The sequence below is a fragment of the Staurois parvus genome, unplaced genomic scaffold (assembly GCF_062004578.1).
Source record: "Staurois parvus isolate SC_StPar_1 unplaced genomic scaffold, SC_StPar_1.0 ptg000352l, whole genome shotgun sequence".
Classification (NCBI taxonomy): domain Eukaryota; kingdom Metazoa; phylum Chordata; class Amphibia; order Anura; family Ranidae; genus Staurois; species Staurois parvus.
The window spans coordinates 2756804-2828892 of NW_028318148.1; positions in this window are offsets into that span (position 1 = coordinate 2756804).

The window sequence follows — 72089 nt, forward strand, 5'->3', positions numbered from 1 at the left end:
GGACGGCTGTCCACAAGGTTTAGAAGTGTGTCTATGGAAATGTTTGACCATTCTTCCAGAAGCGCATTTGTGAGGTAAGGCACTGATGTCGGACGAGAATGCCTGGCTCACAGCCTCCACTCTAATTCATCCCAAAGGTATTCTATCGGGTTGAGGTCAGGAATCTGTGCAGGCCAGTCATGTTCCTCCACCCCAAACTCGCTCATCCATGGATTTATGGTCCTTGCTTTTTGCACTGGTGCACAGTCATAATGGAACAGGAAGGGGCCATCCAGAAAACTGTTCCCACAAAGTTGGGAGCATGAAATAGTCCAAAATGTCTTGGTATGCTTATGCCTTAAAAGTTCCCTTCACTGGACCTAAAGGGCCAAGTCCAACTCTTGAAAAACAACCCCACACCATAAACCCCCTGTCAAGGATTCGTTAACGATCACTCTGTCACGTGTCCACCACACGCCACGCCCACAGCGACTAGCTAACCGTGACGCACGCGTGCGGCCACAACAGGGTGGTAAAGAGGGGGAATAAAGGGGATTTACACTTGAATATCTCAAACCGTATATAAGATCAGCCGTGATACCTTTTCACAGCCCGCACTACCTCTGGCCACCACCGGATGGAGACTCCACTCCAATCCAGCTGGTCGACCACACACTGGCAGATACGATCTTACATACAACCTGGTGCCCTGATTAGAGTTGAGGACCAGCTTAGTAATCACACACCCTTCTAAAGGTCCCTTCAGCTATCCTAGCTTGAACCCCGGTGTTGATAACCCTTCCACTGTCCACACACCCCCACACCAGACGCACCACAAAGGTAGCCTGCCACCACCCAACAGTTTATCCGCAGAACGGTCTGTTGAGACACCACACACACACAGATCTCCGTCTGGCCGATCTGTTACCTTTGCAATCTGCGTGCAATCTGCCCACTCACAGTGCAGTTGCATACAGATTGGCAATGAGCTTAACCGAGCATTTTAAAGGCACTAAAATACAATACAATATAACCCAATCTAATCTCTCCGATCTAGTCTCTCCGAAGATATGAGCACGTGCTTAAATACACAGAAGTTCACTAATTAATTTTAAGATTTAATTTCCCAAAGTGGGCAGTGCATAAAATATGTACAAAATATAACAAGTTACAGAAAATACAAAAGATATAAGAAGACACACAAATGACTAATTACTATAAAATAAAAAGGGAATAAAAAGACAGAATAACACTTTACCCTGCGGCTGGAGCAAGCCAGAAACTTAGCAATCCATTGGTCAATCGAACCAGCTCCATACGGAAAACCCTGTCCAAATGTCCGTGCGTTCAATTTATTGCGATTTGGACATGGGCGGGACATTAGTCTTCGCCCAATTAACTCTGGGGGAGGTGGTCCTGACCTGCCCACAAGAGGTACTGTGTATGGACCTTCCCAAGTTCAATTGGGCCGAGACTGGCCTGAACTCCAAGTCGGGGATTGGATTTCTGACACCAGCACGTCAGCCCGATCGCAACAGTACCAAACACCATCCGTCTGTCGCCCCCTCGCGTCATCTAATCATTCCATGCATTTTCCTGGCTTTCTCCCCAAGCCACAAATATGATTTTCATATGCAAATGCAGCGTACAGAATGGCCTACAAGAAGGAAGCTTGTTCATATCTCTGCAACTAATAGTTTGGCTTTTATAAGAGATTAAAAATACTCCTTTTATGTGACTATTACCTATAGAGCTTTCCACATAAGGCAAACAGTCTGTCTGCTGTCACTGGTTTTCCCAGAAGGTGATAACCTGATTGACACACAAAAGGTGTCACCTCCAGGAACCTGGCTTTAGACTAATTAATGCTAAATGATGATTGGGTCTGTAAGGCCTATTGAGTAATTGTGTATACATACACATCTGATCCCAGACCATTTGTTTGTACCTTCTATTCATTTCCCTACTGCCCAGGGGCTCAATGTACATCCTTAATGACCAGACTGTTCCTGCACACACCTTTGCAATGAAAGGGCCTGACATAATCTAATCTACTCAACCTGTCATGGCTATGATTCCATATTTCCACTCAAATCTTACATGTCCGTTACAATAAATTTTACATGTCCGTTACACCCCCCCCCCCCCTGCCCTGAAGGCAGCCAGCAACCCACAAGCTTACAAGAGAGGACTGAGTAAGTAATCCCACACATTCTGGGCTGGATAAGGGGAGAGGGCATTCTGGTGGGAAACCTGACAAACCCCCATTTAGGATTGTTGACATAATGTGGCAGTTTCTGGGCCCCCTTGCTCAGGGATTCCCCCAGGCAACTGGGTGAAGAAGAGATTTCATGATTTCAACTGGGTTCTGAGGTGGTACACCAGGAGGGCTGGAGAGCTCTCCAAGAAGAAAATCTTTGTCTGTGGAATTGTACATAGCTGCTAAGGAGTTGATTTTCAAGTTTGCAGTTTCCTTGAACATCCCATACACCCCTCAACCCCATCCAATTTCAATACCCCTTAATAAAATAAAAAAAAGTTCAAGAACTGTTTACAGTCTCCAGTGTGCAAGATCTGAAGACAATGTGTGCTACCTGGCTGTGCAGGACTATAGGGGGACCCAAACTCAACAACCTCTAAGTGCTACACAGTTAAAATCAAGGATTAAGAATAAAAGGCCCATTGCACAAGTTGTTGACATTGAATATTAGTGTTGGGCAATATGTTCGAGCCAAACGTGAGTTCAACTCGAACATCGGCCGTTCGTGTGTTTGGCAAACACACGAACGGTAAGGGCATTCAGTGGGCTCTTAGCCCGCCAAGCCCCCCAGTGCACTGTACCCTGACAGGGCATTGTGATTGGCTAAAGCAATACATCTGACCACAGGTCAGATGCAATGCTTTTGCCAGTCAAAGTACATGATGATGTCAGAAGGGGCGTGGTGACCGACCATGTGACCTTGTGATATCATCACAGTATTTAGGAACTGTCGTCCTGGCGCAGCTGTCAGGCAGTGGGAGCCAGCATCAAGAGTGGAGGGTTTTTTTTCTTTTTCCGTGGTGGTGGTGGCAGTGAGTATTTTGACTGATGATGGATCTACTTTGGGGGACATTTTTTGGGGTTTTTAATAAAGGACTTGCCAAAGACTGTCTACTGTCTTTTTTTACACTACACTTTTTTTTTGTGAATGAGTAGTGGTACCCACTCATTCACATGGGGATGGGGGCCAGATCCAGATTCCGATAAGCCCCCACCCGCAATCCCCTACAACCACTGGCCACAGTTGTGGGAAAGAGGCCCTTGTCCCCATCAACATGGGGACAAGGTGCTTTTGAGGGGGAGCCTCCTGCCCAAAGCACCCCCAAATGCTGAGGGCATGTGACCTGGTATGGTTCAGGAGGGGGGCTGCTCGCTCCCCCCCCATTTTTGACTTGCCAGCTGCATGCTCAGATAAGGGTCTGATATGGATTTTGGGGGGACCCCCCATGCCAATTTTAAAAAAATTTTGACGGAGTTCCCCTCAAAATCAATACCTGACCTGAAAGCTCAGGTAAATAAAAAAAATTTGGGGAATTATTTTTACATTCAGCTGTCAGCGGCGAACCACGCTGACAGCTGAATCATTAAAGATTGTTTTTAGTAGCTGTGTGGTATCTTACCACATACTCAGATGTGGTTAGATACCGCTTAGTGAATTGTCCCCTCTGTTCAAAGTTTGAGGTTGAACTTTCATTATGTTCGAATGTTTGACAGCAAACCGAACAGGGGGTGTTCAGCCCATCACTATTGCATATCTCTTATACATGCATATCATCCATGTTAGATTGTAAGCTGTAACTAACATGGCCCTCTGATTCCTCCTGTATTGAATTGTATTGTAATAGTACTTTCTGCCCTCACGTAAAGCGCTGCGCAGACTGTTGGCGCTATATAAATCCTGTATGATATTAATAATGATGATGTACATAAACAGCTCCTTGGTTACAGTCAATGGATAGAAGATGAGGTCTCTACATTCATTGCGTTTCACAGGTCAGCACTGGCTTCATTAAGAAAGACAAAAGTTGTATAATTAACTAGAATAGCAGCAACATGTGCAAACATTAAAACCAAAACAGAAAAGACACTTTCATGGATGGGCGGAGCCTTAGGGCTCTTTCACATGGACGTTGCGATCGGGTCCATCTGCCCGTCTATCAGGTTGGAACCTCCATTCTCCTCTATGGAGCGGAGGGGTATAAACAGACACGTGTCTGTTTACTCTCACCGACATCTGATCTGCTGAAAAGGGACGGATGGGTATCCAATTCCCCTTCCATCTGTCGGATCAGGTTGGATGAAAACTTACAGGTGGTCTGTTTTCATCTAACCGCCCATTGAGGAAAGCGAGCAGCTCTGTGTCTGCTCTGCAGCAGTGGAGTGGACATAGAGCTGTTATTCACTTGCTCAGCAGGGCTCAGCAGAGAGATCCCCCGCTGAGCAAACGGATCCGCTAAACAGGTCCACCCCATGTGAAAGGACCCTAAACCATAAGTAAGAGAAGGAATCTCAAAGCAAACGTTCTCCATCAAGCCCATGGCCAGAAACCTCACCGATCACCTTCACCTCCAAAAAATGCAGCTTTTCATATAAGCTTCAGAATTTAAGGGCTCATTTAAATAAAATCCATGTTTTTAAGCTTTACTTTTTAATATTTATTAGAACATATTTCAGTCTGACCCTGGCATTCAGCTGGCTTGCTTAGGCACTTAAAGCTGCTGCCCAGTGCCTGCCTTAATAAACATAGCCCACCTGGAGGGGCCACACTATCTCAGTTAGGACTCATTCACATGGGTGGCCAGGAAAGCAGTATAAGGAGGTGGTTGATCCACAGTTTTACCGCCCCAAACCGCCCACCTAAACACAGAAAGGTAGCCTCTCAGGGCTGTACACATGCCGCAGTTGTGATTTTCTTTTCACTTCGCAGCTGTGGTAAAAGTTAAATGGTATGTTAATGCTTGGGCATTTGAAGCTGCTGCCCCCTTTTGCCTTAATAAGCAGTAAGTACTTAATAAGTGGGTAATTCGGGTGCATTAGAGGGAATAATGTGGGTTGGGGGTTTTAGGTCTTGGGGAAATGTATAGGGCGTGTAACTTGCAAGAGAAAAAAGTTGTGTATCTTAAATCTAGACATATGCATTTCGTTTCATTACAATTCATTTTTTATACAAAAATGTAATTTTTGGGGATCAGTCAATATTGTCTGTCATGTTTCACATAACTGTCATATGCCTTTAAGTGTTCTTTGTATTTTATCTCTTCTCCTCCCTTTCCTTTGGTCTAGTTCATGCTGTATAGATAGCCCACCTTTTTTCCCAGTAATGCATTTCAGCTTCAAGCCTCATGTCTTATGGAAGCAGATCACATTATGATCTTTTGACCTATCCAATGTTCATTGTTGTAAGATTCTCTCAGTTTATGGAATAAACTTCACAAGATCTACAAGATGTCTTCTGGATCGAGTCACTGCCTGTGATATTCAACTAAGATAAAAACTGAGAGTTATCACTATCTCATAACAACTGTAAGTTACAGAGATCATCACACTTTAAATGCTTAGATTGGAGAGACAGAACATTGTCCAATCAGCTCATGCCATTTCTCTTGGTGGGTTGGACTAGTGTCAGAAAATATTGAATCCTTCCAATTCGATAATATATTGAATATATAGCAATCTTCCGCAAAAACTGCAAAATTTTTCAAATCCACCCAGACAAACGAATATACAAAACTAATGCAGAAGACACAAAACTAATTCTGAAAACGAATCGGTTCAACATAACAAATATGACAAAATGAAATTCTTCCATGAAGGATTGCTCCTTAAAACAAAACTAAATGAAAATTTGTGGTGTGCACAAGTTTAGTTAAATCTGGAACAGTGGGTCTGGAATGAAGGTCAAAAAGCTCAAATTTTGGACTGGGGCCCTATGTAACAATCTGTACATTTTTTCATGGTTGTGCCTGGTAGACATGTAAAGAACAAAAAAATGTGTTTTGTTTCAATTCAATTCGTTGTTTTAATAATTTAGTTTAGTTACATTTGTTTAATTCATTTTCAAAATTTGTTTAGTTTCGTTTATTTGTTTTCACATTCAATTAAAATTTTCAGAATTCAGTCGAATTAAATTCAGTTTGACTGAATCGAAAAGTATTGAATTGGCATTCAAATTTTTATTTATTCTTTTGGAATTTCGGAAGAAGGTTACAGTATTTCTATTTTATTCTATTCTATTGTTTTTTCTATTCTGTTCTTTTAGTTTCTACTCTATTCTATTATTTTATTTTCTATTCTAGTTTTATTTTATTCTTTCATTTTCTATTCTATTCTGTTTTACTTTATTCTTTTCCATTCTATTGTTTTAGTCTTATATTCTGTATATATTTTTATATTCTTTTCGAAATTCAAATTTCATAAGGTGGCTAAATTCCATTTTATTCTATTCAATTATATTAATTTTTTTTCTATTCTGTTCTCTATTACTCTATTCTTTTCTATTCTATTCTTTTATTTTATATTATATTCTGTTCTGTTTTTCTCTATTCTTTTATTTTCTATTCCATTCTATTCTATTCTTCCAATTCTATGGTATTCTCTATTCTATTCTTTTCTATTTCTTTATTTTCTTTTCTATTTTATTATATTCATTTTCGATTTGCTTCGAATTTGGGACATTTTTGTTTAGTTAGAGTTGTTACCATTGTAATACAGAAATTCGGATACATCCGAATCTCTGAATGACGGAAAATGTGTCCAAATTTCAGTTCGGAACTAAACAAACTGCACATGTCTAGTGCCTGGAGTGTTATATTTTGGGCCATTTTTGAGCTTGGAAAAACTTATTCTACTAAGGGGGGATTTACTAAAACTGGTGCACACAGAATCTGGTACAGCTGTGCATAGTAACCTATCAGCTTCTAGGTTTTATTTTCAAAGCTTAATTGAACAATCTAGAGATAGAAGCTGATTGGTTGCTAAGCACAGCTGTGCCAGATTCTGTGTGCACTAGTCATAGTCTTAAGTGAATGCTCCCTCATTGTGCTCATACAAGCACAGGGTGACTCTGGGCATTAACTAGAGGAGTACACGCAGAAGTAGTTCAGGAAAGTTTCCAGCAATATCGCCTTATCTCAGTTAGGGTTTTACACAAACAGCCAGGGGGCAGTAAAAGCAGGAGGTTGAGAATAGACACAGAAATGCAGACACTCAGGGCTCTACACATGCAGCAGCCATGATGTTTTTGTTCACAGCCATGGCAAAAAATTGGGCTGTATGTTGCATTCGACAGGCAGTACAGAAGTGATCAGGCAACAATTACACCTCCTCATCATCAGTCAAACATCTCCTAAAAAGCAATCTACCACGGATCACTTTTCAGAGGGACATCAATATTATACACACATGTGAACTAGCTCCTAGATCCTAATTTATAAAGTACTGCAACATATTAAAGTGTGAGAACTGCAAGTGATGATATTAAGCAGCCATGTGCATCTCTCCATTGCTGGAGTCTATTTGGTTAGCAAGGCTCATTGTGCAGTAACTACTATCAACAGCAGCCATTATAATTGCAATCTCATTTAGCACATGTGTAGGAGGCATATTCAGGATTTAATAATGACTCACAGAATTTTTACTGAAGCTGCATTCTCACAAAACAGACTTGGAGGATGGTAACATATTGTTATTATAACAGGCTCGTTCAAAACAGAAACCTTAAAGGACAGGTTCACCTTTGGAACATGTTACGTGTTCCATGCATTTTTATGGTGGAACATGTAACAAGTTCCCATAGCCGCACATGACTTAAAACTGCACCAAAAACGCTTCTCATTGATTTCAATGGAAAGAGGTGTTTTTGGGGTGTTTTATTTAACTCCCCAAACATGTCCCAAAGATGCTGCAAGCAGGAGTTTTTACACTGCACCGCAACTCCTGAAAACATACATAGATATACTTTGACATGCATAGGGAAGCAGTTTTCTTGAGCTTTTCAGGTGCTTTTTTTTTAATGCAAAAACGCTCAAAAAAGTGTGAAAGTTCTAATTCTTAGATTTTGGCACTCTGGTTCCTTCCAAGGCTTCCAGCTGTCCTTATATTGGAAGGACTGTCCTTCTCTTTGAATTAAATCCCTCTTTCCTTCTCAAATTTCTCTTTTTAGCTCTGTAAGGGAAGACCAGTATAAATAGATACAGTATTGTCAATGTTGATTATAATTCACTAAACATTTCAGCCACCCTACAGAGTATTGCGTTGGTTAGTTTTAAATGCTAGTATAAAGGAAGCATAGCAAAGAAAACCCACAGTGTTCATACTTGTGTTTAATTCTTCATGAACCTTTCAGCATAGAATATTTATGTAATGGGCAAACCCTTGAGTGTGTTCATTGCATAAATATTTTATACTGAAAGGTTTCCCTTGTTCTAAAGTTTGTGAAGCTCACCTGGGCACCAGGTTATGATGGCGGTAGAAGTGAGGAAGCCGCTCAACCTGATGGCCAGACTAGGTGCTTTGACATGCAATGTTTGTGGCACATGCCTGGCATGGCATATTGACCTCCTTGCTTTTCCAAACTGGGAACATTTTGCTTATCACAAGGATGTTGCATAGGTTGTTTCAGGGTCATATAAGTATTATTTAATTTTGTCTATGTTATAGATTGTTTAAAAAAAAATGGAATCACTGATCACAAGCTCTCATTCCTTTGGTTCAATGTGCATATTTACCTGTATATGCCAAGTATAATGTATATATACAGATATTTATATGCAGTTAGGTCCACATATATTTGGGCAGTATTTACCAAAACATATTCAAGCTATAGTTATATAATGAATATGGGCTGAAAGTGCACACTCTCAGGTTTGATTTGAGGGTATGTACACCCAAATTGGACGAAGGGTTTTTACAGCTCTTAAGAGTAGCCATCCCCCCTTTTTCAAGGGAACAAAAGTAATTGGATAATTGAATCAAAAGCAGTTTCATGGCCAGGTGTGGGCTACGCCTTCATTATTTCTTCATCTATTAAGCAGGTAAAAGGTCTGGAGTGTGGTATTTTCATTTGATGTAGATTCACAGCAATAGATTCCAAAAGACAATCCAAAGGAAAAAAAAAAAAAATTATGAAAAAATAATAAAATAATATATATACTTATATCTAGTGTATAAAATACAATTATCTTCTGCTTATAACATCATAAATAAATACCGCATACTGTGCTGGTGACAATAGTAAATAGTGATAAAAACAATATATATGAAAAAGTGCTCATAGACAGTCCTCTTTCAATTTAAATTATGATGGTGCAATCCCATAATCCACGTGCAACTGTCAGTGGAAAGCTAATTAACCCTCTAAAGGGTTAATTAGCTTTCCACTGACAGTTTCATTTGTCGGAATCTGGGTGTAGCACCATACACATTTGACCCCATTAAGATGGCCACGCACATGCGGACTCCAATAAAATGGCGGCCGGCATATATATATATATATATATATATAGCAGCAATAGTTGTGATGTCCAATCATATCCCCCTGATGAAGTCACGTGACCCGGTGACGTAACGCGTAGGGGAGGGGCTCTGACATCACAACGTTGTCTTGGACACAGCACAGCACGGCAAACATAGCAGAAACTGCAGGACAGGCTGAAACTGCCTTACTCTGAAGCCTATGCTAAAAACTCTGTATGGAATTGCAGCAGCAAATAAAGCCTTAATTTTAAAAGGATAAAGCACTATGATGGTTTTGTTTCTTCATACAATCATCCTGTGATATATTGGAGAGAAATCAGTATAGGAGGAAGGAGACCTTTGGAAGAAAAAGCGAAATATCCATCCAGCCATCAAATCCTGATCAGCAGCAGGCATAATCACTTCAGAGATCCCAGGTGGATTAAGATCGAGCATAATCATCCCATTTGCCATCAGGAATATCCTAAGCAGGAGGATCATCCCAGCAGTCCTATAAGGACAAAAAGCTAGTTTTGCCTTTTTATAAGGCAAAACCTGAGGTGAGCGCATAATAAAATCCCACTGCACGTGGATTATGGGATTGCACCATCATAATTTAAATTGAAAGAGGACTGTCTATGAGCACTTTTTCATATATATTGTTTTTATCACTATCACTATTTACTATTGTCACCAGCACAGTATGTGGTATTTATTTATGATGTTATAAGCAGAAGATAATTGTATTTTATACACTAGATATAAGTATATATATTATTTTATTATTTTTTCATAATTTTTTTTTTTTCTTTGGATTGTCATTTGAAATAGTGAATATTATAATTATTTATACACAGGAGAGCGGCACAATTTATATATTTAATTTTCTCACAGAACACTGTCTAATGAGTAGGTGTGAGTGCCAGCGAACCACAGGTGTATCATATATTGTGTTTTGTTTTGTTTGTCAAATTAATTAATGGTAATAGTTTAGACAAACACCATAGTAGCTCACAAGTACACTCATTTATTTTAATAGATTCCAAACATTCAAAGGAGCTGTCCATGCAAGTGAAACAGGCTATTGTAACGCTTCAAAAAATGAAACAAATCCATCAGAGAGATAGCAGCAACATTAGGAGTGGCCAAATCAACAGTTTGGTACATTCTGAGGAAAGAAGAACACACTGGTGAGCTCAGCAACATAAAAAGGCATGGACGTCCATGGAAGACAACAGTGAAGGATGATCGCAGGATCCTCTCTATGGTAAAGAAAAACCCATTCACAACATCCAGACAAGTGAAGGACACTCTCCAGGAGGTAGGCGTATCATTGTCAATGTCTACAAGCAAGAGAAGACTTCACGAGAGCAAATACAGAGGGTTCACCACAAGGTGCAAACCATTCATAAGCTTGAAGAATAGAAAAGCCAGATTCGACTTTACCAAAAAACATCTAAAAAAGCCAGACCAGTTCTGGAAAAGCATTCTTTGGATGGATGAAACTAAGATTAATCTGTACCAGAATGATGGGAAGAAAAAAGTGTGGAGAAGTCTTGGAACAGCTCATGATCCAAAGCAAACAACGTCATCTGTAAAACATGGTGGAGGCAGTGTAATGGCATGGGCATGCATGGCTTCCAGTGGCACTGGGTCATTGGTGTTTATTGATGATGTGACAGAAGACAGAAGCAGGTGGATGAATTCTGCAGTGTCTAGAGATATACTGTCAGCCCAGATTTAGCCAAATGCAGCAAAGTTAATTGAATGGCAGTCCACAGTACAGATAGACAATGATCCAAAACACACTGCAAAAGCAACCAAGGAGCTTTGAAGGAAAAGAAATGAAATAATAATAATGGCGGAGTCAATCACCTGATTTCAACCCAATTGAGCACGCATTTCACTTGCTGAAGGCAAAACTACAGACAGAGAGAGACCCACAAACAAAAAAAAACTGAAGACAGCTGCAGTTAGAGCCTGGCAAAGCATCAGTGTGCACTTTCAGCCCATATCCATTATATAACTATATCTTGAATATGTTTCAGTAAATACTTAAAAAAACTGAAAAATTGTGCCTGTGTCCAAATATATATGGACCTAACTGTAAGTCCATATAGATATATATATTCCTGAGTGTACAGTATATTTTGTCTCTCTTTTGTTTCCTTTGTTTTCAGTACATAGGCACATCATGCTGTGTCTCCCGGCCTTTGCATGTGTGTTTGTTGCACAACTCCTAAACACCTGTGACCCCAAGAGACAGCATACGCGCTTCCAGGCCACATCACAGACGCCTCACTCCAATCATCCATCCAATGGCATGCAAAGAAAACAAACAAACACAGAAGGTCTATTTTTATCAGCATCATCTGTTAATGGAGGGAAAAACTGAGCTGTACATTTATTTTGGATCCGTACTACACGGGGGATTAAGTCATTAAAATAATGAACATTTTGTTTCCATGGATGCTGCGGCCTGCTGGCTTCAGACATCAGAGGCTCGTGGCAGAGTGTGGACTGATTTTCTGATCTGATATATTTTTCCTCTCTCTCTTCACTTTTATGATCTGCGTCCATTTGAATTGCAGAAGCCGACTGATGGCGTCTTGCACTTTCCGTGCTTTCTGTGACCACAGCGGGATCCGTCAGAGCATTTCATTGAAGTGAGCGCACTGCTTTGACATTACATCCAATTGCTGTCCTGGTCTTTATCTTTATAGAGATAATACAACATCTTTGACTATCCCTCAATGACAAAAACATGTAGTGGAAATGTGTACTAACTCCACCTAAAACTAATATTTCCAGTTTGGGTGGCCAGTGATGGCTTAACTCACACTCTGACTTTTTACATTTTTAAGTTTCTCTGGATAAAAGATTTAATCAAGAAGGCCTCCCTTATTCATGGTTTATTCTACATTAAAATTAATCCATTAGGGGAGGGTGACACCATCATTCAGCTTTGTAAAGGCTACAGCAGCTGAAAAGAACTATTTAAATTTTTAAATAGGACAAACATGTTACGTGTTCTCAAGGTACTACTTTGCTCAAAAGAATCACAAAAGCCAAAAAATTTCACGAGTACATAATCTCCATCATTAGCACTAATTAACCTAAATATACAAGTAAGGCTAGAGAAATAGTGAATACAAAATGAAAATGATAGATTTAATATAACTGCTATAGCCACAATGTAGACTCAGTTTAACAAGTTAAACTGTAAATTAACTCGTGTGTGTGTGTGATAGCCCTGGACTAATTGACAATTTTATTTATTTATTTCAGGTACTTATATAGCGCCATCCATTTACGCAGCACTTTTACACACATATATTGTACAGTCATATCAGTCCCTAACCCTCAAGGGGCATACAATCTAAGGTCCCTAACTCACATTCATACATACACATATTAGGGCCAATTTAGACAGGAGCCAATTAACCTACCAGCATGTCTTTGGAGGGTGGGAGGAAACCAGAGTACCCAGAGGAAACCCATGCAGGCACAGGGAGAACATGCAAACTCCAGGCAGGTGGTGCCATGGCTGGGATTTGAACCAACGACGCTAGTACTGCCAGGCGGAAGTGCTAACCATTTAGCCACTGTGCATTTTCACAGTGCTTTACATATAGTGTACATTCACATATGTGAATGGATATACAGTGGAGTGTATGTTCCTCCAAGGATGCAGATCTGTGATGAAAGTATTTGAAGATGTAGACCTTGTTCTTATCTTAGGCTGCTAGTTCTAAGCACTGAGTGATATTCTTTTTCTGTTATTTTTATAGTGGCTAGTCACTGATTAAGCTCTGATAGCACTTTATGTGAGAGAAGTTCAGGACACATTTAGAAAATAAATCCAATTCAGGATCACTGTGGGCCAGTGATTGTGATGTTGATTTGCCTGTTTGATTATTTGTGGAAAAGTCAAAAGGGGTGGAGTTACGCAACTCAAATAGACTATGCACTTTGTAAGTCCAGCTGCACTCTGCAAATGTGGTATAGCTCTGCTGATTTCCATCATCCAATCATATGCAAGCAAAAATGCTATTTGTTTTTATTATGCACCTGATGTGGTATTCTTTACAAAGTAAAACATTACCACATTTACTAAGCTTTAGGGAAAATTAGTGCCACTGTACTTCCAACGTGCAGTCTATTTGCCTTTAGTAAATCCATCCAAAAGTATCACTGATGTCCACTGTTGCATTGTGGCTTCTTTTATTCCCAGTCTTTTCCCTTTTGGCTGGTGGATTCTCTGGATTACAGAGGTGGGAAAGGGCTCACAAGCAGTGATGAGAAAATCAATAAGTATGTAAGGAAATGGAAACACAAAAACACTGTTCTGTTCATGATAGGATATCTGTTAGAGGATGCCAAACATCATTACTGCTACTCTGGGAATCCTACCTGGGGGAACATGCAAAGAAAAGGAGGGTTGCTCCTGCTAACCCATGACTATAAAAAATACTGTGCATGCACTAGTACTAGCTCTAACCAAATGCTCACTATCTCCAATAGCAACAGTAAGAAGATGAGGTACTATAAATAGTAATTGTGCTGGAGATACAGGGGTTGGAGAAAAATACGGAAACAACACATGATTTTCAGGTGTGAAAGTGACGATATGTTTCATGTTGAAAGTGGAAGTGATGTAACATGCTTTTGCTTCTGCTGTGTGATGAGACACCTAGCTAACAGGTGGGAAACCTCAATTTTGTCATTCACTGCGTGCGTTGCTAGTAATGCTGTGTCATGTCAGAGCTTACTGAGTTTCATAGAGGGTAAATTGTGGGTGCCCACTTAGCGGGCGCCTCTGTGACTGACTAAATGTATTTGACATGTTGTGAGTTACAGTAGCAAAGGTTATGTTGTCATATACAGTTTCCAGGAAAACATTGTCTGATAAGCATAGGCACGATCGACATGGTCAACTGACCAAAAGAGAAAAAAAGGACATTATGCAGGATTGTGACCCTGAATCCACAAAAACTGTGCAAAGGGAACTCCATAAGCAAAGCATTCATGGGGTGAGCTGCAACTGGCAAACCACTAGTGACCGATATTCATGCTCAGAAGAGGAGAGAGTGGTGAAAAATGGTCCATAAATCATAGACTATTGATCAATGTAAGACTGTATTTTGGTCCAATGAATTGAGCTTCACACTGTTCCCAACCACCAGACGTGTATATATGTGTGGCAAAAACCATCTAAAGCTGATGACCAGGACAGTTTTGTGCTAACAGTAAAGCATGGTGGTGGCGCAACCATGGTTTGGGAAGCCACATCTTGACCCTACCATCACCTTGAAAGTTAGAATCACTGCCAGCTACTATGTACAAATTTTGTCCAACCGTGTGTACCCCATGAAGCAGACATTGTTTCCCGAAGACAGCACCATTTTGCAAGATGATAATGCTCCATTTCATACAGCTGCTGTTGTCAAATCATTATTTGACAAGCATGCAGATGAAGTCTCGCACCTTCCCTGGGCAGCACAATTGCCGGACCTCAATATCATAGAGCCACTATGGTCAATTTTGGAGAACAAGGTTTGGGCTCATTTCCACTTCCGGCATCGTATTTTGCATGAAGAGTGGTGTTAGATTCTATTATACACCATCCAAGACTTATATTTGTCAAATCCCAGGAGAATTAAGGCAGTCTTGGATGCCAAAAGTGGTCCAACACCATATTCAGCAACAAGCTCATCCTTTTACCTGGTGTTCCCATCATTTTGTCCAACCCCTGGTTATGCGTCCTAAATACTGAAGATGGTTCCATCTATACATTTGCCTCAGCAAAACAAAACCTTCTACGCATGAGTGTGGCTGTCAAACAACAATTCTTCACACGTGTCAACTTCTTAGCGGAAGATGATACACTATGCTTTGCTGCCCTCTCAGGACTGGGGATGCCCCAATAGTATATACATAATTATACTCACAAACACTGTGATATCAAAGCCCATCAGAGTAAGCATCAACAACAAAGTTGATCAATCCACTGCATGTGCTCCTCCACTTGGAGGCACACCAATGGGATCCTAACTGGCTTACATGTTTTAACAGTAGTACCCCCTTCCTCAGAGCCAAACACATTTGGCTCTGAGGAAGGGGGTACTACCCTCAAAACACATAAGGTGATCCAGGTGGTGTCCTTCCAAGCTGAGGAACACGTGCAGTGGATCGAGAGACTTTGTTGCTGATGCATACTCTGATGGGCTTTGATATCACAGTGTTTATGAGTACATATATGCTAGAGTACTTAACCACTTTATGCCCACCCACAGTAATTTTACTGTGGACAGGTGTCACAGCCAGACTCAGCAACATAAATATACGTTGCTGAGTACATGCGCATTGGTGACAGGCAGTTCACAGGACAACAGCTTCAAGCACAGCGTAATGCTTTTCGAGGTAAACAAGTCTCAGTTTTTAACTGTGAAGAGAAGACTTTGAGTTGCAGGTTTGACAGGTCAATTGGCTGTAAAAAAGCCATTGCTAAGATGGCAAAATAAGAAAAAGACGCTTGCCTGAGCCATGAAGAATGACCAGTGGACTACTGATGACTGGAAGATGATCTTATGGATTGTTGAATCAAAATTTGAGATTGCTGGTTCATAATGCACAGTTTTTGTATGCCTTTGAGTAGGTGAAAGGATGGCTCCTGGGTGTGTGGCACCAACTGTCAAACATGGAGGTGGAAGCATGATGGTCTGGTGCTCTTTTGCTGGATTCAGAGTGGCACTCTGAACCAAAACTACTACCACAGCATTTTGCAGCACCATGCAATACCCTCTGGAATACATGTAGTCAGGGGTTCATCCTACAGCAAGATAATGACCCAAAACATACCTCCAGGCTATGTCCTTAGAAGAAAGGAACAAATCATGGAATGGCCAGCACAATCTCCAAACTTAAAATGATTGTAAAGGCAGACATTATTTTTTTTAAATAATAACCATGTCATACTTACCTGTTCTGTGCAATGGTTTTGCACAGAGAGCCCCAATCCTCCTCTTCTCAGGTCCCCCGCTGGTGCTTTTGGCCCCTCCCCCATGCCAAGTGCCCCCATAGCAAGCAGCTTGCTATGGAGGCACTTGTGTGTGCTCCACTCCTTCCAGAGCCGGCTTTGCATGTCCATTGACACACAGAGATGGCTTGGCCCTGCCCCTTCTCTCTCCTGACTGGCTGTGAGTGACAGCAACAGAAGGCAATGGTTACTGCTGCCACCTCTCTGTCCAGTGAGCAGAGAGAAAGCCGAGAGAGCTGCTGCTCTTGTGCACATTGCTGGATCGAGATCGGGCTCAGATAAGTACAGTATAAGGAAGGCTGTATGCAGAAGGTTTATTAGAAAATGCATTATGGTAAAAAAACCTTCTGCCTTTGCAACAACTTTAAACCACATCACGCTGGTTTGGAATGAACAGGACAGAAGGGAGAAATATAAGTAGCATAAAAGTGTAAAACATTTGTGTCAACTTCTGCAACAGTGTTTGTATGACATTTCCAAACAGTATTTAATTTCTGTTGTAGAAAGAATGCAACGTGTTCAGCTATTACATCTGCAAAAAATGGCTTCTTTGAGTCAAATTTTCCATTACATTTTTTTAAAGAAAAGAATTCCATAACTTCTTTTTTATGTCCAATTGCTTATTTGCTCTATGCTTTATTTTCAGAATACAATGAGACATTAAACTGCATACATTTCCATAAAAACTGGAAAACTGTTGACTGCTTGTGTAGATCGACTAGTACTCAAATGGTTAAGTGCTGTCACTAGGGGGAAAAAAACTCATGGTCATATAAGTCCTCTTTAATGACGCATCATGGGTCTATTCAGTTTTTACTAGGCAGGAGATCGGTAAACATTGTTGTAATTAGAGATGAGCGAAGTATTCAAAAATTCGATTCGGCTGATTCGGCGAATTCGAGGAATAAATTCGATTCGATGCGAATATATTCGCTGCGAATTTAACTTATAAAGAGGGTGTTTCTAGGCTTCAGAGAGCCTTTATATTAGTGCAGAACACTGTACCTTTAATTTAAATGCCCTTGGAGTCTGCTGGGGAAGAGAAATAATACTGTCAGTCAGTATGACATGCAGATGAGTGCCGTCGATCTTAGAATCACCACACACGTCACTCATTTGGGCAGTCACGGGGCCAAAACCAGAGTGTGGAGCCACAGTGTGGCGGTGGAGGCAGCAGCAATGGGAGGCCATACAGCACCCTATGACAAAATGGAACCCACCAGCAGTGTGAGGAGACCTGAAAGTGGCACATGGCAGAGTGTGGCGATGGAGACAGCAGCAATGGGAGGCCGTACAGGGACCCATGAGACACTCTGGACCTGGCAGCAGCATGAGGAGGCGGTACGGGGGCCCATGGCAGATTACGGGCCTGGCAGCAGCAATGGGAGGCCCGTAATCTGCCAGCACCCTATGACAAAATGGAACCCACCAGCAGTGTGAGGAGACCTGAAAGTGGCACATGGCAGAGTGTGGCGATGGAGACAGAAGCAATGGGAGGCCGTACAGGGACCCATGAGACACTCTGGACCTGGCAGCAGCATGAGGAGGCGGTACGGGGGCCCATGGCAGATTACGGGCCTGGCAGCAGCAATGGGAGGCCCGTAATCTGCCAGCACCCTATGACAAAATGGAACCCACCAGCAGTGTGAGGAGACCTGAAAGTGGCACATGGCAGAGTGTGGCGATGGAGACAGCAGCAATGGGAGGCTGTACATGGACCCATGAGACACTCTGGACCTGGCAGCAGCATGAGGAGGCGGTACGGGGGCCCATGGCAGATTACGGGCCTGGCAGCAGAAATGGGAGGCCCGTAATCTGCCAGCACCCTATGACAAAATGGAACCCACCAGCAGTGTGAGGAGACCTGAAAGTGGCACATGGCAGAGTCTGGCGATGAAGTCAGCAGCAATGGGAGGCCGTACAGGGACCCATGACACACTCTGGACCTGGCAGCAGCAAGAGGAGGCGGTACAGGGGCCCATGGCAGAGTGGCGAAGCGTAAGCAGCTTAAATTGAAGGCCATACAGAGGCCTATGTTAAAAATAATAACATGTTTGGGGCATGATTCATGGCGGATTTAGTCAGTTGTGTCAGGAACTGGTGGTTTGAAATCCAGACTAATCTACGCCTGATTCATTTTAACAAACGTGAGTCTCTCCACACTTTGGGTGGACAGTCGTGTCCTCCGCGGAGTTACAATACCTCCTGCCGCACTAAACACGCGCTCCGATGCCACGCTACTGGCCGGGCATGACAGCCTTTCAAGGGCAAATTCAGCTAGTTGGGGCCAAAGGTCAAGTTTCGTTGCCCAGTAGTCAAGGGGATTGTCTACCTCGGTTGGCAGGGTGCTGTCCAAGTAGGCCCGAGCCTGTTGTTTGAGGTCCTGCTCCAGGTCCACCTGATGCTGCTGCTGCTGCGGCTGGTTAGTAGTTTCCTCACTGCGCTGGTGAAAAAAGCTACTCACCATCGACTGCAGACTGAGGCAGCTGCTGCTGGTGGAGCTGCCACTGCTCCTACCACCCCACCCCTCCCCTGCTGCCATGGCAGCGGAACGCGAGCGCACAGGGCCCACAGTGTTTGAGGATGGACGTTGGCGCAGAAAGGCAGAGACCAACTGACTACATAGGTGGTTTTTATAGTACGTTATTTTGGCCTCCCTCTCAGCAGGTGTGAAAAAGGCCACCATTTTTGAACGGTAGCGAGGGTCCAACAAGGTGGACAGCCAAAAGTCATCCCTCTGTCTGATGGTTATTATTCGGCTGTCGCTACGCAAGCAAGCGAGCATGCTATGGGCCATTTGTGCCAAGGAATGCGAGGGACTCCCTGCCTCCATCTCCACAGCATACTGCCACGGTGCGTCTGGGTCCTCTGTCTCCTCCTCCTCCTCTACCAGATGCTCCTGCTCCTCCACTCCTGTCCGCTGAGTGGAAAAACCACCCATTTCACTCAATAATTCCTGAGCACCAATGTCCTCCTCTACCTCCTCCTCTTCTTCCTGTCCTGCCCCCACAGGGGTCATGTGGCGTTGAGATCTGTGCGCCACGTCTACCGCACCCTGACCAGCCATTGTTAACAGCATTTGTTCCAGGACGTGCAACAGAGGAATGACGTCGTTCATCCCATAGTCCTGCCGACTCACGAATAGCGTGGCCTCCTCAAAGGGTCTGAGCAAGCGACAGGTGTCACGCATGAGCTGCCAATGGCTGACATCTAAGTTACACAGGGGAGTACCTTTATCCGCTTGTAACATCAGGAAATCGGTGATGGCCTTTCGCTGTTCGTAAAGGCGGTCTAACATATGTAGGGTTGAATTCCACCTTGTTGCAACGTCACAGCATGAGGAGTCGGTACGGGGGCCCATGGCAGATTACGGGCCTGGCAGCAGCAATGGGAGGCCCGTAATCTGCCAGCACCCTATGACAAAATGGAACACACCAGCAGTGTGAGGAGACCTGAAAGTGGCACATGGCAGAGTGTGGCGATGGAGACAGCAGCAATGGGAGGCCGTACAGGGACCCATGACAGATTACGGGCCTGGCAGCAGCATGAGGAGGCGGTACAGGGGCCCATGACAGATTACGGGCCTGGCAGCAGCAATGGGAGGCCCGTAATCTGCCAGCACCCTATGACAAAATGGAACCCACCAGCAGTGTGAGGAGACCTGAAAGTGGCACATGGCAGAGTGTGGCGATGGAGACAGCAGCAATGGGAGGCCGTACAGGGACCCATGACACACTCTGGACCTGGCAGCAGCATGAGGAGGCGGTACAGGGGCCCATGGCAGATTACAGGCCTGGCAGCAGCAATGGGAGGCCCGTAATCTGCCAGCACCCTATGACAAAATGGAACCCACCAGCAGTGTGAGGAGACCTGAAAGTGGCACATGGCAGAGTGTGGCGATGGAGACAGCAGCAATGGGAGGCCGTACAGGGACCCATGAGAGACTCTGGACCTGGCAGCAGCATGAGGAGGTGGTACGGGGGCCCATGGCAGATTACGGGCCTGGTAGCAGCAATGGGAGGCCCGTAATCTGCCAGCACCCTATGACAAAATGGAACCCACCAGCAGTGTGAGGAGACCTGAAAGTGGCACATGGCAGAGTGTGGCGATGGAGACAGCAGCAATGGGAGGCCGTACAGGGACCCATGACAGATTACGGGCCTGGCAGCAGCATGAGGAGGCGGTACAGGGGCCCATGACAGATTACGGGCCTGGCAGCAGCAATGGGAGGCCCGTAATCTGCCAGCACCCTATGACAAAATGGAACCCACCAGCAGTGTGAGGAGACCTGAAAGTGGCACATGGCAGAGTGTGGCGATGGAGACAGCAGCAATGGGAGGCCGTACAGGGACCCATGAGAGACTCTGGACCTGGCAGCAGCATGAGGAGGCGGTACAGGGGCCCATGGCAGATTACGGGCCTGGCAGCAGCAATGGGAGGCCCGTAATCTGCCAGCACCCTATGACAAAATGGAACACACCAGCAGTGTGAGGAGACCTGAAAGTGGCACATGGCAGAGTGTGGCGATGGAGACAGCAGCAATGGGAGGCCGTACAGGGACCCATGAGAGACTCTGGACCTGGCAGCAGCATGAGGAGGCGGTACGGGGGCCCATGGCAGATTACGGGCCTGGCAGCAGCAATGGGAGGCCCGTAATCTGCCAGCACCCTATGACAAAATGGAACACACCAGCAGTGTGAGGAGACCTGAAAGTGGCACATGGCAGAGTGTGGGGATGGAGACAGCAGCAATGGGAGGCCGTACAGGGACCCATGAGAGACTCTGGACCTGGCAGCAGCATGAGGAGGCGGTACAGGGGCCCATGACAGATTACGGGCCTGGCAGCAGCAATGGGAGGCCCGTAATCTGCCAGCACCCTATGACAAAATGGAACACACCAGCAGTGTGAGGAGACCTGAAAGTGGCACATGGCAGAGTGTGGCGATGGAGACAGCAGCAATGGGAGGCCGTACAGGGACCCATGAGAGACTCTGGACCTGGCAGCAGCATGAGGAGGCGGTACGGAGGCCCATGGCAGATTACGGGCCTGGCAGCAGCAATGGGAGGCCCGTAATCTGCCAGCACCCTATGACAAAATGGAACCCACCAGCAGTGTGAGGAGACCTGAAAGTGGCACATGGCAGAGTGTGGCGATGGAGACAGCAGCAATGGGAGGCCATACAGGGACCCATGAGAGACTCTGGACCTGGCAGCAGCATGAGGAGGCGGTACGGGGGCCCATGGCAGATTACGGGCCTGGCAGCAGCAATGGGAGGCCCGTAATCTGCCAGCATCCTATGACAAAATGGAACCCACCAGCAGTGTGAGGAGACTTGAAAGTGGCACATGGCAGAGTTAACATGTTTGGGGCATGATTCATGGCGGATTTAGTCAGTTGTGTCAGGAACTGGTGGTTTGAAATCCAGACTAATCCACGCCTGATAAATTTTCACAAACGTTAGTCTCTCCACACTTTGGGTGGACAGTCGTGTCCTCCGCGGAGTTACAATACCTCCTGCCGCACTAAACACGCGCTCCGATGCCACGCTACTGGCCGGGCATGACAGCCTTTCAAGGGCAAATTCAGCTAGTTGGGCCAAAGGTCAAGTTTCGTTGCCCAGTAGTCAAGGGGATTGTCTACCTCGGTTGGCAGGGTGCTGTCCAAGTAGGCCCAAGCCTGTTGTTTGAGGTCCTGCTCCAGGTCCACCTGATGCTGCTGCTGCTGCAGCTGGTTAGTAGTTTCCTCACTGCGCTGGTGAAGAAAGCTACTCATCATCGACTGCAGACTGAGGCAGCCGCTGCTGGTGGAGCTGCCACTGCTCCTACCACCCCACCCCTCCCCTGCTGCCATGGCAGCGGAACGCGAGCGCACAGGGCCCACAGTGTCTGAGGATGGACGTTGGCGCAGAAAGGCAGAGACCAACTGACTACATAGGTGGTTTTTATAGTACGTTATTTTGGCCTCCCTCTCAGCAGGTGTGAAAAAGGCCACCATTTTTGAACGGTAGCGAGGGTCCAACAAGGTGGACAGCCAAAAGTCATCCCTCTGTCTGATGGTTATTATTCGGCTGTCGCTACGCAAGCAACCGAGCATGCTATGGGCCATTTGTGCCAAGGAATGCGAGGGACTCCCTGCCTCCATCTCCACAGCATACTGCCACGGTGCGTCTGGGTCCTCTGTCTCCTCCTCCTCCTCCTCTACCAGATGCTCCTGCTCCTCCACTCCTGTCCGCTGAGTGGAAAAACCACCCATTTCACTCAATAATTCCTGAGCACCAATGTCCTCCTCTACCTCCTCCTCTTCTTCCTGTCCTGCCCCCACAGGGGTCATGTGGCGTTGAGATCTGTGCGCCACGTCTACCGCACCCTGACCAGCCATTGTTAACAGCATTTGTTCCAGGACGTGCAACAGAGGAATGACGTCGTTCATCCCATAGTCCTGCCGACTCACTAATAGCGTGGCCTCCTCAAAGGGCCTGAGCAAGCGGCAGGTGTCACGCATGAGCTGCCAATGGCTGACATCGAAGTTACACAGGGGAGTACCGTTATCCGCTTGTAACATCAGGAAATCGGTGATGGCCTTTCGCTGTTCGTAAAGGCGGTCTAACATGTGTAGGGTTGAATTCCACCTTGTTGCAACGTCGCAGATCAGGCGATGCTGTGGAATTCCGTTCTGCCGCTGCAGCTCAAGGAGGGTGTGCTTTGCGGTGTAGGAATGGCTGAAATGCATGCAAAGTTTACGTGACATTTTAAGGATGTCTTGCAGTGGGATGGTGGATTTTAGGAACCGCTTGACAACCAGATTGAACACGTGAGCCATGCATGGCGCATGGCACAACCTTCCTTGACGCAGAGCAGACACCATGTTCTTTCCGTTGTCGGTCAACATGGTTCCGATTTTCAGTTTGCGCGGAGACAGCCATCTGTCGATTTCTCTGTTCATTACACTCAGAAGTTCCTCCCCTGTGTGACTACGTTCGCCAAGGCATACCAGGTGCAGCACAGCGTGACACCGTTGCGCCCTGCACATGTGATATGCCGGTCGGGTAATGGGACTTGGCACGGGGATGGCGGCTGAGGACACGGCGGAAGAAGAGGTGGTAGAGGCGGACATCTTTGCTGGACCAAGGACGTGCAAACGTGGAGGCAAAAGCGGCGTGACCTGTCCAAGTTGCTGGTACGGCTGTGCCGGCACCACGTTCACCCAGTGGGTCGTAAATGACATGTACTGTCCCTGACCGTAGTTGCAGCTCCACACATCGGCGCTGCCGTGTACTTTGGCAGAGACCGACATGCTCAAAGACTGGCCCACCATCTCTTCTACATGTGAATGCAGGGCTGGCACTGCCTTTTTGGCGAAGAAATGCCGGCTTGGCACTCTCCACCGCGGCGCGGCACAAGCCATCATTTCTCGGAAAGGTGCTCAGTCCACCACTTGGAAAGGGAGGGACTGCAGCACCAGCAACTTGGACAGGAGGACGTTCAGCTTCTGCACCGTCGGGTGCGTGCTCGCAAACTGTTGTCTCTTGGAAACGGATTCCAAGAAAGACTGCTGACGGAATCCGTGAAGAGGAGTAGCAGGAGAAGGAGCATCTGAACGAGCGGAAGATGCCAACGAGCGACAACTCCCCTCAGCAGAGGTGTTGGAGCCTTGACTGGCTGATAGAGGGCGATTGACGTCGGGTGACGGAGCAAGTAACGGAGCGGGTGATGGAGCGGGGGCTGGGGCAGGCAGAACCGCCGTATCTTTATCACGGTTTTCCCAGGCCACCAAATGGCGACGCTGCATATGCTGACGCAACGCTGTAGTCCCAACATGGGCCCCCTGGCCACGCTTGACTTTCTGGTCACATAGTCGACATACGGCTACGTTTACTTCCTCGGGCGGCTTGACGAAAAATTACCACACCGACGAGTAGGAAACTTTGCCCCCGCTACTCCTCACTGGCTGACTGCTACTTCCTCCGTGCACACCGGCACCACTACTGGCCGTGGTGGTAGGCTGCAGTGGAGCTGGTGCTGTACTCCGTGGCCGTTTGCCTCCACTGACACTGCTGCGACCCTGCTGCCTCCTGGGCAACCCACCGACTGTTTTGCTCGCTGCCAAGCTGCCACCCTCTTCTCCTGATGATGCGGAAGCAACAGCCTGATGACGACGAGGCTGCCAAGTGCGATCAGCCTCATCATCATCAATTAGGGTCTGCGCCTCACTACTAGCCCCCTCGGCTGCGTGTGGGTCAGGAGATAGACCTGTCTCTAGACCGGCTACCGAGCCACTCTCCTCGCCAGTACTTCTTCGCCTGGCTGCTGAAGAGGCGGATGTCTCCCCCTGTTCCTGACCGCCCTCTGTTAGCTCTTCCTCACTGTACAGTGGGGCTGAGCCCACAGCATGCGATACTTCGCTTGGTGAGGGAACACCAAAGGACAGGGGCAGGTAGAGGACACGTGATTTCAGTGGGCTTGCTCCCGGGCCATGCCAACTAACGGTTGTGTCTGACGTACCCACCGACCGTTGGCTGTAGGTGTCAGAGGTGACCTGGGAAGAGGAAGAAGACCGAGCCAACCAATCGATGATGGCAGGGTTGTCGGTGGAGACACGACCGCTGGATGACACCGGGAGCACTGGCCTCTGGCTGCGACTAGTGCTGCCTCGACCCCTTCCTCTGCTGCCACGTCTGCTCGCTCCTAAAACATTGCCTCCTCTGCCACTCCTCTGCGTGTTGTCTGACATACTCTTTAATTCAACGATTCTGTGTCCCTGAGTAACAATTCTGTGTCCCTCAGTAACAATTCTGTGTCTGTCCCTGAGTAACAATTCTGTGTCCCTGAGTAACAATTCTGTGTCCCTCAGTAACAATTCTGTGTCCCTCAGTAACAATTCTGTGTCCCTCAGTAACAATTCTGTGTCTGTCCCTGAGTAACAATTCTGTGTCCCTCAGTAACAATTCTGTGTCCCTGAGTAACAATTCTGTGTCCCTGAGTAACAATTCTGTGTCCCTCAGTAACAATTCTGTGTCCCTGAGTAACAATTCTGTGTCCCTCAGTAACAATTCTGTGTCCCTCAGTAACAATTCTGTGTCCCTCAGTAACAATTCTGTGTCTGTCCCTGAGTAACAATTCTGTGTCCCTGAGTAACAATTCTGTGTACCTGAGTAACAATTCTGTGTCCCTCAGTAACAATTCTGTGTCCCTGAGTAACAATTCTGTGTCCCTGAGTAACAATTCTGTGTCCCTCAGTAACAATTCTGTGTCCCTCAGTAACAATTCTGTGTCTGTCCCTGAGTAACAATTCTGTGTCCCTGAGTAACAATTCTGTGTCCCTGAGTAACAATTCTGTGTCCCTGAGTAACAATTCTGTGTCCCTCAGTAACAATTCTGTGTCCCTCAGTAACAATTCTGTGTCCCTCAGTAACAATTCTGTGTCTGTCCCTGAGTAACAATTCTGTGTCCCTCAGTAACAATTCTGTGTCCCTCAGTAACAATTCTGTGTCTGTCCCTGAGTAACAATTCTGTGTCCCTGAGTAACAATTCTGTGTCCCTCAGTAACAATTCTGTGTCCCTCAGTAACAATTCTGTGTCTGTCCCTGAGTAACAATTCTGTGTCCCTGAGTAACAATTCTGTGTCCCTCAGTAACAATTCTGTGTCCCTGAGTAACAATTCTGTGTCCCTGAGTAACAATTCTGTGTCCCTCAGTAACAATTCTGTGTCCCTCAGTAACAATTCTGTGTCCCTGAGTAACAATTCTGTGTCCCTGAGTAACAATTCTGTGTCCCTCAGTAACAATTCTGTGTCCCTCAGTAACAATTCTGTGTCCCTCAGTGACAATTCTGTGTCTGTCCCTGAGTAACAATTCTGTGTCCCTGAGTAACAATTCTGTGTCCTTCAGTAACAATTCTGTGTCCCTCAGTAACAATTCTGTGTCTGTCCCTGAGTAACAATTCTGTGTCCCTGAGTAACAATTCTGTGTCCCTCAGTAACAATTCTGTGTCCCTCAGTAACAATTCTGTGTCTGTCCCTGAGTAACAATTCTGTGTCCCTCAGTAACAATTCTGTGTCCCTCAGTAACAATTCTGTGTCTGTCCCTGAGTAACAATTCTGTGTCCCTGAGTAACAATTCTGTGTCCCTGAGTAACAATTCTGTGTCCCTCAGTAACAATTCTGTGTCTGTCCCTGAGTAACAATTCTGTGTCCCTGAGTAACAATTCTGTGTCCCTCAGTAACAATTCTGTGTCCCTCAGTAACAATTCTGTGTCCCTCAGTAACAATTCTGTGTCTGTCCCTGAGTAACAATTCTGTGTCCCTGAGTAACAATTCTGTGTCCCTCAGTAACAATTCTGTGTCCCTCAGTAACAATTCTGTGTCCCTCAGTAACAATTCTGTGTCTGTCCCTGAGTAACAATTCTGTGTCCCTGAGTAACAATTCTGTGTCCCTGAGTAACAATTCTGTGTCCCTCAGTAACAATTCTGTGTCTGTCCCTGAGTAACAATTCTGTGTCCCTCAGTAAAAATTCTGTGTCCCTCAGTAACAATTCTGTGTCTGTCCCTGAGTAACAATTTTGTGTCCCTGAGTAACAATTCTGTGTCCCTGAGTAACAATTCTGTGTCCCTCAGTAACAATTCTGTGTCCCTCAGTAACATTTCTGTGTCTGTCCCTGAGTAACAATTCTGTGTCCCTGAGTAACAATTCTGTGTCCCTCAGTAACAATTCTGTGTCCCTCAGTAACAATTCTGTGTCCCTCAGTAACAATTCTGTGTCTGTCCCTGAGTAGCAATTCTGTGTCTCTCCCTGAGTAACAATTCTGTGTCTCTCCCTGAGTAACAATTCTGTGTCTGTCCCTGAGTAACAATTCTGTGTCCCTCAGTAACAATTCTGTGTCCCTCAGTAAAAATTCTGTGTCTGTCCCTGAGTAACAATTCTGTGTCTGTCGTCCCTGAGTAACAATTCTGTGTCTGTCCCTGAGTAACAATTCTGTGTCTGTCCCTGAGTAACAATTCTGTGTCCCTGAGTAACAATTCTGTGTCCCTGAGTAACAATTCTGTGTCCCTCAGTAACAATTCTGTGTCCCTCAGTGACAATTCTGTGTCTGTCCCTGAGTAACAATTCTGTGTCCCTGAGTAACAATTCTGTGTCCCTCAGTAACAATTCTGTGTCCCTCAGTAACAATTCTGTGTCTGTCCCTGAGTAACAATTCTGTGTCCCTGAGTAACAATTCTGTGTCCCTCAGTAACAATTCTGTGTCCCTCAGTAACAATTCTGTGTCTGTCCCTGAGTAACAATTCTGTGTCCCTCAGTAACAATTCTGTGTCTGTCCCTGAGTAACAATTCTGTGTCCCTGAGTAACAATTCTGTGTCCCTGAGTAACAATTCTGTGTCCCTCAGTAACAATTCTGTGTCTGTCCCTGAGTAACAATTCTGTGTCCCTGAGTAACAATTCTGTGTCCCTCAGTAACAATTCTGTGTCCCTCAGTAACAATTCTGTGTCCCTCAGTAACAATTCTGTGTCTGTCCCTGAGTAACAATTCTGTGTCCCTGAGTAACAATTCTGTGTCCCTCAGTAACAATTCTGTGTCCCTCAGTAACAATTCTGTGTCTGTCCCTGAGTAACAATTCTGTGTCCCTGAGTAACAATTCTGTGTCCCTGAGTAACAATTCTGTGTCCCTCAGTAACAATTCTGTGTCTGTCCCTGAGTAACAATTCTGTGTCCCTCAGTAAAAATTCTGTGTCCCTCAGTAACAATTCTGTGTCTGTCCCTGAGTAACAATTTTGTGTCCCTGAGTAACAATTCTGTGTCCCTGAGTAACAATTCTGTGTCCCTCAGTAACATTTCTGTGTCTGTCCCTGAGTAACAATTCTGTGTCCCTGAGTAACAATTCTGTGTCCCTCAGTAACAATTCTGTGTCCCTCAGTAACAATTCTGTGTCCCTCAGTAACAATTCTGTGTCTGTCCCTGAGTAGCAATTCTGTGTCTCTCCCTGAGTAACAATTCTGTGTCTCTCCCTGAGTAACAATTCTGTGTCTGTCCCTGAGTAACAATTCTGTGTCCCTCAGTAACAATTCTGTGTCCCTCAGTAAAAATTCTGTGTCTGTCCCTGAGTAACAATTCTGTGTCTGTCGTCCCTGAGTAACAATTCTGTGTCTGTCCCTGAGTAACAATTCTGTGTCTGTCCCTGAGTAACAATTCTGTGTCTGTCCCTGAGTAACAATTCTGTGTCCCTCAGTAACAATTCTGTGTCCCTCAGTAACAATTCTGTGTCCCTCAGTAACAATTCTGTGTCTGTCCCTCAGTAACAATTCTGTGTCTGTCCCTGAGTAACAATTCTGTGTCTGTCCCTGAGTAACAATCCTGTGTCTGTCCCTGAGTAACAATTCTGTGTCTGTCCCTGAGTAACAATTCTGTGTCTGTCCCTGAGTAACAATTCTGTGTCCATCAGTAACAATTCTGTGTCCCTCAGTATCAATTCTGTGTCCCTCAGTAACAATTCTGTGTCTGTCCCTGAGTAACAATTCTGTGTCTGTCCCTGAGTAACAATTCTGTGTCTGTCCCTGAGTAACAATTCGGTGTCCCTAAGTAACGGTTCTGTGTCCCTAAGTAACGGTTCTGTGTCCCTAAGTAACGATTGTGTGTCCCTAAGTAACGGTTCTGTGTCCCTAAGTAACGGTTCTGTGTCCCTAAGTAACGGTTCTGTGTCCCTAAGTAACAATTCTGTGTCCTTCAGTAAAAATTCTGTGTCTGTCCCTGAGTAACAATTCTGTGTCTGTCCCTGAGTAACAATTCTGTGTCTGTCCCTGAGTAACAATTCTGTGTCTGTCCCTGAGTAACAATTCTGTGTCCCTCAGTAACAATTCTGTGTCCCTCAGTAACAATTCTGTGTCCCTCAGTAACAATTCTGTGTCTGTCCCTCAGTAACAATTCTGTGTCTGTCCCTGAGTAACAATTCTGTGTCTGTCCCTGAGTAACAATCCTGTGTCTGTCCCTGAGTAACAATTCTGTGTCTGTCCCTGAGTAACAATTCTGTGTCTGTCCCTGAGTAACAATTCTGTGTCCATCAGTAACAATTCTGTGTCTCTCAGTAACAATTCTGTGTCCCTCAGTAACAATTCTGTGTCTGTCCCTGAGTAACAATTCTGTGTCTGTCCCTGAGTAACAATTCTGTGTCTGTCCCTGAGTAACAATTCGGTGTCCCTAAGTAACGGTTCTGTGTCCCTAAGTAACGATTGTGTGTCCCTAAGTAACGGTTCTGTGTCCCTAAGTAACGGTTCTGTGTCCCTAAGTAACGGTTCTGTGTCCCTAAGTAACGATTCTGTGGCCCTAACTCTGTCCCTCAATACAGACAGGTGGTCTGTCTCTCTTGAATGACTGGAGGCTAATGGAGAATTCTAAAATGGCCGCAATTTATAGCTCGACCATTACACAGTGCTGGCTGGCTGGCTGCTGATTGGCTAATGCGATCACATGTCATGAATGAATGCATTATGGGTCAGCGCGCCTTGTCTGCGCGTCTTCCCAGAGATCCCCGCTCCGTCGCCGCACATGTCGCCGCCATTTTTGGAAAAATTTCGATTCGCGCATCCGAAGTCTGCTAATTTTCGGATTCGGCGTGAATCGAAATTTTCCTAATATTCGAAACGAATTCCACTTCGCCAAGTTCGATTCACTCATCTCTAGTTGTAATGTTTACTGATCTCCCTGCTACCTGAAAATCTTTTTGAAAATTTTGTATATAGCCTTACTGAACAGACCGTGCACAGTCCACATGTGCTTTTTCTGCTTCACTGCAACAAGGAACACAGGAAACTTTATTCAGAGAAAAGACATACAGTATACCATAGATGCAGCTATAGTATTGTGGTAAATCCTCCTGCACTGCTATGCCTAATAGGGCTAGTGAAAAAAGCAGCTTACATCCAACCCTCACCTTTAGACGGAAATGGATAAACTACTATAATAGTGATGGACTGGACTCAAACCTCTCCTTCCAACCTCATGTCAAATCACTTACAAACACATGCAGGCTCCACCTTCGCAACATCGCCAAAATACGCACCTTCCTTACCCCAGACACCACTAAAATACTCGTACACTCCCTGATTATCTCACGCCTCGACTACTGCAACTCCCTCCTCACCGGCCTGCCCCAGTGCTGGCTCTCCCCGCTTCAGACCATCCTGAACTCAGCGGCTAGACTCATCCACCTCACCAACCGCTCCACCTCTGCCACCCCCCTCTGCCTATCCCCCCACTGGTTCCCTATCGCCCAACGCATCAAATTCAAACTACTCACTCTGACCTACAAAGCCATTCACAACACTGCCCCTAACTACCTCACCAACCTGATTCCCAGGTATCACCCTACCTGTACCCTTCGCTCTTCACAGGACCTCCTTCTATCTTGCCCCCTGGTCTCCTCCTCTTACACACGTCTGCAAGACTTCTCCAGTTCCTCCGCCATCCTCTGGAACTCACTACCCCAATCCATCAGACTGTCACCTTCGGGCGCTCCCTGAAAACCCACCTCTTCAGGGAAGCCTACCCCACCCTCACCTAACTGCCGTTCTCCTTCCTACCACTCCATCCCCCACAGCCACTTCCTCCTGTACCACTACCCCCTCCCTCCTAGATTGTAAGCTCGAAAGAGTAGGGCCCTCTAACCCTCGTGTGCTGTTTGTAGTTGCTGTGCTGTTTCATGTATTGTCCCCCCTCTATTGTACAGCGCTGAGCAAACCCTTTGGCACTATATAAACTCGATGTAATAATAATAATAATAATGTAGTGCTGTATCAACTTAAAGAGCCTTATGTTAGGTAAAACATTGCTTCTACAATGTGAAAAAAACAATATGCTGTTATTCAGAAATAAACTCATGACATTTGTAGATGATACATGCAGTATAATAAAAATATATCTAAGTGATCATAATTTCATTATCATGAAACACAGTGTTACCCTGTGCAGGGGTATGTGTCACTTTAAATAGGTGATCTATATAAGTAATAAAACAGTCCACAATATCCGGTGTCTTGTTTGTGTAACAACAGCCCACACACACAATGACAATCTGCATGCTCCTGTGCCGGTGCAGGTGGTGAATAATGCTCCTAAATGGCAGGTGTGCCCGCTCACCTTCCCCCTGCGACCTACAGGGGCCAAAAAGCCTTACGGATCACCCAGGATCCTACACGATCTCTCCACACAAGGATAGGCTCTACCACCTTCAGTAAGCTTTACTCCACCTTACAGTATTCCTCCATGGTCAGGTGGTAGTATGAACGCTCATAAATATACATGAAGTTTGGGAATCATACAATAGAAACACAGAGATCCTCCATAGTGATACACTGTATGTATAGCTTTAATGTATAAAAACCGCCAAGCACAAACTCACATTTAAGCAGCAGTACAAAACGCCTGTGTCACCTCACATGGGTGTACTGAGAACTCTCTGGTGTACCAAGATGGCGCTGGACCAGAAATACGTCATACGTCACCACGTCGCGTCTACGCATTACGCCATGCCCCTCGTAGCTTCATCCTGAGCGTGGTAAGAAAAATTAATAATAGCGCCTATGGTCAAAATTATATAACTTACTAATAGTGTACCAGCTGCAAAAAATCACCATATATAAAGTGTACCAATAAATAAATAATTTGCGCTAGTAAATGTGTATAAAAAGAAATCATCAAATCATAAGTCCAGAAAAAAATATATATATGCCAATACCACAAAAAAAAAAAAAAAAAACTTTTAAGTGCAAAAAACTTTTGTGCAAAAAAAGTGTCTAAATATGAAAAATTTTCACCAAAAAACCTTGATAATATAATGGCAGATCATCCATAAATATATCTTCAGAAACGGAAACTGCAACACATCGATCCTCATCGATCGAAATAACAGGATGAAAAACTTTGTAGTTAATCGAAAATCCACTTCTCCAATAGATAAAGGACCACCTTCAAACGTATCCATGGGGGTAAATGCCAAGCACTCGAGAGAAACAGAAAGACTTCATGGTGCAATATTATAAAAACCAATTCCTTTATTAGGTACTCATTGCACTTACTCAAGAGGTGTCCCAGCCGACACAGCATCAACAGCATAACAGCAATCACATAAACGAGCCTGGCTACTCAGCACATGCGCAGTAGCTGGCAGCCAAAAACGTAATGACGTCACATTGGGCGGAGCTTGATTGATGTGACGTCATTACGTTTTTGGCTGCCAGCTACTGCATGTGCTGAGTAGCCAGGCTCGTTTATGTGATTGCTGTTATGCTGTTGATGCTGGTGTCGGCTGGGACACCTCTTGAGTAAGTGCAATGAGTACCTAATAAAGGAATTGGTTTTTATAATATTGCACCATGAAGTCTTTCTGTTTCTCTCGAGTGCTTGGCATTTCCCCCCATGGATACGTTTGAAGGTGGTCCTTTATCTATGGGAGAAGTGGATTTTCGATTAACTACAAAGTTTTTCATCCTGTTATTTCGATCGATGAGGATCGATGTGTTGCAGAGTTTCCGTTTCTGAAGATATATTTATGGATGATCTGCCATTATATTATCAAGGTTTTTTGGTGAAAATTTTTCATATTTAGACACTTTTTTTGCACAAAAGTTTTTTGCACTTAAAAGTTTTTTTAATTTTTTTTTTTTTTTTTTTTTTTTGTGGTATTGGCATATATATTTTTTTTTCTGGACTTATGATTTGATGATTTCTTTTTATACACATTTACTAGCGCAAATTATTTATTTATCCTGAGCGTGGTGTAACGTGTAGACGCGACGTGGTGACGTATGGCAAATTTCCGGTCCAGCGCCATCTTGGGTCCTCAGTACACCCATGTGAGGTGACACAGGCGTTTTGTACTGCTGCTAAAATGTGAGTTTGTGCTTGGCGGTTTTTATACATTAAAGCTATACATACAGTGTATCACTATGGAGGATCTCTGTGTTTCTATTGTATGATTCCCAAACTTCATGTATATTTATGAGCGTTCATACTACTACCTGACCATGGAGGAATAGTGGAAGGTGGAGGAAAGCTTACTGAAGGTGGTGGAGCCTATCCTTGTGTGGAGAGATCGTGTAGGGTCCTGGGTGATCCGTAAGGCTTTTGGCCCCTGTGGGTCGCAGGGGGAAGGTGAGCGGGCACACCTGCCATTTAGGAGCATTATTCACCACCTGCACCGGCACAGGAGCATGCAGATTGTCATTGTGTGTGTGGGCTGTTGTTACACAAACAAGACACCGGATATTGTGGACTGTTTTATTACTTATATAGATCACCTATTTAAAGTGACACATACCCCTGCACAGGGTATCACTGTGTTTCATGATAATGAAATTATGATCACTTAGATATATTTTTATTATACTGCATGTATCATCTACAAATGTCATAAGTTTATTTCTGAATAACAGCATATTGTTTTTTTCACATTGTAGAAGCAATGTTTTACCTAACATAAGGCTCTTTAAGTTAATACAGTGCTACATCACTATTATAGTAGTTCATAGATGCAGCTATGCACACTGCTATCTTTGAAGAATATATATCTACTGAATACTAATGTAGTTGTTGCACAAAATACTTGAACACTGTATTCCAACACTCCTCCACACAGCATCCCTTGCCATGAATGTAAACAAAACAGCAGCAGCTGGGGAGAATGTAGAACTCTTTATGAATTGATGTAATTCCATTTGTTAAGGTTGTGTTAAACCTTCAGTGTTTTTTAACTTAACACTTTGAGCACAATAAGATAAACATTCCCCAGTAAACTATGTGTTAACATTCTTACCCAGACACTTGCAGTATACAATGTTCAATGGTGCTAGCTTCTGCTTTCTCAGTGGTGCTTCCCTGAACTTCCAATCTTCTCTGGAAAAGAGTTAACAGTGTAGTCCCCAGTCAGCCTATTAGCTTGGAGAAGGGAGGGGGAGTAGGGGGAGGAGCAGAAGAGTGCCTAGCCATCAGATGTTATGGGGATGTATGTTTCTATTGATGCCCACAGTATAAGGGGACACAAGTCTAGTTCCTGCATGTAAGGGTGGCCCCACAGGGTGCTGCAAGAAGCAGTGATCATGGCACCAGCTTAAACTGGAACATGGGAAAGGATTAAAAGATAAACAAGCTGCATATTTAGCTGCTGAAAGTGCTTGAAAACACTGAGGGTTTAATCAGTTTGCGTTTTCAGGCAGTCTCCTACACAGTGGCTCACAAACTGCTACTGTTTTGCTTCCATTCTGGCAAATGGCAGTTTTGGCATGAAAGAGCAATGTAAATGTTGTGAATGCATGTGATCAGCAGTAAGGTGTGTATTAGTCCAGGGACCCCATATTTTATTGAATCATTTAGGACAGTGTTTTTTCAGTCAAGGCACCCTTTTAAATGTGGCACAATCTTGAGACACCCAATTCTAATATGTAAAAAAAATAAACGAATAGGTTTACATAATGGAGCAACATCCACACACGTAGGACACCCAACATGATTTATTCTTACAAAGCAAGTACACCTTGACACACTGGTGCAGGTGCATGGATTCCCTCCTGATCAATTGATGACGTCATTGGTTGTTGGGATGCCAGTGGCTAGAAGCTTGTAATGGTGCACAATAAACACCTGTGGCTTTGTGTAACTAAAAGGCAGGCTTCATTCACCCGCTAGCTTGTATATCATTTTTGGTCAAGTTTTAGGCATTTTTCCAAGGCACCCCTGAAGAAACCTGAAGGCACCCCAGGGTGCCTGTCACCCTGGTTGAAAAAGACTGATTTAGGAGAGCCCTTAGTTGTATAGGTAAGTTGGTACAGTGGAAGGGCTGCATTGACCAGGTTCTTCCATTTTGAAAGTCCCTTTCAAAATGGGGGGATCTCTTCCAGGGGACTAGAATAATCTTCTTTGCATAAAAATATATTATGCTTAACAGCTGTTTGGAATAAGAACTCACCAGAAGATCCTTCACCAACACTAACAGGCAGAGATTAGGATATTGGATATTTTGAAAAGCTAAAGCCAGTTTAAGAAATCCACATATTTGTGACCTAAATGATTGTATCCAAGGGCATAACCACAAGGCATGGTAAATGTCTGCCTCCTCGCCACAGAGTTGAAAACAGATTGGAATCTGACTAAGATCAAGTTTGTATATGTGCTGAGGGGTGTAATAGGTTTTGCAATATAACCGTTTTTGTATTTATTTAGTCCTCATGCACACTGGACGTTTTTACAGCGGCTGTTTTTGGCTTTTGATGTTTTTTCTACAGCCAGTAAACCCCCCAGCATGTTATCCTATGTGTCCATGCACACAGTCTGTAATCAACGTTTTTTTGGCAGGGACTTTTTTTGGCTGGAAAAAATATCCAGGACTAGTGGGTTTCTAGGAGTTTTTTTTAGCATTGCATTAAATCACTGCAAACCAGCATTTTTGGACTTTTTTTGGCTAAAAACAAATGAGCCGGAAGTGGGAGCAGGTACTTGTCAAAAACAGGTATCTGCTCCCCAATCCCCCCAAAAGGTGTGGAACTCCACTTTAAGTTGTATAAGCCTATATTTGGATGATATGACTGAATTCATATAGGTTTCTTTTATGTCTTCCCAATCTCCTTCCTATAATTGGGGTATCATCTCATGCCAGCTAAACCTAACTTAAGAGATGAAATAACTTTAGTGCTACAAAGTTCTGAAAAATAAAGGAAGATCAGTTTGATTTTATCAATAGATAGGAAGGGTTTTTCCAGTGGCGTTTGGTAAAGCATGATAGTAAGGGAATGGAATTGAGCATAGACTGCATAGCGCAGCTGTAGGTAACAAACAAATATGTATTTCGGAAGAATCCCATACTCTTCCTGTATTTCAACAAAATCCTTCATCTTGCCCTCATGAATTACCTGGTGCAGGAACCTAGGGCCCCCAGAGGCCCAACATCCAGCATTAGGCACCTTAAGAAACTCCAGGAGAAGGGAATTGCCCCATATAGGATTGTTAAAGGCAGCACAATCAGTAGAGCACACATGTGAATTAACATATCAGAGAGTTTTAATAAAAGACACTCAGTATGAGACCTGTGGTTTGTCTGTATATTGAATTTTGCAGAGATTCGGAGGAAGACATAAAGGTCATCCTTGTGCCATATAGGTGTTGCCCCAGTTGTGCATGAGCCAGTCATGTATAAGAATTTAATTGGGCTGTAGGAAATTGAGAACGTCAATCCTGCCTGTCTCATCAGTAATTGAAAATGTGTGAAGGAGATTCTAGGAGGCTTATTGTTCTATATGAATGGAATAGATGGTGTCAATTTGTTTGAAATATTTCCGAGTGATAGTTTAGGTAGAACATGCATTTTTGTTAGGTTGACCCTACCCATGAGGTCCAGGGGTAGCAAAATCCATAATTTATGTTTGTCTCTAAAAGTTTCAATGAGCTGAGATTGTTTTCTATGTATTTAGAAACAGGTGTTTGAACAATAGTGTCAGGGTTGCACTGGCCATAGCATAGTTAAAGTGTCCAGGTGGATGCGAATGCACATGCACGATGCTGCGTGTGCCCGTCCAGCTGTGAAGAGGTGTGCTCATATGCACACACATTTGCGCATGCATGTGCGCATTCGCCACTAATTCTGGCACCAAGTGGCCTATATAAGTGTAGCTTCCATACTAGCTTGTTGCTGTCTGACCTGCAGATCCCCCTGTGTTTGACATTCGTGATTGACTTGCCTTGCCCTGAGCTCACTTGAACGCTACCTGCACCAACCTTGGCTTGTTTCTCGGATTCTGCTCCTTTCCATCTGACCCGCCTCCTCTACTGTTGACAACTGTCTGTGACCTAACTTCTCTGCGTGATGTCCATGTCTGATTCGCCTGTCTGTTACCGACCTGGCTATTCTGACTCTGCCTGCTGTTGCCAGCCTGCCTGCTACCAGCCTGCTCCATGGTGCCATCTGCCACCAGCCTGCTCAGCTGTTCCACTGCCCGCTCCATGATTCCATTTGCTGCCAGCCTGCTCTGCTGCTGTCACCCACCCAGCGAGGCAACAACCACTTCTGCGCAGACTACCAGACTGATCAGGTACTCATACCCCGCCGTGCTGTCGTGGTTGCTGTCCCACGCCTAGTGGCCCTTGAGCCAGACATGTATGAGAGGCCTTCCTCTGCACATCAGGTTCACCAACGAGGTACGAGACAAATAGTAATCAATATTTAAATCAGTCTACCACTTTCATTTGTGAGTTAGGGTGTATGTTAGCTACAGTTTCCGCATCTAAAGGAAAAAGGAGGGATTTCTCTCACTTGACCTTGAAACTGAAAGGCTCCCAAAAGTATCCAACAGCGTTACAAGATAGGAGAGGAGAAACTGGCGTCCTCAATGTAAATTACGGTATCATCCACATAAAGAGATATAGACGCCTGTAAGGTATTTATCTTAAGACTGGGCAGAGCTATAAAACATAATGCGATTGGGTCCATTGCTAAAGCAAATAATGTAGGTGACAGGGGCCCGCCCTGCCTGCTGCTTCGGGCGATCAGGAATGGTTCAGATAGTAGCATTGAGCTTAAAGTTATTACTAAACTCAGGTCCCTGCATTCACTATATCTGGTCTACCATAGTACACAGAACATGGAAGTGCAATTATTTTAGTAAATATGAACTGCTAAATACCTTTTTCTCATCAGTAGTATATGGCAGTCTTGTGACTTCCACTCTTCCACCGATCCACACGCCACCACTAACAGACCCTCACGCTCTTGCACATCCCGCTCCCATGCCACCTTTCTCACCCTTCTCCTCCTCCTAACCGCTGGGAATATCTCCCCGAACCCTGGCCCCACAACACCTCACTCACCCACTAGGCACCCTCCTACTCCCACAAACCGCCGCAACCCCCTCAAGCTTATACCTGTCCCCCTCCTCCCCACATCCACCCCTCCACTCTCGGTTGCACTCCTGAACGCCCGTTCGGTTTGCAACAAGCTCACCGCCATCCATGACCTCTTTATCTCCCACTCCCTCAACCTCCTAGCGGTCACTGAAACCTGGATCCAAGCCACTGACTCCACCTCCCCTGTGGCACTCTCCTATGGAGGTCTCGTATGGTCCCATTCACCCAGACCGAGCCGCCGTAGAGATGGTGGGGTCGGCATGCTCTTGTCACCGCTGAGCACCTTCCAGGTCCTCCCAAACCACCCCCTCTAGCCTTCTTCTCCTTTGAGGCCCACTGCATCCGACTCTTCTCCCCCACCCCTCTGAGGATTGCAGTAATCTATCGGCCTCCTGGACCCGTATCCCGCTTCCTTGATGACTTTTCCGCCTGGCTACCCTTCTTCCTCTCCTCTGAGCTACCCTCCATCATCCTTGGAGACTTCAATATCCCTATCAATGTCAACAACCCAGTTACATCCCAACTACTCCACTTAACCTCTTCTTTTTCACTCACACAGTGCACACAGTCCTCCACCCACACCGACGGGAACACCCTGGACCTCATTTTCTCCAATCTCTGCACCCTCCACAACCTCACAAACACCCCTTTCCCTCTCTCTGACCACAACCTCATTACATTCTCCATCTCCCCGTCCTCTAACACCCCTCTCCCCCGAACCTCAAACCATCACCAGCCGTAACCTCCGCAACCTGAACCCAGCCCTTCTCCACTCTGCAGCTGACCGTCTGTATGACAGTATCCTCCCACTGTCATGCCTTGTCCTGGCCACTACTGTGTACAACTGCCCTAGACTCCTTAGCACCCCTGACCACATGTAGCATTAGACCCCGACCGCTTCAACCCTGGCAGAATGACCACACTAAAAATCTTAAACGACGCAGCCGTGCGCTGGAGCAATTATGGCGTAAAACCAGATCCCCTCGAGCTTTCTCCCTCTACAAATCCGCCTTCCTCACCTTCACCTCCTCCCTCCACACTGCCAAACAAGCCAACTTCATTACCCTCATCAACACCCTCTCCACCTGTCCTCGCCGGCTCTTCTCCACTTTCAACTCCCTACTCTCTCTCCCCCCCCACCCAGTACCTCACTCACCGCCCACGAGATTGCTATTCACTTCCAAAATAAGATTGACGCAATCCGTAAGGACATCGCCAATGCTCAACCTACCTCCCCACCTAGCCTCCCTTCCACCCCATCAACTCTCTCCTCTGACCTCGCAACCGCCCTGCCCCCCACCACACCTAACATTCCGCACACCTTATCCTCCCCAACACTCCACTCTTTCAGCACTGCTACCACTGAGGAGGTCACTAAGGTCTTCTCAGAAGCCCGCCTCACCACTTGCCCCCTTGACCCTGTCCCCACACAACTCCTCCGGTCACCCTCCTCCTCCATCCTACGCTCCCTCACCCACATCTTCAATCTCTCCCTCTCCACTGGTGCATTCCCCTCCCCCTAAAGCACGCGCACATCACTCAAAAAACCCTCCCTGGACCCCACCGACCTGAACAACCTTAGACCCATCTCCCTACTGCCAATTACTTTAAAGCTCCTTGAGCGCTTAGTCTACAATTGCCTAAGCGCCCCACCTCACTGACAACAACCTCTTCAATCCACTACAGTCTGGCTTCCGTCCCCTACACTCCACCGAAACCGCCCTACTCAAAATCACTAATGACCTGCTAACCGCCAAAGTTAATGGCCACTACTCAGTCCTCTTACTCCTCGACCTTTCCGCGGCCTTTGACACAGTTGACTACCCCCTCCTCCTTAATAAACTACACTCCCTCGGCATCAGAGACTCCGCTCTCTCCTGGCTCTCCTCCTATCTATCCCAACTGTTAGGTTCCTACCAGTGGTAGCCTCTAGCGTTCCACAGACCGGAATCCCCCAAGGCGCGGAATCTAAGTCCTAACCTGCTTGTTCACCAGGGCCCCTGATGGTGGGGATGGACTTGGAGCAGGCCGAGACCAAGTCGCGGCCCCTGGGTTCACCCAGCTGCGGTAGAAGCACCATTGGAGGTGTATAGCAGGTGAGAGCCTGATGTGAGGAGGTAACAAGAGCAGCGTCGGGCAGGCTGGGTCGGTAACAGTAGAGGCAGAGTGGTACAAAATCAGTAGGCAGAAGGATAAACAAGTCACAAGCCGGGTTCGGTAACAGGAGATCAGAACGTGCAGGGTTAAGCAGGAGAATGGTCAGACAAGCCAGGGATCAGAACAGGAGACAGACAGCAAATCAGGGTCAGCAACAAGACAATCTACAATACAGGAACTCAGGATACAGGTAAGACCATACGGCAACTAGACACAGCCCTGACCTGTTTTAAATAGGGCGCCCTGATTGGTGCCAGGTGCGTGTCTGCGATCGCGAGTGCACATGCGCGAGCGCCGCTGCAATCGCGGGTGACCAGGTCCCAATGCTCGCACGCTAGTGCAGCCGGGCCCACCGCGCATGCGCAAACCCGTGCACGATCGCGGCCAGCTCTGGGGTCCCTGACATTGCCCCCCCCTTACGGGCAGCCTCCGGATGCCCACCCGATTCCTCCTTTGAGGCTGGTTACGAAGGAATTCTTGCATCAATCTGGGAGCATGGACATTCTGAGCAGGTTCCCACAAATTCTCCTCTGGCCCATAGCCTTTCCACTTGATCAGGCATTGTACTTGACCACCCCTTTTCCTGCAATCCAAAATTGCCTCTACTTCAAATTCTTCCTCCCTGTTAATATCTATGGCCTCTAGAGGTCTAGATCTGTGGTCTAAAAAGGGGTCTGGAACTGCAGGTTTTAGCAACGACACGTGGAAAACCGGATGTATCTTGAGGGATTCGGGGAGAGCCAGTTTAAATGCCAGTTCATTAACCTTACATTCTATTTGGAAGAGTCCCACAAATTTGAGTGCCAATTTCCTTGATGGACATATCAGTTTTAGGTTGGCTGTTGACAACCAAACCCGATCCCTGGGGTGTATGATCAATTCCCCCTTTCTCCTCCTGTCACAGAACTTTTTACTATCTTCCTGGGCTCTAGCCATTGTTTCCTGTAATAACTTGTTATTGGTAGTAAAGAATTTTAAGGTGTCCTGGGCTGCATGGACTGAGTTTTCTGGAACCAAGTCTGGCAGGAAGGTAGGGTGGAACCCATAGTTGGCGAAGAATGGGGATTGGTTGGTGGCGGAATGATTCGCATTATTATATGCGAATTCTGCCATTGGTAGAAGTGTCAGCCAGTCATCGTGTAGGAATGATGTATAACATCTCAGATGTTGCTCGAGCGTCTGATTAGTTCGCTCTGTCTGCCCGTTAGTCTGTGGGTGGTATGCAGAAGAAAAAGATAACTTGATCTCCAACCCCTCACATAGCGCCTTCCAGAATTTGGACGTGAATTGCACTCCCCGGTCCGAGACAATATTTTTTGGCACTCCGTGAAGCCTCACAATCTCTCTAATGAAAAAAGTAGATGGTGTCCTTGCTAGTGGAAGGAAGTGGGCCATTTTAGACCATTTTAGAAAGGCGATCTACCACTACAAAGATCACGGTGTGAGCTTGTGAGGGTGTCAATTCTACAATAAAGTCTAAGGAGATCATACTCCAGGGTCGGTCAGGTATTGGCAAAGGTCTCAACAGGCCCCAAGCCCTGTCTCTGGTGGGTTTATTCCGGTTGCAGATGGGGCAAGATCTCACGTACTCCTTAGCTATATTTGGCCACCAAAATGTGCGTCGTGCCAATTCTAAAGTTTTATGTATCCCAAAGTGACCCACCAGTGGATGGTCGTGGCAATAGCCTAAAACCAGGGACTGGGTCTCCTTGGGTACCAGGATCCATTCCCCCCTCCAGAAAAGACCTTCCTTGCTCTGTAGTGAGGTCCCAGGTAGATCAGGAACCCAGGTGGAGGCGGCCTGCAGTTTGGACAACAGCTCAGACTGGAGCAATAGGAAGCTACCTGCTGGCAAAATGGTATCCAGTTGGGGTATCTTTCTAGGGTCCTCAAACATCCGGGAAAGAGCATCTGGCTTAGTATTTTTAGACCCAGGACGGTAGGTGATATGGAGGCTAAACCTCGCAAAGAACAGTGCCCATCTGGCCTGGCGTGGACGGAGGCGTTTAGCTGTCTTCAGGTATTGAAGGTTTTTATGGTCGGTATAGACCAGAATGGGATGTAGGGCTCCCTCTAACAGATATCGCCATTCCTCCAGAGCTGCCTTAATGGCCAACAATTCCCGATCTCCGATATCATAGTTTCTTTCCAAAGGGGAGAGCTTCCTAGAAAAGAAAGCCACCAGATGCATTAGCTCCTTGGCCCCTACTCTCTGTGACAACACTGCTCCTACAGCCACTTCTGATGCGTCTACCTCTAGAATATATGGCAATGATGCATCAGGGTGGCTCAGAATGGGAGCCGTTGTGAACAGCTTCTTCAATGCCTCAAAAGCAGCCTGTGCTGCTGGGGTCCATTGGAAACATACCCCCACCTTGGTGAGCTGGGTAATGGTGCTACCAGTCCTGAAAAGTTCTTTATAAACTTTCTATAAAAATTGGCGAACCCAATAAACCTCTGAACTCCCTTCTTATCCGTGGGGGCAGGTCATTCCAAAATGGCCGAGATTTTCTGAGGGTCCATAGCGATCCCTGTGGTGGAGATAATTAGACCTAAAAATGAGATACTTTCTTGCTCAAAACAGCATTTCTCGGCTTTAGCGTAGAGCCCATGCTGATGGAGTCGTTCCAGCACACTCCTGACGTGTCCCTGATGCTCCTCCAGAGACGAGGAAAATATCAAAATGTCGTCTAGGTAGACGATCACAAAAATGTCAAGAAAATCTTTAAAAATGTCATTGACGAAGTACTGGAAGGTGGCTGGTGCATTACATAACCCAAAGGGCATAACTAGACATTCAAAATGCCAAAACCGAGTGCGAAAAGCCGTTTTGCACTCGTCCCCCTCACGTATACGCACCAGGTTATAGGCACCCCTGAGATCAAGCTTAGAAAAAATGGATGCTGTCTTCAACATCTGAAACAACTCTGGGACCAGAGGAAGGGGGTAGCGGTTCTTAACCGTAATTTTATTGAGATCCCTATAGTCGACACAAGGTCTCAGGGATCGGTCCTTTTTTTTCGACAACAAAAATCCCTGCCCCGGCCGGAGATGTGGAAGGGTGGATAAATCTCTTCCGGAGGCTCTTATCAATGTATTCCTTCAGGGCCCCTAGCTCACATTCTGACAGTGGGAAAATACGGCCAAAAGGTATTTCAGAACCTGGGAGCAGATCAAAGGGACAGTCATATGCCCGATGCGGGGGAAGATTCTCTGCCCCCCGTGGGCTAAACACATCAAGTAATTGGCACAATTTGGGCCAACTCAGCATCAGGGCTCACAGCTAATAGGGTCAGTGTTTCTAGTGACAACCTAGGTAAGCAATGTTCCTGTTAGTACAGTGAGGGAAACTGAATTGACCCGGACTTCCAGTCAATTTGGGGGTCGTGAGCTCGTAGCCAGGGGAGCCCCAAAACAACTGGAAATAGGGGGGACGCAATGGTGTCCAAACGGAGAAGCTCCTGATGATGCCCTACCACTGTGGTGTGTATAGGAGGGGTCTCCCGATCTACTGTCCCCGATTTTATTTGAGACCCATCGGCCAAGAAAATATTCAGGCCATGCTCTTCGACGAATAACGGTATCTGTTGCTGGGCTGCAAAACCGAGATCGACAAAGCAGCTACATGCGCCGGAGTCAATAATAGCTGTCACCTGTATGCTTCTTCCGGGAAGCTGAAAAGACACAGGCACAGCGAAGTGAGTGGGGTTGCCTGTGCACACAGTAGATATAGCAGAAGAAATGGAAGAGGACTTACTGTATTTCTCAGAACAGGAGCGCACCATGTGACCCGCTGCTCCGCAGTACAGACACAGATTGTTCGCTCGACGCCTTTGTCGTTCCTCTGTAGAAAGGGAAGACCGCATCAGACCAAGCTGCATGGGCTCAGCCCCCTCTGACAGCTCTGGACTCCGATTGCCGACACTGACCCTTGGCATGACTGGTACCCTTGGCAGCATCCATGAGGTTCTTTGCCCCTGGCTGGACCTCTCCTGTCTCCTTTCCCGCAATCTGCGATCGATTTGGATGGCCCGGTCAATTAGGCCTTCCAAGGAGTCAGGGACTCCTATTCTTGCTAACTCGTCCTTTAGCGGTTCTGACAATCCCAACCGGAATTGATGGCGTAAGGCTGCGTCGTTCCATTGAGTGTCTCCACTCCAATGCCTAAACTCAGCAGCATAATCCTCCGCAGCCCGGCATCCCTGTTGTAGGGAATAGAGAGCTGCCTCAGCTGAGGCAGCTCGATGCGTGTCGTCGTAAAGCTGTGCCATTGCCTTAAAGAAGGTGGCTACAGTGTTCAAATGTGGGTGGTGGGCCTCCATCAGGCGATGAGCCCATCCCTGGGATTCACCCTGCAACAGGGATATAATAAATCCCACCTTCACCGATTCAGAAGAGAAGGTCCGGGGTTGCAGGTCAAAGTACAGCTGGCAGGAATTCTGGAAAGCCCTGAACTTCCCTCGATCCCCATTGAACCGCTCAGGGGTTGGTACTCTTGGTTCTGGTGGAGGGATGGAAATTGCTGCTCCAGTGGAAGGCCCTGCTGACCCCGTGGCAGGAGGTGCCCCCACTGTGCCTGATGTTGTGAGCGCGGGTGCGGCCAGGCTCTGAACCTATCCCTCCAGGTGTTTGTATCCTTCTTCCAGTATTTTTACGGCTCGTGTGAGTGCCGCCAGATGTTGGCACATCTCTTCCCAGGGTGAAGGTCCTCCTCCAGACTCTGTCATGGCCGTATGGTTCTGTTAGGTACCTACCGGTGGTAGCCTCTAGCGTTCCACAAATGGAAACTCCATTTTGCTTCAAGTTTCAAAAGACATTTATCTAGGTCTCCTTTTCTAGGACCCAGATCATATTTGTCAATAATCCAAAAGTCTAAGAGGTCAGCTTTACCATCATGTTTTTTGATGGTAAGGCTGACCTCTTAGACTTTTGGATTATTGACAAATATGATCTGGGTTCTAGAAAAGGAGACCTATTGTAGATAAATGTCTTTTGAATCTTGAAGCAAAATGGATTTTCAGTTTAGGCTCAAGAGCACCCTATGGTTTAAATGAAGGATTCACCTTCCTTCCTTCCTTCCTTCCTTCCTTTTGTGTGTGATTAGGGATCCTGTGCTTTTTGTTTGATTTTGCTCCAAAAATGATATATAATGGTATGAACTGTAATTTTGGTCTGTTAATAGTGGGGCAGTAACAGTGCTTGAGAGCACCAGCAGTGTCTATTGTGTTGTGGACTGATGTACTGCTGTAGTGTTGTTTTGTGTCCACAAGATGGTATCTGTTGAGGAACTGAGCATGTGCGGGGGCCATTTTAATGGTTATCTCTATATATAGAGGTGAAACAAACAATAGGTGCCATTTTACCACCATGTGCAGCTGACTACAACGTCCAGCCACTATGTGACCTATTTTAATTCTGTATACTCCTGATGTAGCTCTTTTTTTTGGAGTGAAACATGTAGAGTCTTTGTTTTCTTTGGGAGCACTTTTTGAATGTATATGGTATTCACTCCTCTCACCCCTTTTTTTGGAGAGGTCTGTACTGCATTTTACAGTGCACCATTTACATTCCTCAAGACAGTGAGGTATTTTTGGTGGATATGGTGACAATTGGGGCTTTTCCATGAGAGGCTGACATTTAAGCCCGCAGATGAGTGTACCCTTACTACATATCTGTAGCAAGGTAGATTATACTATTCAATTAGTTTTGTCCATGGGGTAACTCCATTTCCTTAACAGATTATATATTCAAGCTGATAGGTTTATGCTCAAACTACAGTACCTCCTAGTATGCTGTCACTTCATCTAAAACTGTATGGTATTTGATTTTGGTCTGGTGTTATCAACCATTTGGATGTAATTTAAACAATTGCAATGGCATTCAGTTATTGTGTGCGGTACATTCCACTCCAATAGGCATTAATTATAGCTGAGCATACATTTTTTATATATTTGAATAAAGGTTATATTTTAGATTCATCAATTGGCCAGATAATGTGTACGGAAACGCACCCTCATTCAGTATAGATTATAAGCTCTCGGCCTGAAGATGGGAGTGTTTGGTGAATAACTATAGGGCTATAATCAGATTTAGTGAAATAGTCTAACAATTTATCAGCTTTATTACCAAATTTGAAATCTCTTGGAGAGTGTAAAGTTGTTTTAATTTGAGTAGCAGTAATGAATAGGTCCTCTTTTTGTCCACCCAAGTTTGGTAAGTTGTACTGCAAGGGGAAGTGGTATGGCTTGCTTCTGCCTAGACCATGACAGACTCTGTATCCCTAGTTAATAACTTGGTGTCTCACCAGAGAGCATTGGCAATAGCCTGAAAGGAACCATGTAGTGTGGCTTTAAAGCAGTGGTTCTCAACCTTCCTAATGCCGTGACCCTTTAATACAGTTCCTCATGTTGTGGTGACCCCCAACCATAAAATTATTTACCCAGTAATTATAATTTATGAGTGTCGTTTTACCTCCAATACTGCTGCTTTCAACACAGTAGCTGCTTTTAACAGAGTAGCTGCTTTCAACACAGCAGCTGCTTTCTACACAGTAGCTGCTCTTTACACATCGGAAATATGTGTTTTCTGATGGTCTTAGGGGACCCCTGTGAAAGGGTCGTTCGACCCCCGAAGGGTTTCGACCCACAGGTTGAGAACCACTGCTTTAAAGGCATCCCACTTAGGGAAGCAGGAAGATGTCCTAGCATTCTCCAGCCAGAAATGGGTAGCAGCCACGGAACAGGAATTAACTACAATTTCATTGTCCATCCAGTAGGGGTGCATTCTCCATACCTGAAGACCCTCAGCATAGGGGCCCTGAAGTTCTAAGAGCAATGGAGCACAGTCCGAGATACCCCTGTATGAGTATGTTACCTCTGCTACTCAAGGTAGTAAATCAGGGCTAGCAAAAGCCATATCAAAGTGAAAAAAAGGTGCCATATGAAATCAGAATGACAGGAGTAGGCTTGGACCTCTGGGTGTCGCACTTCATTTTCATAATTCAAGTCAAAATGGTGTTGCCAAATGACAAGCCATGGTCAGATCTCTCTACCCCCCCCCCCCCAGATGCTCAAGCTGAGGATCTAAAACAGTATTGAAATCTCCCGTATAGGTCCATCAGGTAGCTTAGTAATCTCAGAAATGAAGTCTCCGGGTGGTTTAGAGGAAGATACACATTGACAATAGTGAGAGGTTTGCCTTCAAGAAGAATTTTCAGTGTAATGTATCTACCTAGGGCGTCTGTTTTTAGATCTAAAATCTCAAAATGCAGAGATCTGGCAAAGAGTGGAGACTCCAGTAAGTAGTACAAATCCCTAGCAATCCAAGCCTTTTAAAGAGAAATGTATATTCCACCAAACGGGTCTCTTGAAGACATTTGCTTCATGAGATTTAAGAAAATTAAAGTGATTGTAAACGCTGAAGGTTTTTTACCTTCATGTACTCTTTGCATAAATGGTAAAATGCCTTCAGTGTGCTTCTACCCTAAAGCCCTTCTAATACTTACCTGTGTTTGATTATGATCCAGTACTGTACACGGGAGCCTCGGCTCTACCGGGTCTCTCCTCGTCGGAGCAAGTGGGGGGTGGGGCCAAGCCATGTTGTGTGCTTAACACATAGAGGTGTCTCAGAAGTGAGCGCACACCAGTGCCCCCCCCCCCCCCAGCAGTTTGCTCTGGGGACACTCAGCAGTGGGGAGGGTCAGGAGTGCTAGTGGGGAACCCGGGAAAAGAAGAAGGTAAGTATGACATGTTTTGTTATGAAAACCACAAGCCTTTAATATCACTTTAAAGACTAAGGACCACTTAACCACTTGCCTACCGGGCACTTATACCCCCTTTACCAGGCCAATTTTCAGCTTTCAGCACTTTTGCACTTTGACAATTGCGCGGTTAGGCAACATTGTACCCATATGAAATTTTTATCATTTTTTTCTCACAAATAGAGCTTTCTTTTGGTGGTATTTAATCGCCGCTGGGTGTTTTACTTTTTGCGATATAAACAAAGTGCAAAAAATTTTAAAGTTTTTTTTTTCTATTATAACATTTTTTTTCAAACAGGTAATTCTTCTCCTTCACTGATGTGCATTGATGAGGCAGCACTGGTGGGTGGGCACTGCTGGGCACAGGTGGTTGCACTGCTGGGCACAGGTGTTTGCACTGCTGGGCACAGGTGGTGGAACAGGTGGGTGGCACTGCTGGGCACCGATCATCAGGGCACTAATGATCGGTGGCAATCCCTGCTCTAACAACTGCCGGTTCTCAGCAGTACTTTCCTCACGATCTGACAGCGTGAGAAAAGTGCAGCCGAGAACCGGCAATTGCATTTCCCTGTGATCAGCGTGTCATTGACACAGCTGATCACGTGGTAAAAGGCCGCTGTGATTGGCCTTTTACCACATCACATGATCAGCTGTGTCCGTAGGACACAACGATCACGGAGATCGCCGGGGGCGCGCAGGAGAGCGCTTTCTGGGAGGACATCATATGACGCCTCCCAGAACTGGCCGGCCACGGTGCAGCTGTCATTCGGCTATCTGCGGTCGGCAACTGGTTAAGGGAGGAATTCAGAACCCTGGTGTTTCAAAAGACCACTTTTCAACATAAGAATTTTGATACTGACAAAAATAGGTAAATGCAAAAGGTTTCAACACATACTGTATGTTTAGTACAGGGTGTATATCACATAGGACATGAAGACACTGTGCTGTAACAAAGTAAATAAGGGTTACCCACCCACCCTGCTCTTTAACCCCAACTTCAATAAGCCTAGAAGCCCTGACAACAGCAAAAACAAACAATAACCTTGAAAAAATCAGTCGTGGTAACATTCAACATGGGGCAGTTGTCTCGTACCTGGGTAGTGAGCCTGATGTGAAGAGGCAGACCTCTCGTACAACTCCAGCTCAAGGACCGCTGAGAGTGGAACAGCATTCGCAGGAGCTCGGCGGGTTATGAGGGCCTGGGATCTGTCCGGTAACAGCTGTTGGACTGATGAGTAGCAGACCAGAGCAGGGTGCGGATTTATCCGTGCAGGATGGATGGATGCTGGAGCATCATTTGCTGAAGAAGCAGAGTCAGACAAGCCGGGTTCGATATTAACGAGACAGATCAGGCTTGAATGGCAGGCAGGAGAATAGTTGCGTCACAGGCCGGGTTCAGTAACAGGAGGTCAATCAGACAGGAGCAGGCAGAAGAATAATCTGAGGACAGGCCAGAAGTCAGGGCAGGAGGCAAACAAGCAGAAGTCAGGAACAGGCTGGTTTTGGCAACAGGAATCAATCATGGAAGTCAGGAAACACGAGCAGGGGGAAAAGACCATACGGCAATGAGACAACCACAGCAGCCAGTTTAAATAGCCCTCTTGGCGCCAGCATAAATGACAGGCGTGCGCCCGTGCGTGCTAGTGCGCATGCGCGCGCCTCTGGCCAGGTGCCCGCACATCTGCTTGGCTTGCCAGAACCCTGCACATGCGCACATTTGTGCGCAGTTGAGCTTCACCTGTACTATGGGAAGGCCTTCCCTGACATTGCCCCCCCCCCCTTGTGGGCATCCTCTGGATGCCCAATTGGCTCCTCTTTTTGTGGGTGGCTAAGGAAAAATTCACGAATTAAGTCCGTGGAATGTACGTTCTGTGCCGGTTCCCATGAATTTTCCTCTGGACCATATCCCTTCCACTTGATAAGATACTGTCTGGCCCCTCCTTTTCCTACAGTCAACAACAGCCTCGACCTCAAATTCCTCCTCCCCATCAATATTTATAGGCTCAGGGGGCCTTGACCTTCGGTTAGGAAAGGGATCAGGTACTGCCAGCTTTAATGGTGTCACATGGAAAACTGGGTACACTCTAAGGGATTCCGGAAGTGCTAACTCATAAGAGACATCGTTAATCTTGCGTCTTACTGGAAACGGTCCCACAAACTTTGATGCCAACTTCCTCGAAGGGCATGCCATCTTTAGATTGGTTGTAGCAAGCCAGACCTGGTCTCCTGGGTGCAGAATTAATTCTCCCCTTCTCCTTCTGTCAAAGACCCCCTTGTCCTCCTGAGCTTTTGTGACCGTCTCCTGTAACAATTTATTGTTAGTAACAAAGAAATTTAACGTATCTTGGGAAGCAGGGACAGAAGTCTCTGGCACCAGGTCAGGTAAAAAGGTAGGGTGAAACCCATAGTTAGAAAAAAAGGGTGACTGGTGGCAGAATGGCTGGCGTTGTTATATGCAAATTCTGCCAGGGGCAAGAGTGATACCCAGTCATCTTAGACAAAGGACATGTAACACCGGATGTACTGCTCCAGAGTCTGGTTGGTCTGTTCGGTCTGTCTGTCGGTTTGTGGATGATAGGCAGAAGAAAGACAACTCGATCTCCAGGGTCTCGCATAGTGCCATCCAGAATCTCGACATGAACTGTACCCTCCAATCTGAGACAATGTTCATAGGAATTCCATGGAGTCTGACAATTTCCTTGAATAAGACCCGAGCAGTCTCAGAAGCAGAAGGTGTACTCTTTAGAGGCAAAAAATGGGCCATCTTTGATAACAACAGATCTACTACCATGAAGATAGCGGTATATCCTTCGGAAGGTGTAAGTTCCACTATAAAGTCCATTGCTATCATTTTTCCATGGTCTGTCAGGTACCGGCAGGGGTCTGAGCAATCCCCAGGCTTTATTTCGAGTGGACTTGTTTCGGTTACAGATGGTGCATGTTTTTACATAGGTCTTACAGTCTTTAACCATATCTGGCCACCAGAACATGCTCTGAGCTAGTTCCAGCGTTTTGGAGACCCCGAAGTGACCTGCTAATGGTGGTCATGGCAGTAACCCAGGACAAGAGTTTGTTTCTTCGGGTACCAAAATTTGTTCTCCTTTCCATAGAAGCCCCTTCTTGCTCTGTTGTGATTCCAGGTGGACTGGATGCTCCCGCTGATGCCTGCTGTAGTTGGGACAAGAGTTTTTAGTCTGTAGTAACAGAAAACTTCCTGCTGGTAAAATGGTATCTGGCTTTGGGGTATCTTTTGGATCCTCAAACATGTGTGAGAGCGCATCAGGTTTGTTGTTCTTGGATCCTGCAAGTGATATGGAAGGCAAATCTGGAGAACAGTGCCCATCTGGCATGGTGTGAGGTGTTTAGCAGTCCTTAAATATTCCAGATTTTTGTGATCTGTATAGATTAGAATCAAATGTGTAGCCCCTTCTAACAAGTATCTCCATTCTTCCAGGGCTACTTTAATTGCCAGAAGTTCCCGGTCCCCTTCGTCGTAGTTCCTTTCAGCTGAAGAGAGTTTCCGAGAAAAGAGAGCTACTGGATGCATCAATTCTTTAAGCCCTTTCCTTTGTGAAAGAACTGCCCTAACTGCGTTTTCAGACGCATCTACTTCCAGGATGTATGGTAGTAAAGGATCCAGATGGCTTAAAATAGGGGCAGCTGTAAATAATTATTTTAGAGATTCAAAAGCGGCCTGTGCCTCGGGTCCAGCGGAAGTGAACCCCTAGCTTGGTGAGATGAGGCTTGAAAAATTCTTGATGAATTTTCGGTAGAATTTAGCGAAGCCAATGAATCGTTGGACTCCCTTTTTATCTGAGGGTACCGACCAGTCCAGGATTGCTGAAATCTTTTGGGGATCCATTTTGATTCCTGCTGTAGACATAATCAGACTGAGAAATGGGATGCTCTGCTGTTTAAAATTACATTTCTCTGCCTTGGCATATAGTCCGTGCTGGCAAAGTTGTCCCAAGACATTTCTAACATGTTTCTGGTGGATTTCCAGAGATATGGAGAAGATCAAGATGTCGTCCAGATATATTACGATGAAAATGTCAAGGTAGTCTTTGAAGATATCATTAATGAAATGTTGAAAGGTTGCAGGTGCGTTGCACAATCCAAATGGCATGACTAGATATTCAAAATGGCTGAATCGGGTACAAAAAGACGTTTTCCATTCGTCCCCTTCCCGGATGCGAAGTTATATGCTCCTCTTAAATCTAACTTGGTAAAAATGGTAGCTGTCTTAAATGTTTGGAAGAGTTCAGGAACCAGAGGAAGGGGGTAATGGTTCTTTACCGTAATTTTATTTAGTTCACGATAGTCTACACAAGGACGTAAGGATTTGTCCTTTTCTACGAAGAATATTCCGGCTCCTGCCAGGGATGTGGAGGGACGAATGAATCCCTTTTGAAGGTTCTCATAAATATACTCTTTTAAAACACCTAATTCCCGTTCAGATAGGGGAAAGATGCGCCCGAAGGAGATTTCAGATCCTGGAAGTAGATCGATAGGACAATCGTAAGATCGATGAGGAGGAAGGGTATCTGCTCCTTGTTTACTAAAAATGTCTAGATAGCCATGGTAGACTGGAGGATTTATTTGGGCAAGTTCAGCATCGAGTCCATGCAAAGTAATGTAGGTGTGGTTGAGGGTGCCATGGGTAAGCAGTGTCTTTGGCAGTATGGAGAAGGAAACTGGATCCTTCCGGTCCTCCAGTTGATTTGAGGGTCATGCGCCCGTAGCTAGGGTAGGCCCAGAATAACAGGGAACAGAGGAGAGGCGATTGCGTCTAGACGTAGTAATTCTTGGTGATGATTAGTTACAGTAGTCAGGATTGGTGGGGTCTCTTTGTTTACTAATCCAGACTTAATACAAGACCCATCAGCAAGGAATATGTTCAACCCATGTTTTTTCAGCTGTAACGGAATGTGGTGTTGGGCTGCAAAGGTTAGGTCGATGAAGCAGCTACAAGCCCGAGTCAATAATCGCGGTTACCGACTTGGTTCTTCCGGGGACCTGGAATGAAATAGGTACAGCCAGGTGAGTTGTGCTGGTAGAACATGGTGGAGGAACAGCAGAACAGATAGAGATGCACTTACTCAGCTTAGCTGGGAAGGAACGCACATAATGGCCAGTTTCTCCACAGTATAGGCAGAGGTTATTGACTCGGCGGCGCTGTTGTTCTTCCGGAGTAAGTGAGGGGTGCATCAGCTCAAGTTGCATAGGTTCAAATGTGTCTGCTGTTTCAGAGTCAATATTTCTAGCAGGAAGGTTAGGCTGGACTGGAAACATAGGTAGCATCCATGTGGGCCTAGGAATTTGGTTGGACCTTTCTAACTTGCGATCACATAGGCAACGATCGATCTGGATGGCTAGTGAGATCAGGTCTTCCAGAGTTAGGTATGCCAACCCGAGCCAGCTCGTCCTTGAGGGGTTCAGCCAGACCAAAGCAGAACTGGTGACGTAGGGCTGCATCATTCCAATTTATATCTCCACTCCAACGTCTAAAGTCAGTGACATAATCTTCGGCCGCTGGGAGAGCATGTAATGCTGCTTCAGCGGTGGTGGTCCGCTGTGGGTCGTCATACAGTTGGGCCATTGTGTCGAAGAGAGTTGTCATGGTATTTAGGTGTGGGTGATGACTCTAACAGACGATGGGCCCAACTTTGTGGTTCACCTTGAAGCAGGGAAATAATGAACCCCACCTTGACAGTCTCTGTGGAGAAGGTTCTTGGCTGGAGACTGAAGTACAGTTGACATGCGTTATGGAACGCTCTACACTTGCTTGGGTCTACATTCTACCGCTCAGGAGTAGATACACGGGGTTCAGGTGGTGGCATTGTGACAATGGTGTGGGCATGGGATTCTGTGGAATCTCTGGCTGTGGCTGGAGTAGCAGGATCCACTGACACAGGAGCAGGTGTAGTCAGTGTTTGGATACATTCCTCCAGGTGAGCATAACCATCCTGCAAAGTCTTAACTGCTTGAGTGAGTGCTGCCAGGTGATGACATCTCATCCAGTGGAGAGGGTCCTCTTGCAGGCTAAGACATGGCCGTATGGTACTGTCACGTACCTGGGTAGTGAACCTGACGTGAAGAGGCAGACCTCTCGTACAACTCCGGCTCTAGGACTGCTGAGAGTGGGGCCTGGGATCTGTCCAGTAACAGCTGTTGGACTGATGAGTAGCAGACCAGAGCAGGGTGCGGATGTATCCGTGCAGGATGGATGGATGCTGGAGCACCGTGTGCTGAAGAAGCAGAGTCAGACGAGCCGGGTTCGATATTGACGAGACAGATCAGGCTTGAACGGCAGGCAGGAGAATAGTTGGGTCACAGGCCGGGTTCAGTAACAGGAGGTCAATCAGACAGGAGCAGGCAGAAGAATAATCCGAGGACAGGTCCAGACGTCAGGGCAGGAGGCGATCAAGCAGAAGTCAGGAACAGGCTGGTTTTGGCAACAGGAATCAATCACGGAAGCCAGGAAACACGAGCAGGGGAAAAGACCATACGGCAATGAGACAACCACAGCAGCCAGTTTAAATTGCCCTCTTGACGCCAGCATTATAGACAGGCGCGCGCCCCCGTGTGCGAGCGCGCGCATGTGCGAGGGCAACTGCGTGCGCCTTTGGCCAGGCACCCGCTCATTTGCTCAGCTTGCCAGAACCCTGTGCAAATTTGTGCGCCGTGGAGCTTCACCTGTACTACGGGCAGGCCTTCCCTGACAGCAGTTCTCGATAATGCAACTAAACCCTTAGCCAGCAAGAAGAGTATGGGGCAGATATAATAGTCCCATAAGCACAACATAACCCTATGCATTCAAGTAATATCAAACCATATAGCTCACACTGGGAGATAAACATACATGTCCATAGGATGGTCATGACTCCAGCATGAAAGGTTGGTGAGCCCTCCCAAAAGGTTGGAAAGTCCAAAGAAATGGCACTGGTAGGTAGGTCCCTGGAAAAAAACAACTAGCTCAGAAGGGTCATAATGAGATGGGGGCAGTGCTCAGTTCTCCTGTGGAACTTATCTACAAATTTTGTCTGCTGTGTTGGGACATAGGGACCTCATGACTGACAGTTTGGTGGGATAGAGTATAGCATAGGAGAATCCCTTATCTTAGATTCTTTTTCACTTCCAGAAATGTGGCACGTTGAGGCTGTACCTCAGTGGAGAATTCGGGGAAGATGGTGATTCTGCTGCCATTTTAGGGCAAGTCTTCCGCATTACGGGCTGCTTGCGGAATGGCCGCCTTATCGTGAAAATTCAGGAGCTTCACAAAGGGTCTGAGATTCCCCCCAATCAATGGTGGTGTGCAGTGGACTCAATGGGAAAATAAGATAAATGGTCAAGGAGGGCATGGCTCTTTAAGCCATGACTCTAAGAACAATTCAGGAGTGTTACCCCCCCCCCGCCGGTTTTTCAGGGAAACCCAGGAATCTTGACTATTTCATCGGGAGCGATTTTTCCAGTACAGCTCACATCCAAATAACTTTCTACAGAAAAGCATAGAGGTGGTAACGAGCAGACTGACAACTCATGGGGCCCCGGGCAATAGGGGATCATGGGGCCCCTGTGTCCTTGCCCAAACTCAAAAAAGCCTATGAAAAAAGGACCAGGGGCATCTCATGGGGCCGCCTACTGACCCTGGGCCCTCGGGCACTGCCCGAGTTCCCAAATGGTCAGTCCGCCCCTGGCTGGTATTCTGTTATAGGGGCTTCTTTGGAGCAGGGACTGGAGCACTTGTCAGGATAGAAGGAAAAATTGGGCAAAATACCGTCAAATTCTTGAGGAAAATCTGCTGCCCTCTGCCAAATAGTTGTCAATGGCAAGAAGGTTTGCCTTCCAACAGGATGATACAAAGCACACAGCAAAAATTACCACACAGTGATTGAAGGAGAAAAAGGCGAATGTCCTTGCATGACCTAGTCAGAGCCCAGACTTAAACCCCATTTGAAAATCTGTGGCATGACTTGAAGATTGTAGTCCACAAACGGTCACCATCAAATTTAACTGAACCTAAGCAGTTCTGCAAAGAAGAGTGGACAAATATTGTAGACGTACCCCAACAGACTAAAAGCTATAATTTAAAGCAAAAGGTTGTTCAACAAAATACTGACACATGGGGATGATCCTTTCTTCAACTGACATTTTTCTGACATCTTATCTTTCACGTGGGTATTATAAGCTGCACTGAGTAAAGCTGGATAAACAAAAAATGTCTCATTTCAGGTTGCAAAGCAACAAAATGTGATTATTTTAAATGGGTGATTCTTTTCTATATGCACTGTAGATATCACATCAGAGGATACTTTGTTGCATGTTTACACTTCAGCAGAAATGTAAGTTTCAGTGGAATACAAATTTGTAAGTTGTTGAATTCCCTCAAGAAAAAACAATTTGCTTGCGTTACCATTTTTTACTTATGTAATCAATCCTCCAGTGGGCCTTCGGCAGTCGTAACGAGTTTCAGATAAATGTGTACCCTGCTGCCACAGGCCCAGGTAATGTGTACTGAGAGTGATTATTTTATTAGAGGAGCCCTCCTGCTTTCCAAACACACCAAGGAATATTGTTCTGTGAATAGAAGCCAGACGTTGCAGTTCGCTGACACAACTGGCTCCACTACAGATGTCACTAAACATGGGCCTCGCTGTAATCCGCTACACTCAGTTCAGTAATGGGGACACGGTTTTGGCATTCAGAAGGCATTAGCTTGTCACTGCTGTCACAAATATAAGAGAAGCGTCTGAACTTGACTTGTAGCTATGTGTCAGTGGCAGCCAGGAAGATGAGCTGGGTGAAAGGTGAAGAATTACTGTATTTTTCAAAGGGAGGAAAAGGAGCTAGGATGGCTGCGGGTTTTTGTCGAGCATGAAACAAGCACGTTGGACGTGAAAGCAATGCAGCGCTTTATCAAAAAATAGACGTTTAAACAAAAATAAAACCGTTCTATATCCACATACAGGGGATAAATTACAAACTCTTCACTCAGTGGTACCACACCCTGGCTACCTTACATCATTTTTTTCCCTGAGGCCTTGGATCATTGCTAAAGATGCCAGGAGGAAAGCGGGACATTACTACATATTTTCTGGTTCTGCCCGAAATTGAAATGCTACTAGAGAGAAGTCTGCAGAATTGCCCAACTATTCACAGATTTCCCGGTCCCAGATGACCATGCCTTCTTCCTCCTGCATTGCTCTCAATTCCCTGTAAAGAAAAAAAAAAAATCGGTCCTTCGCCAATTAACACCGCCAAAGCCTTCATTACTCTAAAAAGGAAGAATCCAACCCCTCCCATTTCAATGTAGCTTAACAAGCTTGAGGGTGTTAATACCTTAGATCTGATACTAACCACCCAAAGTAAGTGGGAGCAATATATGATGACATGGTTCTACTGGAATCAGTTTCTCTTCTGACGAAGGCAAAACACTTATGGTACCCTGTTCTGGAGACTAAACCGTCTCAGCTATTCTCCCCTCCATTTGCTCTCAGGCGTGATCCCCAATCCCCCCCCTTTTTTTTCTCTTATCTCCTCCTCCCATTCCTTTCCTATCTTTTCCTCCTCTCCTTGTTAACTCCATACATTTTCACTCTTTTCTTTCATTTTGTAATATTTCTGGTTATTGTAGAAACCGAGGTGTCAAATAAGCAGACTATTTGTCTACTGATCATATTGATACTGGAGATGAAATTCGCTCCCCAGCTCTTAGTGATGTCAATTACTGGAAGTGGCCGATTGCTGGACCTTTTGCAACCTGCTTAGGGTCTATACTTTTCATGGAATCAGCCCTCTCCTGCTTTGACACCACCTCTTTACTGGTCTACAACACTTGATATGTACCTAGTGAATTTGCGTTTTTGTATATTTGATATACTCTGTATACCTCCTTTTTGGTTGTATGCAAACTACTTGGTGTTCAGAGACCTTTTGCTCTTATTTTTTTTGTACTGTTTTCTTGGATGCCTTATTTGGATAAATAAAGGTATTGTAAAAAAAAAAAACAGCAGTTCCAGACAACCAGTCAAATCCATGAGTCTCAAAGGCTGATATCAGGAAAACACTGCAATTGCACTAGCATAATTGGGAAGCCTGCTCCATTGATATAAAAAATGTTAAGGTATCCCTAGTAGTTCTAGATCAATCAATTTTACTTGACTGATGTCAACTTTAAATTACTGCCTGCTGTCCCTATGTCCAATTTCCTTACTCGTCCTCCGAATCCTACCTCAACTCTTCCCTCTTTAAAAAGTTCTTTCAAGATATTAAGGGCATCTTTATCCTTCTGTTTTCCACCTTCAGTAACACAATTTTTTCCTTTTTTATAAAACCAACAAAATACTTAGGATGAAAGAGAAATGCCCCCTTAAAGTTTTTTGGTCCCAAGCCCTTTCAAAGTAGAAGCTCTTTCAGATAGTGAAAAAACAGCAAAAATAAAATGTGAAAAAAATCTCCCCCCAAAACACTGCTGCTACTTTAACTCCCATTTAAACAAATATCATAAAATGGAACAATATAGTGCTCAAGTCACTAGTAGAGCTGTGAAAAACATTTAATTAAACATTTTGAAAAAAAAATATATATATATATTTTAAGGTCCACTGTGCTCTAATTTAACCACTTCCATACAGGGTACTTTCACCCCCTTCCTGCCCAGGACAATTTTCAGCTTTTAGTGCTGTTGCACTTTGAATGACAATTGCGCGGTCATGCAACATTGTACCCATATGAAATTTTTATAATTTTATTTTCACCAATAGCTTTCCTTTGGTAATCATCCCTGGTTTTTAATTTTTTGCACTATAAACGAAAGACCGAACATTTAGAAAAATAAATAAGGTTTTCTTTGTTTCTATTATAAAATTTTGCAAATAAGTAATTTTTCTTCATAAATTTAGGCAAAAATTTATACTGCTACATAACTTTTGGTAAACAAAATCCATATCAGTGTATATTTAGTCTGTGTGAAAGCTAGTCTACAAGCTATGGCACCAATCATTGCAAATTGATCATACCTGAAGCACTGATGGCCTATTTCATTTCTTGAGGCCCTAACATGCTAGGAAAGTACAAATAGCTCCCAAAAGACCCCTTTTTGGAAAATACAGTCCAAAGTATTTAGACATTAATGAGTTTTTTGAAGCTGTCATTTTTTTCCCCACAATTCTTTGGAAAATGAAGAAATTATTTTTTTCCACACAATTGCAAAATAAGTTTTCTCACACCTGGCATAGACATACGTGCAATTGCACCACAAAACACATTCTGCTACACCTCCTGAGTATTGATACCACATGTGTGAGATTTCCACAACCTGGCCACGTAAAGAGACCCAAAGTCCATGTAGCACCTTCACACATAGGAGCATAGAAAGGGCATAAATTACACCTCTAATTTTCCTGACTACCTATCTCAGTTTTTAAGGCCCTGGAGCACCAGGACAGTGGAAACACCCACAAAATTACCCCATTTTGGACAGCATACATCTCAAAGTATATTCTCAGGCATAATTAGTCTTTTCAACATGTTGTTTTTTTTCAAAAGTTTTTAGAAAATGTGGAAAGAAAAATATAAACTTTTTTTTTTTCACATAATGTTGTCAATTTATAAGATATTTCTAATACACACAGCATGTACATACCAAGAATTATGCCCCAAAATGCATTCTGCTACTCCTGAGTATGGCGATACCATATGTGAGACTTTTCCACAGCTTGGCCACATACAGAGACCCAACATCCATGTAGCACCGTCATGCATTCTAGGAGCATAAAAGGGGCATAAATTACACATCTAATTTCCTGACTACCTATCACAGTTTTGAAGGCCCCAGGCACCAGTACAATGAAAAAAACAAACCAAATTACCACATTTTGGAAACACTCCAAAATATATTCTTTGAGGCATGAGTCTTTTGAACATGTCATTTTTTTTTCCACAAGTTTTTAGAAAATGAGGTGTTTTTTTTTTTTTTTACACAAAGTTGTCAATTTATAGGATATTTCTTCTATACTTAAATACACTTTGCTACTCCTCCTGAACATGACAATACCACATGTGAGACTTTCACAGCCTAGATAAAAGGATAAGCAAAAGATTACCTGTGGTTTTAGGAGAGCATTGAACCAAGAAGGAGGCATTTACGCAGGCAGGAATATGGTGGATAAACAAGCCAGGGTCAGAACAGGCAGCAGGCTGAGATCCAGGCAGAAGGAAGAAACACGGTCCATAAAGTTCTGGGTCAATGCGGGCAGAGATATGGTCAGCACAGGCAAAGTATTGGTCTAGGCAACAGGCAAGAACATGGTCCATAAAAAGTCCTAGGTCAGTACAGGCATCAAGCAGAGATATGATTAGCACAGCCAAAGTATTGGTCCAGGCAGCAGGCAGGAACGTGGTCCGAAAAAGTCTTGGGTCAGTACAGGTAGCAAGAGGAGATATGGTCAGCACAGCCAAAGTATTGGGTCCAGGCAACAAGCACGAACATGCTCCATAAGTCCTGAGTCAATGCAGGCAGAGATATGATCATCACAAAGTATTGGTCCAGGCAGCAGGCTTAGGGCCTTGGTCAGGTAGGACCGGGGCACAGGGGTAGAGGCTTCTTCCCACCCAATCGCTTCGAAGCCTTCGGACAAACAGATCCTGTTCTGGGAATTACAAAACCCGGAGAAAACCAATAACTGTTTTTTTTTCTCTATTCTGTAGCCCCTCACATATGTGAGACACCTGTGTTATCTTGAATCCCACTACTGCAGTAGCAGGACAAAAGATCAATCCAAGCAGCAGGCAAAAACATTGTCGATTTTAACAGACAATCCAGGTCAGCCCAGGAAGAAGGCATAAATGTGGTTGATAATCCAGACGTCGGGCAGAAGCATAGTCGATAAACAGGCCTTGGTCAGTTCCGGTGGAAGGCAGAAATGTGTTTCTGAAGTAATTCAGACGGCAAGCAGAGGCATTGTTGGTAAACAGGCCAGGGTCAGTTAAGGTGGAAGGCAGAGACATGGTCAATCAAGGCAGCAGGCAAAAGATCAGCACAGATAATAAAAATGGGGAAATTGCAGGCTGTTAAAATATCGGGAACTAATATCTTACTAACGTGTGATAACATCTGAAGCAGTCTCCGATGCATAGGCCTGGTTGGGAAGGACATTGAGGACAATGAAAACTAGTCTCTCCTAACTTCCCCCCCCCCTTGCATACTTTACATTTTTTTTGGTGTTGTCTTCCTGTTTCTGATGGTTGAATACTCTCAGGGAAATGGCGTTCGTGAAGTCTGCTGACACAATTGGAGCGAATGGTTTGCGGTGGAGATCCTTGCTGATTAGGGCAGTGATGATATCTATAAATTTTTGAGGGTGGCAGGTCTTTCCATTGATTTTTGATAGGTGATGTATGCATTAAAAATGGCCATGTGGAAAAAGTATATTGCAACTTTTTTGTACCAGCAGAGGGACTTCCTTGTTGATATGACTGCAGCATCTGATCGTTTAAATCCCCCCCCCCCATATGAATTGATTATAATTGTAGATACATTCTGGCTGTCAGGGATCCCCTCGATCCCTGCCGCGATGGTCCCGGCGCAGGCGCACTGCTCCGCCCTGTACACGGGCACTAGGTCCAGGCCGGCCGCGGCGTTCGAGTTTGCGCATGCGCAGTAGAAGCCGCGGCCGTCCGCTGGGCACCAATGGCAGCGCAGGGTGGGATATTTAAGTGTCCCTGAGCTGTCATTTCGTTGCCTTCTGGTCTTACCTGCTTCCTGTGATTCCGTACCTGTACCTTGTAAGTTTATTGACCCGGATTGTTCTTGACCTGCTGATTTCTCCTGCCCAGACCCTTGCTTTGCCTGACCTCTCTCCCTGGATGCCCCTCATTAGATCTGACCTACTGTTGCTGACCTGGCGTGTGACCCGACAATTCTCTGCCTGCTCCCTTGTACCTTACCGTCCTCTACGTTACCAACTCGGCCTGTCTGACTTCGCACTTGCTCAGCCATCCATCCATCCCATCGGGTCACCCGACCTCCTCACATCTGGCTCTCCCTGGTTGGAGCCCCTGGCAAACACGCCTACCACTGACAGGTGTGCTCAGTAGTGGCGACCTGGTCTCGGGGTACTACAAGTCCATCCCCACCATCAGGGGCCCTGGTGAACAAGTACCCTGGGTCTTAGACTCCGCGCTCTGGGCGCGCCTGACCAGTGGAGTGCTAGTGGTGCCGCTCGGCGGTCCCTCACAGTACCAGAAGGCCATGACTGAGCCTCGAGGAGGACTCTCTCCGATGGAGGAGGTTTGCAGGCACCTGGCTACCCTGACGCAAGCAGTAAACTCTTTGCAGGACAGATGTTTGCAGATTGAGAATCGGTTTCAGGCCTGCACCATATCTGCTCCCGTTTCACAGGCCCCGGCTCCTGCACCTCCGGTCGCAGCAGCCCACGAGCCGGCTCCTGGGCCTTCCGCATCACTCCCTATGGCGGAACCCCGAGTACCCTTACCGGAGCGCTTCCACGGGGATCGCACACGCTTTCGGTCATTCCGTGACTCCTGTCTGCTCTACTTTGAACTGCAACCACGGACCTTTTTGACAGAATCGGTGAAAGTGGGGTTTGTTATCTCCCTGTTGCAGGGTGAACCCCAAGACTGGGCCCACCGACTAAGGGGAAATAATGATCCCCATCTGGTGACGGTTGACAACTTCTTTAACGCTATGGCCATCTTATACGATGACCCAGAACGGGCGGCCTCGGTCGAGGCCACATTATACGCACTCCGACAAGGTCGGCGAGCGGCTGAGGAATACGCCTCTGACTTTAGGCGCTGGATGGGAGACACTCGCTGGAACGAGTTCGCACTTTTGCACCAGTTCCGTATGGGCCTATCTGAGGCTCTGAAAGACGAGCTCGCCCGGGTAGAGGTGCCCGAGACATTAGAGGACTTGATTGCACTCACCATTAAAATTGACCGTAGGCTACGGGAGCGCAGATTGGAGAGGTCTGGTCAGGGTCGCGGAAATACCTGGGGGTCATTCCAAGGATCCAGTCAACATACTAGGCCAAACATCCAGAACCTGCTGTCTGAAGATGCTCCCGAACCCATGCAGCTAGGCCTGACACGGCCTAAACTACCGCCAGAGGAACGACAGAGCAGACGCTCCCAGAATCTGTTACTCTACTGCGGTGAAGCTGGTCACATGGTACGTTTCTGCCCGCAGAAACTGAGTAAGTTCACCTCATCTTCTTTATCTATTGGCAATATGAATCCGTCCCAATACTTAGTTGTCCCCCTCTCCTTTCAGCTTTCAGAAAGGACCGTGGAGGTGACGGCCATAGTTGATTCGGGGGCATGCAGCTGTTTTGTGGATATCAATTTTGCTCACCAGCAGTGTATCCCCCTCCGTCCAAAGGAGAAGGGGTTTCACATCTTTTTGGCTGATGGGTCCCGGATAAAGTCAGGGGTGGTTAACCAGGAGACCCCTTCCATTGTGACTTCCATTGCCGGTCAGCACCGGGAACTCCTCCGCCTGGATGCTATTGCATCACCCCTTTTCCCAGTCATTCTGGGGCTCCCATGGTTGCGGGCCCATAACCCCCAAATTGACTGGGAAACTGGGGTTGTCTCGTTCCCTTCCCCATACTGTCGGGAACTGTGCCGAACTTCGGGCCCGGAGGTCCCCCAGGTCCTCCTGTGCTCTGAAGGGGATGCCAGCCTAAAACAAGTGATTCCTGCAGCCTATCATAAGTTTCTTGATGTGTTCAGTGAACGGGGAGCAGATACTCTACCCCCCCACCGCCCATATGACTGTCCTATTGATCTGTTACCCGGTTCTGAAATTCCCTTCGGGCGAATTTTTCCCCTTTCTGAGCTAGAATTAGGGGCCCTGAAGGATTATATTGAGGACAGCCTCCGGAAGGGATTCATCCGTCCCTCCACTTCCCCAGCAGGTGCAGGGATCTTCTTTGTAGAAAAGAAAGACAAGACTTTGAGGCCATGTATTGACTATCGGGAGCTGAATAGGGTCACAATTAAAAATCGTTACCCATTACCACTGGTACCAGAATTATTCCAGAGCTTAAAAGCTGCAGTAGTATTTACCAAGCTGGACTTAAGGGGAGCCTACAACTTGGTTCGCATAAGGGAGGGGGATGAGTGGAAAACGGCCTTCCGCACCCGTTTCAGCCATTTCGAATACCTGGTCATGCCTTTCGGGTTGTGCAATGCGCCGACCACCTTCCAGCACTTTGTAAACGACATCTTTAGGGACTTCCTGGACATCTTTGTCATCGTCTACTTAGACGACATTTTGATTTTCTCATCCTCCCTGGGGGAGCACAGGGTACATGTAACAAAGGTGTTGGGGCGGTTGCGGCAGCACGGGTTGTACGCTAAAGCAGAGAAATGTTGCTTTGAACAGGCTAGCGTTACATTTCTGGGTCTGATTATCTCCACCACGGGGGTCGCAATGGACCCTCAGAAGGTCTCTGCGATCCTAGATTGGCCTGAACCCACGGACAGGAAAAGCGTCCAACATTTTATCGGGTTCGCAAACCTCTACCTGAAGTTCATCAAGAACTTCTCGGGTCTGGTCTCCCCCATCACTCAGTTAACCAAGCTTGGGACGCGATTCAGATGGACGCCAGAGGCACAGGAAGCTTTTGAAGCACTAAAGAAGTTATTTACCTCGGCACCCATTCTGGGTCATCCCGACGCCTCCCTGCCCTACATCTTAGAAGTAGATGCGTCAGAAAACGCGGTTGGCTCCATCCTTTCCCAGCGAAAGGGCGCCAAGGAATTACTTCACCCAGTAGCATTCTTCTCACGGAAACTTACCCCTGCGGAGAAGAACTACGACATTGGGGATCGAGAACTACTGGCTATCAAGACTGCATTAGAAGAATGGAGGTACCTGCTGGAAGGTGCCTCACATCCCATCCTGATATTCACGGACCACAAGAACCTGGAATATCTGAGGACGGCCAAACGTCTGCGCCCACGACAAGCAAGATGGGCATTGTTTTTCTCGAGGTTCCAGTTCCACATCACATACAGGCCGGGTTCAAAAAACACGAAGCCAGACGCGTTGTCACGTATGTACGAGGACGCCAAGGAGATCCCAGTACCTGACACTATTCTGCCTGCGGGAAACTTCTTGGCCCTCCAGACGAACCTTCGCTCCGAGATCCTGAGAGCGTCCACAGCGATGTCTACCTCCGATGGGGCGCCCCTCCAGAACAAGGGGGGACTCCTATGGAGGGAGGACCGGATTGTGGTGCCGGAGGATGCCCGAACCTTAGTCTTGGGACATTGCCATGACCACCCGATGGCAGGACATTTTGGCCCGGTCAAGACCCTGGAACTTCTCCGACGTTCCTTCTGGTGGCCGGACATGGCCAAGGATTGTAAAAGTTACGTGGGCTCCTGTGCCATCTGCCAGCGGAACAAGCCTTCAAGAAATAAGGCGTGGGGCCTGCTACGTCCATTACCCATCCCTGAACGGCCCTGGCAGAAAATCTCTATGGACTTTATAGTCGAGCTTCCACCTTCACTGGACCACACAGCAATTCTCGTGGTCGTGGACCGCTTATCCAAGATGGCCCATTTCATTCCTTTACGGAAGACTCCATCAGCAGCCGAGACGGCGCAAGTTTTTATTCGAGAGGTCGTTAGACTGCATGGGGTTCCCGAAGACATCGTCTCGGACCGAGGGGTGCAGTTTACCTCGAGATTTTGGAGGGCATTGTGCAAAGCCCTGGATATCAAGCTATCCCTTTCCTCGGCATTTCACCCTCAGACCAATGGTCAGACCGAAAGGACCAATCAGACCCTAGAGCAATACCTGCGATGCTACACATCATTCTCTCAGGACGACTGGGTGCCACTTCTCCCTTTGGCGGAATTCGCGTACAACAACGCTTGCCATTCAGCAACAGGGCAGTCCCCGTTCTTCTCCAACTATGGGTTTCATCCTGTCTTCCTCCCGGATTTAGTCCCGGAATGCCCAATTCCAGCGACACAGGATGCACTAACCTTTTTCACTTCAAACAATAAAAAACTACAGGAAGCCATCCGTCAAGCCCAAGAAGACTACAAGAGGGCTTTTAATAGGAAGCGAAGAGGGGATCTGGTGTTGCAGCCCGGAGAGAAGGTTTGGCTGGCTACATTGAACTTGAAGATGCTCTGCCCGTCAAAAAAGTTGGGACCTAAATTTATAGGCCCTTTTTGCATGAAACGGATGGTCAATGAAGTGGCCTATGAACTTGTTCTCCCTGAGACAGTCAAGATCCACCCTGTCTTCCACGTGTCCCTGTTGAAGCCGGTAGTCCCTGATGCCTTCCCGGAACGGGAATCCAGGCCCCCGGAGGCCGTAACGGTTGAAGAGGAAGAAGAATTCGAGGTGGAGGCAATCCTGAAGTGCCGACGAAGGGGGGGCCAGACCCAATTTCTCATCAAGTGGAAGGGCTACGGCCCTGAGGACAATTCGTGGGAACCAGCCCATAATGTCCATGCACCTAGACTTGTCCGGAGGTTTCTTTGTGATCACCCGTGGTGGAGAGATCGGGTGGGCATCCGGAGGTTGCCCGTAGGGGGGGGCAATGTCAGGGATCCCCTCGATCCCTGCCGCGATGGTCCCGGCGCAAGCGCACTGCTCCGCCCTGTACACGGGCATTAGGTCCGGGCCGGCCGCGGCGTTCGAGTTTGCGCATGCGCAGTAGAAGCCGCGGCCGCCCGCTGGGCACCAATGGCAGCGCAGGGCGGGATATTTAAATGTCCCTGAGCTGTCATTTCGTTGCCTTCTGGTCTTACCTGCTTCCTGTGAGTCTGTACCTGTGCCTTGTAAGCTTATTGACCCGGATTGTTCTTGACCTGCTGATTTCTCCTGCCCAGACCCTTGCTTTGCCTGACCTCTCTCCCTGGGTGCCCCTCATTAGATCTGACCTACTGTTGCTGACCTGGCGTGTGACCCGACAATTCTCTGCCTGCTCCCTTGTACCTTACCGTCCTCTACGTTACCAACTCGGCCTGTCTGACTTCGCACTTGCTCAGCCATCCATCCATCCATCCCATCGGGGTCACCCGACCTCCTCACATCTGGCTCTCCCTGGTTGGAGCCCCTGGCGAACACCCCTACCACTGACAGGTGTGCTCAGTAGTGGCGACCTGGTCTCGGGGTACTACAAGTCCATCCCCACCATCAGGGGCCCTGGTGAACAAGTATCCTGGGGCTCAGACTCCGCGCTCTGGGCGCGCCTGACCAGTGGAGTGCTAGTGGTGCCGCTCGGCGGTCCCTCACACTGGCTTTTGGATGGGACCTGGTCTTCTATGAATTTCCACCATGATGTCATTTATGGATAGTGGACAGGGCATAAACATCTCTCCTATCCCTCCACTTCATGGCCAGCACTTCCTCGTTCCTCCAGACTTGCAGATTCCCCTCCTTTTGTAGAATAGTGTTCACTAAATTTTGTGGGAAGCCCTTCCTGTTTGTTCGGGTGGTACTGCAGGCCATCATTTTCTCAAGGTACAGGTGGCGGAAAAGGGGAAGGTTTGTGTAATAATTGTCTAGGTAGATGTGATACCCCTTTTTGGAAAAGAGGAAAGGCCAGGCCCCAGACAATTTTCCACTTGTGCCAATGTACGTTGGGCACCAGCTCGGAGCTTTGCCTTCATACATGTGAAAGGCATGCACATATCCCGTGGCACTTTTCTTAGAGCTTGTTGAGCTTCAGTCCATACCTGGCCTTTTTTACTGGGAATATATTGCTTGAATCCCAGCCGGCCAGTAAAGTGGACAAGAGATTTGTCCACACAGATATTTTGGTCAGGGACATAAAGTTCAAAAATATTTAAATTTTTTTTTTCTAATTACCTGGCGAATTTTATACAGTTTGTCATAGCCTGGCTGATCTTGGGGATGGCACTGGGAATTTTCACTGAAATGCAGGAAGCGCATTATGTCATAACGTGACCAGGACATTACAGATGAAAAGATGGGAATGGGGTGGGTGGACCAATATGATTGTAATTAATTTTTTATTTTTTTTGTAAACCCCATGTTGATTGTAAGGCCCAAAAACAATTTAAGTTCCTCTACTGTTAGCCACTCGAATGGATGGGCATAGCATGAATTGGGGTTTTCTGTGATTATATTGTTGGGCAAATAGGTTAGTCTGATCTACAAATGAAGGAAATTATCTAGAAAAAAGTAAAAAGCAATTGGGGAAAATTTTTCTGTGTTGGGCTGTACGCCTGGTTGTGCGGTAATAGGGTGGATTGTAGCTGATCCTGAGCTGGAAGGCAGCCACAGAAGGTTTGCCAGAGCGTCTGGGAGGTATGTTTGGGCCCTGACTCTTGGGGTCTGGCATGATATTCCAATGCTGGTACTGGACCTGTCATCCTGGGGTCTAGCTCCGTTGGTGTTTGCTGACTGACCATTTGGGTGTAATGGCATTGGTACATTGGCGCTGCTCGTGGTTGCCTGGTCTTCAGAGCATCTTACTCTTTTAGGAGGGACTGCTTCCTTTCCAATTCGGTCACCGATCCACTGTTTTCTATTGGCTCGTAATCCAAATCAGACGGTGAGAGCTCCCTGCTGCTCTTGTCTGTCATGCTGAGGATTTGGAAAGCCTCCTCACTAGAGTAAATTATTTTTTTTTTAAATCTTGGCTGTATGTTAGGCAACTGTGATGGGTATACTGCTGATGGGCTGCAGTGATGGTGGCTCTGTTTATGGGTACCCTGATTAGGCTGAGCTGATGACAGGTACACTGACAGGCTGGGTGGGAATCGATTAAAGTGTTTTTAAAACAAAGCATAAGAGTCCAGTGCATTCAGTCCTAAGAAATTTTGGAAGTAATTTTATAAAAAGTCTACTCCTGGTGTCTTCTTTCCTCTTTAAACATATATCATGGTACCCTCAGTGATTACCGCCAATCACCCAAATCCAGTGTAACTCACCATATTATATTTCAGATAGGCAAAAGTGCTTTAGAACAGCATCCAGACCAGTTCTGCTTCTCCTCAACAAACACCTCTCCTTCTGAACTCCACTTTCAGTGTGTGATAATAGGTTAATGACCTGTAAGAAAAAAAATCAGTTTGGTAAATGAATGCACCACTAACATTTGGACGTAATAAAACTAGAATATTTTAAATATAATTTATATAGTATCATTCATTCAGAGTTCTGACAGCCTTTGCAGCTAATTGCTTGTAGTTCTCAATGAACTACGATGGTGCTGCTGAGCTTTCTAGGTAATTGATGCTTCCTGTCATTGTGTAACTGCTTGCCCATACGAGGTCCAAGCAGACAAACTGACAGTGTGCAAGAGCCTGAGATTGCACCTGTGATCTGATTGTGGGTGCACTGCTTTTTTCCTTTTTTACTCATCTTATCAACATAGTTGAACATACAAAAATGCACACATCAGGAGTGAACAAATTGTTTCTATAAATTGACTCCACCTAAAAATTTATTTGAGCACTCTGATGATCCGAGCAATTTGCAATGGAGCCATAACTGTTGGTGTCATGCAGAAGGTATGAATTTGGATTGATAGGTGTTTGAGGAGATTAACGATGAGTACTGAATTATATGGATACACAAGGGGATGACTGAAATGAAATGACTGAGTGCTGAAACCAGTTTTGGGTGGAGCCAATTGATAGGTGGAGAGGCGGGGGGATGTTGTCATAATCTCTACCCCAGCCAATCAGAGGAAGCCTTGCACTCAAAAAATACAAATATTCCTGTGAATGCCTGAGCCTCAGCCAAATTGATTTTTTTTCAGGAGCGGGACAGAGTCTTCATCCAACTACTGGAACACAGTGCTTTATGGGTGTAGCATCAGGGGTTGCAGGGGTCACAATTGTGACCCTGTCCATGCTCCAGAGGGGCCCCTGCAGTTTCCTTTTCACGTGTAGCTGTGTAACCACAGAGTGTGCCTGTGTGAGGATCTGTCACCTGAGAAGCTGGTATATAAGGAATGGGACAGGGCAGAGTGGAGGAGACAGATTACGTGCTAAGGGGAATAACTGCACAGTAGGGAGTAGACTCTCTCATCCCCTTCTCCCCTCTGCCTCCCATCCCCCGTGTCTTCCCTGTCTGGTCCAGTCTGTGACAGGGTTCTGCCCCCCTCCTGCCCTGTTTCTCCTTACCTCTTGGAGTCCAGTGATCTCTCCTCACCTTTTTTGTACCCCCCCACCCTCCTGATCTGCCTTCAGTTATTGTAGGGACCCTGCAGGGAGTACTTGCTCTCCAGCTAGAAATGGCACCAGTGACACTAAAAGTGAGTAGAGAGTAAAGGGGTAATCATGCTATGATGCATCTATTGGGATTTGGAAATTCTTCTGGAAAGTTAGTGTGGGTTCCAGCAGCTCCTGGGCACTTTTCCTGCCATCTGGACACTTTACCTAGCCCCCAGACATACCTCAGCTTCCAGCATCTTACCCAGTTCCTGGACTCTTTAACTGACCTCCAGGCACATTTACCTAGCCCTGGGCTCCTTACCTGCATCCTGGTCACTTTTCCTGCCATCTGGACACTTTACCTAGCCCCCAGACATACCTGAGCTTCCAGCATCTTACCCAGTTCCTGGACTCTTTAGCTGACCTCCAGGCACATTTACCTAGCCCTGGGCTCCTTACCTGCATCCTGGGCACATTACCTGGCCCAATACTCTATACTTATGCCCCTGAGCACTTTACCTGGCCCCATGCACTTCATGTCAGGCTCTTCATCTGCCCCTTGGAAACCTTAGCTGGCCTCACGGACACCTTACATAGCTCTTGAGCACTTTACTTGGCCCTCTCTTGGGCTTCTGGGCAAATAGCTGATCATTGTAAGCACCCCTTGTAAGTGGTAAATAGTTTTTCTTAACCCTCTGACTGCTGCATCTGCATGAAACCTTGATCTGTTAAAGGTAACCGTAAAACAGACTTACTGGCAGGACCACCAGGTGAACCTAACAGCAAAACAAGTCTAAAAAGAAAATTAATGCAGCCATTGGTAAGCTCATAGACATGGCCAGCAGGACGGGGGGGGGGGTGAGTCCTGGACATGAGACTTGTAGTGTGCAGGCAGCAGGGGGACCCCTGTGTGACATGAAGGGACCCCAACACTGGTGTAGCGTCCAAGGGTTGCAATGGCAACCTCGCACATGCTGCAGGCGGCTTTCCTTTACACATTTGATTTTACACCCAGACAGAAGAGGTGGCATATGGAAGAACCAAAGCCCTCCTTTCTTCTCCAACATCTGAAAGCCGCTTCTCCTCCTCTCCCTCTGTGGCATTCAGCAGCTGCAGAAAAAAATGGAGATCAGTTCCTGTATATGCCACCACCCCTCCTGTCCAGGTTACTTTTTATTTCTGATGCCCCTCTCCACCTTCTCCGACCGCTGTGGAGATTTTTTACTGGATGGAGAGCGGGGAAGGAGCCGCTAAATATGTCATATATAGATAGATAGAGAGATACACACACTAGCCCTTTCCTTTCCTGGATGAACACAGTGAATGATACCGATCACTCTTGTGTCCATTCATAACTAAGGCATAGTAAACTGTCTCCTATGCTTCAGTTTGTGAATGAACGGGAAGTCTCAGAGCGCTCCCTATTCATTTATCTGTGCAGCTGAGGCTACAGAGATGGAGGATGAGGACTGTCTTCAATCTCCATTTCTATGTCCTCCAAAAATGAAACTGCAGGGGTCTGTTTAAACCCCTGATATTTCACCAAAGCCCCAGAACAGGGCTGCTAAAAAAAAAAAAAGAAAATTGTAAAAAATAACAAATTGAC